At 44.0% G+C, this 72,089-nt stretch overlaps 2 protein-coding genes across 2 annotated transcripts in view; one reads left to right on the forward strand and one right to left on the reverse strand.

The window, feature by feature from the left end:
- Window positions 1-1,044: 1,044 nt before the first annotated feature.
- On the forward strand, window positions 1,045-34,299 carry ASAH2 (N-acylsphingosine amidohydrolase 2). Its single transcript, XM_033149227.1, has 20 exons — window positions 1,045-1,174; window positions 4,769-4,830; window positions 6,351-6,503; window positions 7,487-7,663; window positions 10,281-10,408; window positions 15,718-15,795; window positions 17,402-17,522; window positions 19,129-19,254; window positions 21,415-21,501; window positions 24,297-24,401; window positions 24,521-24,602; window positions 26,482-26,597; window positions 27,484-27,578; window positions 28,580-28,619; window positions 29,617-29,712; window positions 30,283-30,378; window positions 30,864-31,007; window positions 31,869-31,928; window positions 32,222-32,310; window positions 33,781-34,299. Exons 1-20 carry the CDS (start codon window positions 1,054-1,056, stop codon window positions 33,953-33,955), a joined length of 2,151 nt encoding a protein of 716 aa, XP_033005118.1. The 5' UTR covers window positions 1,045-1,053; the 3' UTR covers window positions 33,956-34,299.
- A 3,162-nt stretch (window positions 34,300-37,461) lies between these two features.
- The window catches only part of SLC16A12 (solute carrier family 16 member 12), a 43,338-nt gene continuing 8,710 nt past the window's right edge, over window positions 37,462-72,089 (reverse strand). Inside the window, exons 2-8 of the mRNA XM_033149228.1 lie at window positions 63,758-63,827; window positions 52,315-52,532; window positions 45,986-46,089; window positions 44,325-44,468; window positions 42,035-42,626; window positions 39,230-39,489; window positions 37,462-38,081 (exon numbers count right to left, since the gene is read on the reverse strand). Coding sequence (XP_033005119.1) covers window positions 37,834-38,081; window positions 39,230-39,489; window positions 42,035-42,626; window positions 44,325-44,468; window positions 45,986-46,089; window positions 52,315-52,499 — 1,533 coding nt within the window. The 5' untranslated portion in view covers window positions 52,500-52,532; window positions 63,758-63,827 and the 3' untranslated portion in view covers window positions 37,462-37,833. The remainder of the gene's footprint in view (window positions 38,082-39,229; window positions 39,490-42,034; window positions 42,627-44,324; window positions 44,469-45,985; window positions 46,090-52,314; window positions 52,533-63,757; window positions 63,828-72,089) is intronic.

Raw genomic sequence — 72,089 nt, forward strand, 5'->3', positions numbered from 1 at the left:
GTACATCTTATCTTTGCCATGATTTGTCCTTGGATCTTCTTTATAATTAACAAAGCGGCTGCTTGATGCAATATTCAGAACCTGTTTTCATTTGTGAGAAGACTATAAGCCATATGCATACCAGTCTCCCCCCCCCCCCCGATTCATTCGGCCTCCATTACATTTGAAGCCCCTGTGAAGTCTGTGAGATCAACTCCCCTTGTGGGCTTTCTGTAGCTTCCCCTCTTTGGCCTGGTCATTTCCTCTTGACTTTTCTTGTCCACAACTTCCCTGCTTTTCTTTCCCCCCCCCCAGTCACTAGCACCTCCCTTTACCCCCTTCTTATATTCCCATACACTGCCTTAATGCTGCCACTTTAATCCACAACAAGGAAAGAGTTTTCTCTGAAAAATCAGTGCTGTGCCTGATTTGCTTTTGAAAAGGCCAAAGAATAATCTGTACCTGTTGATCGCTGAACTTTGCAACCTAAATGCAATAAATGCCAGAAAGTTCAAGGGCTAGATGAAAGCTGATCGTGTGTTAGCGATCTCTTGCTTTTAGCTAATGCAGTGCACCTTATCAAGAAAACAGCACCAAATATGTCATTCTTGATAGCTGGCCATATGTGTGTGTGTGTGTGTGTGTGTGTGTATGAGCATTGACATAATGTGCATGGTGGCGAGGTCCATAAGTAACTTGCACATACATTTCATACCCTTACAAAAGTCTCACAAAGTTGTCGTTTTGTTTTAATATGTTTATTTCACAGCTTGAGAAATTTTGAGGTGTCTGTAAAGGTGTGATCAGAAATAAGAGCCAACGGCTGCACCGTTTAGCAAGGAAGATCCAAATTTCCAGAATAATACATCTTTTAATTCAGTCAACTATTTACAATAAGGTAAGGGTGTTTTGTTGGGTTTTTTTTCCAGTTCTAGAGAACTAGCTGTTTCTTCAGGTTCCGTACACACAACGTAGGCAATATAGTCAAAGTTGTGGGATGATACACCATTCAGGATTTTTACTTCTTCTATTTTACATGTTACCTCTACTCTTTTTGTAGGTGTTGTTTTCAGAATGAAAATGGCCAAGACGACTCTCTCACGGCTGGCAATTGTCATCGCTGTCTTTGTGGTGCTGGTGATAGCAGTTCTTGTGACACTGTTCGTTCTCCACTATTTCTTCAGTGAGAAAAATGGTAACAGCAATTACTTAATGTCTTGTAATATCTATTTTTGAGGTACTTAAGGGATTTGGTGGTGGTAAAAGACGGTTGAATGGCAGCATACTGGAGAAAGATTCTGAGCAACATTGTGTGTACAAAGTTGCCTCAATCCATTCCAACGGTCATTCACACTCTCTTCTAGTATTTTCTGTTCCATTGCAAATTGGTTTATTTTGCACAAGCTTTTCTTCCATTTTGTGGTGTGCTGATATGGACATAGAACTACTTTTATGTATTGTAGCACATAGCAGACGTGCAGCGTCTGATATTTATCCATCAGTTATCAGTATGGGACGCGGGTGGCGCTATGGTGTAAACCACTGATCCTTGGGCTTGCCGATCAGAAGGTCGGCGGTTCGAATGCCCGTGAAGGGGTGAGCTCCCGTTGTTCGGTCCAAGCTCCTGCCAACCTAGCAGTTCGAGCAAGTAGATAAATAGGTACCGCTCTGGTGGGAAGGTAAACGGCGTTTCCGTGCGCTGCTCTGGTTTCACCAGAAGCGGCTTAGTCATGCTGGCCACATGACCCAGAAAAACTGCCTGCAGACAAATGCCGGCTCCCTGGGCCAGTAAAGCGAGATGAGCGCCGCAACCCCAGAGTCGTTTGCGACTGGACTTAACTGTCAGGGGTCCTCCCCCCCCCCTTTCTACCTTCCTTGTGTATTCTCCTTCAAAGTTAAAGATTTTTCCAGAAGTGTCGCTCTGTCAATATTTTGCAGCAAAAACAATTAAGCAGGGGCGTTTCTAGCCCCTTGGCTCCCTGGGGCGGGAAGCCAAGAGGCACCCCTGGAGACGGGGCATCGTGGCGTGTGCGTGCATAATGACATCATGACGCAAGCGCACAGCGCGACACCCCACCCCCAGGGATGCCGAGCGGCAGCTTCGGGAGTTTCTGCGGGCGCCAGAGACTCCCGAAGCCGCTGCTCGGCACCCCTTCATGCTGCGGCTGCTTGCACCTGTGCGAGCAGCTGCCGCATGAAGGGGTGCTGGGCGGCGGCTTCAGGAGTCTCTGCAGCCCACAGAGACTCCCGAAGCCGCCGCCTGGGCTCCCTCGGCGAAGCACAAGTCAGGGCAGGGAGAGGGGGGCCATACACCACTCCTCGCTGGCCCGCCCCTCTCCATGACCCGGCTGTGCAAGCCAGCCAGCGGCGGGAAAAGCCGCTGAAAGGGGGGCAAAGGAAAGGAAAGCAGGTGCTTGAAAGGTGCTTTGTCTTCCTTTCCTCCCTTTCAGAGGCTTTTTTTGGCCGCTGGCTGGCCCGTGTGGAGTGCGGCATAGAGGCAAGGGGCGGGCCAGTGAGGAGGGGGTGGTACCCCTCCTTGCTAGCCCGCCCCTTGCCTCCATGCTGCGGCAAAAAAAGCCGCTGGAAGGGGAGGCTATTTTCGGTGCTGCCAGGGCGGAGCCGCAGGGGCAGCCAGTGAGGGGGGGTGACACCCAGCCTCGCTGGCCGCCCCTGCGACTCCACAGCAGCAGTGCCAAAAATAGCCTTTAAAAAAAAGCCCAGGGGGGCGGGGCCACTGCCCAAAGTGTCACCCTCAGCAGGGCGATGCCCGGGGCAGGCTGCCCCCCGCCCCCTTGCTACGCCCCTGCAATGAAGAGTCTTTGTGGCCCCTTAAAGAAAAAGTTAATGAACCCTCTAATGGTGTTCCAGATTGTGTGGAAGCATATACCGGTAAGCATGAAAGTTCCCTTCAGATGTTTGCATTGTACAGAAAAAGACTGTTTGGAAAATACCCCATTCATGTGCTCTCCTTAGCCATGAGTAGACTGCCTCAATCAAGTTATATCATTCAGCCTGATCACAGTCAGGGAATTATCCCAATGTAGCAATAGTAGCCTTTTACAGCTGCCATTGCACCAAATAATACAGTCTGGGTTCTACCCTGGTGTTCAGTTTTAACATGTTATATATTGTTACTATATTTTTCTTGTGCTAATTATGAACATTTCTATTTTAATGTTTGTGTAACTGATTTTTACACTTGAGAAGGGCTTAACTCAGACTTGGCTGTAAACTGCTGCTTTATCATCAAGAAGTATCTTGCTTAATTAATTACTTCCGTATGGTGATCTGCTTCGGAAGGGCTTTTCTGTCCTGAAAGGTGGTATCAGAATATCAAAATAAATAACTCGTATCAGCCTGAAGGCAATGTGCCCCCAAAATAGCTGGGGGTGCCCAGATTACATAATATTCAGTAAACATTTTCACCTCATCTGGTGAGAGCAGCCGCGTATGTCTAACAGTTGACAATGGTATTCCTTCCGACAGAGAAGCAGAGCAAATTTTTATACCCAATTCCTTCATATTTAGACCTTGTTTTCAACAAGCTGGTAAATCATGTCTGGAATGCACCTGTATCAGAGGTGCAAGATCACATGACTGAACATTCCGCCGCACCAAACCAAATGAAAACGTCCTTCCACACAGGGAATAAAAAGGTGTCAGTGAGAAGGGTTCTAGCCTAGTTCAGATAAAGGCATACTTCTTTTTATTGTATTTCACTTCAGAGCGAAGATACTGCTCCTTATGAGGATGCAGGTGTAGCTGCAGGCAGCCCAGCTGCTTCCGGGACAAGGAAGCACCACCCTTCCCCACTGCTGCTGCTGGTCCTCTTCTGGCAGTGGAAATGGAGCTGGATAGGGCTGGAGCCAGGATTTTCCCTCCCACCCCTGACGTCAGTGGATGCTGGCTGAATTGATTGCAGTACAGTCTAAACATAACTTTTATATGTACTGGGAAACGCCCCCCCCCCCAAAAAAAACCCCAAAATCTGTGTGACTCGCTTTATTGCAATGTTCGCTTTATTGCGGTGGTCTGGAACCGAACCCGTACTTTCTCTGAGGTGTGCCTGTACATTTTTAAGTGGCAAGTGGCATGAGGGAAGATGGCGTCGGCGTAACAAGCAGGCTTCGGAGCTCTCGAGATAACACGAGCGATAATTATCGCCCACTGCTTCCAGGGAAGTAAACGGCTTTTAATTCCCTAATTTTATACAGTACTCTTATCTTCCCATGGGATTTTACCAATATCCCATGGGATTTTACCAATAAGCTTCCACGAGACACCCTGGGCAGGCTGCCAGCCGATAGCCGTTACTCGCCAGCTCCCTTCTTTGCTTTGTTCTTGGTACTATGAAGTTGGGCTTTTATCTCTCTTCTCGTCTTTCTCGTCCTTCTGGCTTTCCTCCCACTTCATTATGACGCCTACTAGTAAACGCAGCAGAGACCCAGAGGAAGCAGTCTCAGCACCAGCTCCCAAACAAGCTAAATTGGAGGACTCTTTTAGTAAACTGACCTTCATGGTGCCAATAAAAAACAGATTTTCTCCCCTTAAAGATGTCTGCGAAAACGAGGTGGTTACTCTAGAGGAGGATTTGAATACTCCACAGACTATAAATGTAAATGGAAAAGCTACAGGGGATGGATCCCCCCTGGCGACAGGTCCAGAAATTGAACGGGGGGGATTGTACTAGTGGCATCTGGCATCTGTCTTGTCCTGAGCCCCTGCACTGGGAGAAGTGTCCTGTTCTTTTCTGCTTCTAATTGTAGTATTATTCTCATACCTTCTCTAGCTGGCTACATGATTGGTGTTGGTCGAGCTGACTGTACCAGCCCTGTAGCAGAGATACCTTTTGTAAGTACCCAATCAGAGTTTTCTTTCTTCTTTTCACTGAAAGCACAAGCCTATTTTACCCCCTTTCAGTTTTTTTTGTTTTTTTTACACTCTACAAGGCCCTTATATAATAAATCCAGAAATGCCTTGTGGAATGGTTTCCCCCAAATCAGCCTGCCCAGGACCTGAGGCCATCTTTGGAGATTCTTTTATATGTGTTCCCTCTGGCAGTAGCCCAGAGGAGGGCTCAGAGAAGGCAGGCCTTTTCAGTAGTAATGCCCTTCCACTGGATTTTGTTTTTTTATTGTTTTGTAAGTTGCATCAAGACTTTTGTGGGAAGCAATTTATAATTTGAAATAATGATGACAGTAATGGGGTTTGTTTGCATCAGATTACCATACACTTGTAGGAGTGAAATGTCTCCTCATCCAGGGGAGGGTGGGATACAAATTTTCTATTATTAAAAGCACCATAATGATAATGATAAGAAGTGTGTGCCAGGCTTCAGGGAATCAGCTTCCTCCCCCATGGCCATAAATGACGAAAGAGAATTCTTACCAATTAGTTTCTTTAATAAACACAGCGAAGGATGGCGGTGCTCCCAGTTAAGGTCACCCCCCCCCCCCCCGTGCCTATTAATCTACGTCACTCCTACATCTTGTAATCTGATCTTGGAGCCGCTGTGTTTTCAGTTCTGACACTTTCTGAGCTCTCTGTGACTTTGGGGAAGTGGGGTGGATACTCTCCAGAGACTGTAAATCTGTTAACTCTCTCTCTTCTAGTGTTTCTTCTGTTGGCTGTTCCCCATCCAGTATTTCCCAGCTTCTGCCTTCTGAACTATGCCCCTCTGCAAACCACTGTTCCAAATATATACTGTCATCCTGCTCCTGGGAAGATTCAGGATCAGGAAAAGGAGGGGGTGGCCCCCACCATTCTTCCTCAATGCAGCCCTCCTAATCAATTGTCCCTGACAGTATGTTACTATATGTGTATGTACTATGAAAGAAACTGCTATGTTTCCTTTATTAACATGCTTTGCTTCGGAAGCCAGGGCAGGAGAAATGAGAAGAGACTTCCCCAATGCGTATCAAGGCATTACAAGTACCCTAGAACATTATGCACTCTTGCCTCAGAGTAAGCTCTGTTTAATTAAGGATGCTGGAGCAAATCAGTTGTTGCAAATTCCTGAATGAAGTGACCTGAACTGAACTGCACCTCTTAGCTATGCACTGGGTTTCACACTTCTGCACATGTTGCCGTGCAGTCCTTAGCATGTTGAAATATATCAAAATAGACATTTAAATTATATTTTGATAGAAAATACTATGTTGGAAAAGACTTTTTTGTGGGGGTGGGGTGCGGGGTTAAAACAAACCCAAAACAAGCTCAGTGCCAGAACGGAAAAGAAAGGAATTATGGGTAAATACAGTACAAAAGTGACATGGCCTGGAAACGCTGAATGCAGGGAGACTTCCTTCTGAATAAATAGGTATAGGATTGCACATCGTGTGTGGTTAAGGAGATGTTGTGTCCCCCTGTAGATGGGCTATGCAAATCCAGATCAGACTGGTGCTGGCGTGCTCTCGCGACTGTACTGTAGAGCATTCATCATAGCAGAGCCCGACGACTGGAGCAAACGAGTGTTGTATGTTACTGCTGAGATAGGAATGATGTCTCAAAGGCTTAGGCTAGAGGTAAGTCTGGGGCAGGGCAGTAGCTTTCTATTCTTTTTCCTTTTAGGTTTTTATATCATCCAAAAATCATTGGCCTCAAAGAACTGTCTCTCTCCCCTACTCCCTTATATAGGGAGTTGTGATGGGCATAAATATAGGGTGGGTGGGTGTGCGTGGGTGCGTGCAGCACAACAATCGATTTGTGGTATCTTAACCACCACAATTCCTGAGATGTTTATATATATAGTAGCTGCAAATATAACAGCTCCTGCGAGCCAAGAGCTGAGAGATCTACAATGATCTTACACCCACTATAAAATATCCTAAATCACGACAAGTATATTTGTGAAGTAAGAAAAAGAAAATGTGGCGACTGAGGAAGAAAATGCAACAGAAAGCCATGAATTTATATAAAGAAAGACATATATTTGGATTCATACCTTGTCTATTGTCACAGAGTGTATGCATGTGTGTGTGTGTGTGTGTGTGTGTGTGTATTCATAACTCATAATATAATATAATTCCAGCTCTTTTAATACAAGATATTTCACTCATTTATTTCAAGATTTCCATTTTATTCCAGTGTGTTTGGCTCAGCAGAAGAAACCCATGTAGTCTTTCCATTTCTAGCTGTGCTTTAATGCCTTTAGCAACCTCTTGGAATGACTATTCTGAGGTTAACTTTGCTGAACAACCTGAGGAAGTAGAATCTTGTCTAGAAAAAAAACCCATGCCATTGTAAATGTGTTAGCCTTTAGGATGTCACTGGATGAGGTTTGTGGAGCATTATTTTCCAACTTGCCAGGAATGGTACCTCAGTGGTAGAGCACTCAAAGTTATAAGGTTCCATACCAGGTTCTTCTTCTTCTTCTTCTTCTTCTTCTTCTTCTTCTTCTTCTTCTTCTTCTTCTTCTTCTTCTTCTTCTTCTTCTTTACTTTTTTCAACTAATCTAATAAACATACCAAATCAAAAAATGCAGTAATTGCACCATTGCTGTCCTTAGGTAATGAAACAGTTGAAGGAAAGATACGGCGATCTCTACCGGCAAGACAACGTAATACTGTCTGCAGTTCATACCCATTCTGGGCCGGCAGGGTATTTTCAATACACTCTCTTCATGATAGCAGGGAAGGGGTTTATAAAGCCATCCTTGAATGCCATTCTCAATGGGATCCTAGAGGTAAGAACCACCCCAGCCTCTCACTTTTAGTGCTTGACAAGTTTACTGCAGCATGCTGTAGGGAAATCTTTATGGAGTTGGTGATAGTCTACGACAGGGGTCAGCAAACTTTTTCAGCAGGGGGCTGGTCCACTGTCCCTCAGACCTTGTGGGGGGCTGGACTATATTTGGGGGGGGGGGGTGAATGAATTGCTATGCCCCACAAATAACCCAGAGATGCATTTTAAATAAAAGGACATCTTCTACTCATGTAAAAACATGCTGATTCCTGGACAGCCCGCGGGCCGGATTTAGAAGGCGATTGGGCCGCATCCAGCCCCCGGGCCTTAGTTTGGGGACCCCTGGTCTACGAAAAGGTTAAGATGAACTGGGAGACTTATTTTGAGAGTTAATAAAACTATCAAGCAGTTCCTTAATCTTCTATATACATTCATTGGCTAATTAAAAGAGATCATCAGATCAGTACAAATCTAAAGTACAATCGTACCTTGGATCCTGAACATCTTGCGAGTTGAATGTTTTGGCTCCCAAACGCCGCAAACCCTGAAGTGAGTATTCTGGTTTGCGAACTTCCTTTGGAACCCGAATGTCTGACAGGGCTTCAGCAGCTTCCAATTGGCTACAGGAGCTTCCTGCAGCCAATCAGAAGCCGCGCCTTGGTTTCCGAATGTTTTGGAAGTAGAACGTTTAAGCAATGCATGTGCTGCTACTTGTCTGTTTGTCGTGAAATGTGCAACATGATTAGCATTCCTACTCATGCTCAACTGGAAGTAAGCAGCATAGAACTCAGTGAGCTTTACTTCCACTGTCCATGTAAGCATGTGCAGAACTACAGTGTAGATTCCTAGCCTAGAAACTGCTGGCATTGGATGTGAATTCATGATTATATCTGAGCTAGTGTTGCTTGAACATGTTAAGTAGTCTGGTGTGCATCATTGTACATGCTCTTAGGCTGCTGACAACAGTTGGCTGTGTTAGTGTCCTGATCCACTAGTCCAAAGGAGAACAAATAAGGATGTCAAAAACGCCAGAGTATTAAGTTCTAGTGCTTTATTAAAGAAGGGTGTGGACTTACAGCAAATTAGCCTGCCGGGTGTCCCAACCCTTTACAGACACAGGATAGACACCACAGCAAGGAGATGGCTTGTCGGCACTGAAGCAAACATGTATACATCCCTTATGCACAGAACAACATACATAAGTTTACCCAGAACCTCCCAGCACACCTGGCAGGTGAGGCCAGGGGCGTATGAAGGGGGCGGGTTGCCCCAGGCATGACCCAGGGAGGTGACAAAATGGCCCGCTGCCTCCCCCCAGCTGTAGAGCAGCGGAGGGTGCGCATGCAGTCAGTGTGGGTGCCACTCATGCATGGAGTCCACACGGGCATCTGTACGGGCTGCCGCTCACGCACAGCAACTGTACGGGCTGCCGCACATGCGCAGTCCATACGGACATCATGCATGCATCACAGGGTGGTTTGCCCCGCCCCTTGGCATCCCGACCCGGGTGACAGAAAGGATTCCTCCACCACTGGGTGAGGCCATAGGTAGCAATTGTCCAAAGCGTCTCCCCTCTCTGGGCCTACAGCCCAGCATCCCAAGTTCCACAGATAAGCACAGCATCAAAGTGAGCCAATGAGCATAAATGAAAGCAAATGAATACATAGACAACTCCCAGTTAGTTTTGGTAGTCCAGTTAGTTATCTGGACTACCAATAAGGTTTTTGCAGATCTTCCAGAACCATAGGAGTCAACGTCTAGGGGCTGAGGTTGCTTTGGCCTCCCCAATAAAATATTTGAGGAACCTGGGGGGGGGGGCGTTAATGGGCATAGGCATTCGAATGGAGGAGGGTGTGCCCCATCATGTGATTGATTTGTGGGGCAGGGCTTACCTTGGCCCACCCAATATTTCATTCAAGTTGTACGAAACAGTCTCACCTTTGGTTTGACAGTCTATTACCACAAAAGCAGGGATGGTACCTTTCATCAACTAGAGTCCACTTCATCAGATGCATGAAGTATTATCATCATTTGTCACATATACATAGCATATGGTTACTGAGGGAAAAGGGGGGATACTGTATGTAAAGGGGGGGCTCTGAAATATGGGCCAAACAGTTATAAAATACAAAAAGGACAGTCTGTGATAATGTGATAAATTATCAATGTGACTGCAGTCTGAAATTGTTGAATTAGAACTTCTCAGCATGTTTGATTCTATTACTTTAGGCTTCAGTTGAGACAATGGTCTCCTGCTATGCTACAAGTCTAAATTAATCCAGCAAAGCTCAGAATGGTTGTGCCATTCACATTTACTGAAACCAAGGAATGATCACTCTGTTTATCTTTAGCTTTAAATGGAATTAACATAAAACTACTTTTTGCAGTTCAAAGCTGTTTGGCCCCACTGTTTACAGTTTTTCCTTGCCTGCCTAATGAAGACAACCCCTTGAGTAATCATTGAAGTGAACTCTAGTCCATATGCCATAATAAATCTCTTAGTTCTTTAAGATACGACAAGGATCTGTGTTGATTTCCCCCCCCCCTTCTCATGTTAATATCTTGTTTGTGCTGTGGTGACCAGTATCTCAGTGATTTTCCTGTTTTCTAATCAACAGAGTGTTGAGATGGCTCATCAAAATATGACAAAAGGACACATTTTTATCAACAAGGGCTTGACCGAGAACTCTCAAATCAACAGAAGTCCCTTTTCTTATCTTCATAATCCCGAGTCTGAAAGGCTCAGGTAAAGTTTGGGAAGGAAATGGAATTGAGATACTCATTAATATGCTTGTAGGGTTCTGTACTCAGCCATCACTTATTTCTTGTTTCATGAAAGAATATGAACTGAATTTTGTCATGTCTGTGATGGTTATGGTTAAAAAAAAACCCCAGCTTAAATGTAGTGATCATTTTCCACATTTCTCTCCTCGGTCGATTAGTCTTCCACATGTGTTTCCCTCAGCAAGTGGGTAAGGAATCTGACAGCCCAACACATCAACTGGGCTTCCACACTACCTCTTAAGGGATAGTTGGCTCATTAATCAGCGCCAGCTGATTAATTTCAATTGCTGCAGGGGGTGGAGGTTGTAATTTCCATCTCACTTGTCTCATCAGCAGACGCAACCCATCCAGTCCCTATCACTGGCTTGCCAGAGTAATCTTCTGCCCTCCTCCTCCACCACTGCAACTTCCATACCTCCTTCTCTCCTCACCTCACCTGGCTTGTTAACTGTGGTTAAACGCTAGTGGAGGCAGCATTGGCAGTGCCATTGCTTCCCCTGCCTTGCTGAGGAAAGGGGTCCTTCTTCAGAGCAAGGCTTTCTGGGCAAGGTAGCTTTGGAGAGTGAGCATACTCCCATGGTTTGGACAAAACAACTGGAATTTATTCTTATTAGATTTTTTTTTGAAGGCTTGCATTGCTAAGTAACTTAGTAATTGAAAAGAGACTCTCTAGTACAGGGGTCAGCAACCTAAGGCCCATGGGGGTCATTTAACCGGCCCACGAGCTGCCCGCAAACCAAGCCGCCTGCTCGGCGATTCCCTGCGCCGCACGGGGACTCGCTTTCGCGGTGCTGGAAATCACATCTGCACAAGCGTAGATGTTGAAAACCACATCTGTGCAGACACAGATGCCGAAAATCACATCTGTGCAGATGCAGACACCGGAAATCGTGTCACGCACACACACAATCTGGCCCACTGGAGTGAACCAGCCCAGGCAAGGTAAACCTTGCCGACCCCTGCTCTAGTAACTTAGACATTTAAAAGAGACTCTCTAGCCATGACAGCACATGCCTCAGTCTGAGGAAGGAACTTTTATTTTTAACTCCAGAAGAACAACATCCACATACAGCATACACAGAACTAGATATTTAGCATTTTCTTCACTCCAAAAATTATATCTTTTACTTGAGGTATGCAGTTCTCCAAGATCTTTGTATAAGGCATGGGAATGTCAGCCCCGGTGACATGCACAACAGGTGCGTCAAGGTGGTTGAAAGCAGGACCTTGCATAATCCTGGCACAAATTTCAGCTCCTACCCCAAACTGGGACCAGCCACCTTCCACTGTTACAAGATTATTTGTCTTCATAACACTGGATTTAATAGCTTCAATATCCATTGGCCTAATGGTGCGGAGGTTTATCACCTCACCAGGGGCGTCGCTGGGGGGGCGGTCCGCCCCGGGTTCCAGGGGAGGGGGGGTGACTCTCAGCATGCCCACCCCACAACTCATAAGTTGCTCAGTGCAGCAGCTGGCTTACACAGCACACACTTTCCTTTTTCCTTCCTGCTGGGAAAAGCCACAGAAGCACAGCTCTGCCAGCCAGGGCTCCACCCATCAGTCTGGGACATTTCACAAGGGCACTGCCCTCTCAGGGGGCACAAAGGTACCATTTTCAAGGAGTGACACTTGGCACCTCCACCTAGAGCCTCAAGCACAAGCCAGAGCAAATCCAGTGGCTTTGGGCTTAAAACTCACCACAGCATTGCAAAAGCATTAGCTGTGCTTGCTTTACTCAGTCTATCTGGACCTGGGGTACCATCCGCCCACACCCCTTCAAGTCACAGTGAGCATTTTGCGTTTCTCCCCACAATGCTCATGTATGCAAATGAGGTGCCGCAAAGCATTGTGGGGGATCGCAAAATGCTCACTGTGACTTGAATGTGGACAGATGTGGGGGGTGACAAAAAAATCCACACCGGGTACCAACTTGGGCTTGCTACGCCTTTGCACCTCACAGTCCTCAGAGCTAGGCAGAGGGGAAAGGAAACAGAGGTGCAGAGACCACCAGAGTTACTACCACTTTAACAGTGGCAAAGCAGAGGTTGGAGGGGCAGGACAAAGAAGACTGGGCTTGCAGCAATGAGGGAGCAAAGCGGCAGAAAGGAGATGGGGTGGAAGAGCCAGAATAATGTGCCAGCTCTGTTGTCCATCAGTTGTTCTGGAAAGGACCGGATTTAGGTTTGATGAGGCCCTAAGCTACTGAAGGTAATGGGGCCCTTTATATGTCCAGCTATATGTCAACAACAAATTGTCACTTTTTGTGTGTTGAACATATGCTATATGGTAATTTATGGACTAATAGGTATCTAAAGACATTTGCACATAACAAAATATGTATTTTAATATTAGAAAACAGGTACAACAGCTTGACCTACATTCAACTGAATGTAGACACCCTATATATAGAACTGAGCAAACCAGCGATATTTTAGGGAGCAGGCTAGCAGGCGGGGCCCATTACTTACATCATAGGAGCCTACACAACACAAAACACTGTTGCTGTATTTAGGTTTTATTTTATTTGTTATTTATCTTAAACTTTGGACATGTACATGCAGGTTTTTTTCCTTTAAATTTTTTGTGGGCCCCCAAGAGAGTGGGGCCCCAAGCTATAGCTTGTTTAGCTTATACGTAAATCTGGCACTGGTTCTGGAGGGAAGACAGAGGTCTGGATCCAATTATCCAAACCCTCTCCTCTGATCTGTTTATTAGCAGCATGTGTACCACTTTACAGGTCGTGAATAAATGCTTACATGGTTCTAAAAGGTGGGGACAGGGGGAAGCAATGGCCTGTTATGAAAGATGTGCTCTTAGCAAACAAGAGCAATAAGCAATAGCATACTTAGATGGGAATCAAAGATAAGCTACGTAGCACTTTGGTCAGGAGACTAATGACAGTAAATAGTGCTGCGTATACTGTAGAAGATCATGCTGGTCTGCACTTTGGACAAGGAACAAGGTGAACTTATTCTAGGATGCCAACTAAGGAGGAGAAGTAGGAGTTTGGATTTGATATCCCACTTTATCACTACCCTAAGGAGTCTCAAAGCAGCTAACAATTTCCTTTCCCTTCCTCCCCCACAACAAACACTGTGAGGTGAGTGGGGCTGAGAGACTTCAAAGAAGTGTGACTAGCCCAAGCTTCATGTGGAGGAGCAGGGAATCGAACCCGATTCACCAGATTACAAGTCCATTGCTCTTAACCACTACACCACACTGGCTCTCCAGAACTAAGGCTCTAACCAAACAGGAAATCTCAACCTTGTGAAAATTCCTTATCTACTTTTTCAGATGAATGTCTAAAAAATGAAAGTTCACTTTTTGATATGACAGAAATGACTGCCAAAATAACAGGGGCAGCACCTGCTGCTCCTGCTTATTATAGCATTGAATGTGATATGCTGTGTGTGCCTGGAAGATCCATTTTTACCCTAAGACTAGGCTTGATCAACGCTTGGAACCTGAATAAACTCAGAGTATATTCATGTACTTAATATGTGCACTGCACTGCACTGCTTATCTCTGTACTGCAATTGAAACTATGGGAATTGCTTAGAAATGAAATGGTCTCTGTTAAACATAACCTGACCTTACAACAACAACAACAACAACAACAACAACAACAACAAACCACAGCAGGCGTTAACAATGTGAATCAAACCTTTGTTTGTGAATCATTACATAGAATGACTAAGTGAGATTATTCTCCTGTAGTGTTTTGATGTTCTTTAATATATGAAATAAGAATGATTGATCTAGTGATCCTGTACATGCGTGCCATGTGCTCCATTTATAACATATGCATGTGTGTATAGCAAAACACTTTTGTCATATACTGGGAAACAAGGGCTGTATTTGTGCATTCCCATAGATATAATTATAATTGTGCAAGGGAGAAGAATGAGGTTGTGCTTCTCCTCTGTCACATGCTTGTTGTCTGTGTCCACACAGATATGAGAACCTCAACGCTTAAAGCTGACTCTCCGCTGCGGAAATTGTCCTTAACATGTGAGAATCCTGTGGACAGGGCAAAGAGAAAGTGAGGGCAGGAAGCGCTGTCCTGCTCTCCCTCCTTCTACAATTGTAATCACATCAGATGGCATACATGAATAGCTCTAATTATATCCCTACTTGCTATCATGCCAAGCAATATTAATAGTTTTTAGAGAGCACACATTTTTCATACGTATATATGTATTTCAATGAAATGATCCTCAAGGAAACCTATAAGCAGATTGTGGTGATGTGATACAGATATAACCACAACCCAGCAGCTCTTAGGTTCTCTTGTCCAAAACATCCATCCTTTAAATTCCGCCATCCCAAAACCACCAGCGCTTGGAGCAGAATGTTCTTCCTGGCAAGGAAGGAGGGATGCAAGTTCCTTGAGGCTTTCCCGCCGTCAAACACATAAAATTGCTTTTCAGGTAGAGAGGGGTGCATACAGAATATCAAAATTAAGAGGCTACTTAACAAATCAGTTCCTTCCTCACAACCCGTTATCAGCGAAAAGCAGAGGGCAAATCAGAAGAGTTCTATATACGCTCAAAGCATGTAATCTTGCCTAGGGTTTCTCTGGTGGATCTTCCAGCAGGAAGTTCTCCAGCACTTGCTTTATACAAAGGAATGGGAACCACACAACTAGTGCCAGTTCCAGGTTTGGTGGTGGGCTGCCCATGGGTAAGATGCTCTCAGTTGGCTGAATATGCTCATCTCTTCCTGGTGCTGTTGCCACGTTCATTCACATGCCTCTGCCTCTGTGCCCACTGTGAACGAGTTCCCTGAGGGTAAGGCGTGCAGCTTTTCACTGATAGCTCCATTGGAGAGGGCAGGTGAACAGGCAACAACAGCAGGAAGGAGAAATGTCAGGGACAGCAGGCTCCAGGGGGTGGTAGTTAGCATGTTACTGGAACATGGGCTCTGGCGTGGGTGATAGTGCCAGCCATGTGCATTACAGCACAGTAGAGCTCTGGACAGTGGTGCCATCAGGGCAGAACTTGAGGGCAGAGGTCCACGACCTCACTCAGCAGAAGGACCCCTTCAAAGCGAAACTGGTTATTCACTTTCCCCCTTAAAGATGGAGCCTCCGTAAGACTATTCAGTCCAGAGTCTAAAATTACATTACAGCACCATTGGCTCTTTCAGATTTCCCCTTAATTCAGAGAGAGAGAGAGAACGCAAGAGAATTTCATTTCCCCAATTGTGACTTGCATCTGTTTCCAAGTCTGCATTGTGAAGAGTATCTCTTTGCTTCATGTTATCCAGGTATTCATCAAATACAGACAAAGAAATGGTGGTGCTGAAGATGGTTGCTGACAGCGGCGAAGACATCGGACTGTTTATGTAAGAATTATGAATGTTCCATTTAAAAATATAAGGGGGGTAAGCACTATATAAGAATGATTTCCCCCCCAGTAGGTTTAATTTTTTAAAAAAAGATTAGGATGATCTGGCAGGTGAGTGTGGTGGGACAGAGAGAAAAGGGAGGCCACACAATGGAAATTTAAAGAAAGTTAGCAGCGAGGGGAGTTTAGAGAGACCTGTGATATTGAGTGGAATCCAGCTGGTGACCCTCACACTCAAAGGAGGGCTTTTGATCCAGTGGATGTCTCTATTAATAAAGAGAGGAGGCAATCAGTTATGAGTTGCCGGTCTCTGCAGCCACAGCAGGCGCTGTGACTTCACCCCCAGAGGCGCCCTCCATTGTCTCTCGAGATGGATGCCAACAACAGACCCTTAGTATTTCCTGAGAAACAGAGCTCCAGAGCAGCACCAGAACAGGAAGGTGCCGGGCATGGGCAGGCACTGCAGGGGACATGGAGAATCGGCAAAAATCGTCTTTTTAATATTTGTTGGAAGCCACCCAGAGTGGCTGGGGAGACCAAGCCAGATGGGCGGGATACAAATAAATTATTATTATTATTATTATTATTATTATTATTATTATTATTATCTTTTGATAGAAGCACCCACTTGATCAAATAGGTTCTGCGAGCAACCATTGCAAATAGATAAAGAGAAAAATCAAGCTCTAGGCTTAGATGGAAAAGGGGTGTTAAGAGAGACTGGATTAAAAAGGAAATACTGATTTTGAGTCTCTTGAACTAAACAGTCAGAAAAACATTCTAACAGCAAGAGCGGCTCATTAGTGGAACAGACTCCCACGAGAGGTGGTGGACTCTCCTTCCTTGGATGTTTTTAAACAGAGGTTGGATGGCTATCTGCCATGGATGCTTTAGCTGAGATTCCTGCATTGCAGGGGGTTGGACTAGATGACCCTTGGGGTACCTTCCAGCTCTAATATTCTATGAATTAATAAAAATGTGAAGTAGCCCTTGGTCTATCTATACATGTGGCAGAATGAGGTGACTTTTGAATGCTTCCTGCTTCATGTAATATATATATATATACACCGTATATACCCGAGTATAAGCCGACCCGAATATAAACCGAGGCACCTAATTTTCCTACAAAAACCTGGGAAAGCTTATTGACTCGAGTATAAGCCGGTTCACCTTTGCCACTGTGGAGGAGGAGGAGGAACGAGCAGCCCGAAAGTAGCCCTTTGGGCTGCTCCTTCCTCTTCCTCCTTTGCCAAGTTTGCATTTATGTGAGCAGTTCAGGAATGGAACAAGCTGCCTGGGGAGAGTAAAGAACCGCCGTTCTTGTACGCTTCTTAAGGAATGGTTAACTGCCACGAGCGGAGAGAAAGGGCTTCTTTCTCGCTGCCCCCACCGCCCGCCTCACTCAAGTATAAGCCGAGGGGGAGCTTTTTTCAGCACAAAAAATGTGCTGAAAAACTAGGCTTATACTCAAGTATATACAGTATATATATATATATATATATATATATATATAATCTTTTTTATGTGATTTACACGAATTATCTAAAAAGGCTGCCTTTGTGAATGTTTTTCCAATTTTTAAAATTCTTGTTATTTTTTCTTAGCTGGTTTCCAGTTCACCCTGTCAGTATGAACAAAACCAACCGTCTTACATGTAGTGACAACGTTGGTTACGCAGCTCATCTCCTTGAAGAAGAGAAAAACGTAGGATACCTTCCAGGAAAGGTAGGAGCCATTTATTGTGATCCCGACATAAATTAGGATTTTACCAATGCAATATCTTATCAAGACTTTCCAATGTTCAGGCTACTGTGATCAGTCAGCATCACTGGTTTATCAGCCAGTGATATCTTCTTTGGCGATCACTCATAGCCGAGTAAGATTGTCTTCCATAAACGTGGTTTTAACAGTCAGTCCGTAAGTGACTGTGGAGGCCAATTCTGGATCCACACGTCCTTCCACAGTGGGGACATTGGTTTCCGGGTGGAAGCTGATCATGGTGAGTGTTTGCCAAACATGCCTTCCTCTTAGTTTGTTTCTCCATTTTGCTCTGAGTTCGATCGTCTTCAAAGTCCATGGCACCTTTGGTAAAGGCTGTCTGTTCCCCATTTAGAACACTTACAGACCAGTGTTTCCCAGTTGTCTGTGTTTATACTACTTTTTTTTTTTTTAGTATTTTTAAAGTTCTCTAGTATGCAATTTATTTTTAGTATAATTTATAATTTTAGCATGGATAAGTTAAAAGGGAACTTTAAAAAAAAACAGTAGTGGGTATCACCTTTTTTCTGCTGTAATCTCCCCTTTCTTATTCCACCTGCTGAATCCAACATAGAATGCCCAAATTCTTGTAAAATGTTAGTCACAACCCAGCCAGTTTTAGATACCGCTGCTGTAAGTAGAAGGCACAAAATTATTCACTCTCCAACTGAAACTGATATGATGTAACAGCAATTAATTGGATAATGTCCTTAATTTTTACCTCAGTGTTTTACATTGGCTTTCAATAATTGTCTATACAAGGAGTTGCCAACCAGCAACAAGGTTTGGGTAACCACTGTCAGTGGGGTTGTTCTGCGACAGATCACCACACCTTTACAACATCTGTATTACCAACTCTCAAACTTTGGGATTGTTGAAATATATACAACAAAAAAGTAACCAATTGGAGCCATGTGACTCAAATTAGGTCTACTAGGCCCACAATTTTTAAGCAGTGTGGACTAAAGTTGCTTCTGGAGCCCCTCAATGATTCAGGGCCCTGAAGCTTCATTAGTTTCCCAGTAGATCTGCCCCTGACTGGCCTGATCCAGCAGCCAGCTGTTGTTGTGTTATGTTATTATGACATTTAGAAGACATCTGAAGGCAGCCCTGTTTAGGGAAGTTTTTAATTTATTTTAATCTTTGTTGGAAGCCACCCAGAGTGGCTTGGGAAACCCAGCCAGATGGACAGGGTATAAATAAATAAATTGTTGTTGTTTGTTTGTTTGTTTGTTGTTATCTGCTAAAAGGGGGATCTAATAGGAAAGGCAGGTGGAGCTCCATAACAACTCTTCAGCACAGCGAAAAAGGACAGTCACACCATTTTCACACAACAGCATAAGAAGTCCAACTCCCCCTCCTGCCACATAGTTTCTCACCTTGTAAGGGAAATGTCTACCTATTCAGGTGCTCAATGTATCTAGGTGATGCATGCTATCTAGAGAGCATTAACTGGCTTCACATTCTTGGATGTACCAACATTTTCTGTGAGGCACAAAAATGAATGTGTGGTAGACGTTTTGCAGCAATATTTTTGATGGCATAACCAATGAGACCATTCCTCCCCTTGCAGGGGCCGTATGTAGCAGGTTTTGCATCATCTAACCTGGGAGATGTGTCTCCGAACACAAAAGGTCCACATTGCATAAACACGGGAGAGTCATGTGAGAACATCAACAATTACTGCCCAGAAGGTGGGGTAGGTATCATTTTATCTTGATTTATTTAATGAGGTTTAAATATTGCCTAATCAACAACAACCTTTGAGTGGCTCACATAGCACAGGATAAGATAACTCCATAAAACCTACTGCTAAAATCAATCTATATCAAGATTGGTTTTGTTTCTTCTCCAGTTTCAATTATAGGGTTCCCTGTGCTTCCCTCACACCCTGTAAAACCAATCTCATTAAGCAGGTTTAGCAAAACTACAACTCATACATACCGGTAACTCAGCCATCTATAAATGCCTCAGTCTATCTGTTTCAGAGTCCTTTGTACATAAATTATCTCAAGAGGAGTTTCAGATACTCATTAAGTACAAAATTACACTACCACTGCCCAAGTTAAATGCCTCTGGCTAATTACATCTTCACCCACAGAAAGAGTTTAGAATTTGTTTGTACTGCGCTTTTGCAAATGGTGCTTCATCCAACATCATAATGAATTAGGCCAGCAGCAATCCTGACAGAACAACCAAATGGCTTGAGATCAGCCAGTGAATTTTGCAAGAACCTAGGTGAAATGCACCCAACGTTTATAGCAACCAATTTCATGAACTTGGGACGCCATCTTGAGCTTCTCTCAAACCAGGTACAGGGGTCAGCAACCTTTTTCAGCCATGGGCCGGTCCACCATCCCTCAGACCTTATGGGGGGGCCGAACTATATTTTTTTTTGGGGGGGGGGAATGAACGAATTCCTATGCCCCACAAACAACCCAGAGGTGCATTTTAAATAAAAGGACACATTCTACTCATGTAAAAAAACCAGGCAGGCCCCACAAATAACCCAGAGATGCATTTTAAATAAAAGGACACATTCTACTTATGTAAAAACACGCTGATTCCCGGACCGTCTGCGGGCCCGATTGAGAAGGCGATTGGGCCGCATCTGGCCCACAGGCCTTAGGTTGCCTACCCCTGAACCAGGACAATGACCCACAATAACCCAGTCTTCTGTAGCTGCCATCATGATTTTTGTCACTGAAGCTATCGCTTCAGTTCAGTTTAAAGGGGTGGTGGGCAAATGCTGATACAAATGCTATTTCCTCATTCCATTCAGTGCCAATCCTCCTCCTGTTATTTGCATGTGCCTTTTGGCATCACCCTCGTATCAGTTATGATTTATTAGTGGACGGAGGAAACTTTGTTCCTGAAAACTCACAAGGAGATGCCAGGCTGGCAAACAAGGGACATATGAGATCCAATAGTGGGTTTGATCTATTTTGGGGTGGGGCTGGGGGTTGCAGAGAAGACAAATGCAATCCATTCCACAGTAGTGGAGAAACAGCATCCTCCCTAGCGCCCCCAGAGTGGCCTGTAGCAGTGTTAGAAATATGTCCTGAATAGAATTCGATCTTCCCTACAAGATGAGTGGAAGGGAAATATTTATTTATTTAGCATAAATAAATATGTGTGGTGCTTTACAGAGAACCAGAGGCCATGTTCCTGCCTCAGGGTGTTTACAATCCAAAAATCAACAAGAGGTTAAGATGGCATCGGGACAGAAAGCTGGCTCCGGAGCTCTGCTGATCACATGATTGTAATTGAGTTTTAATTGGTTTTAACTTGTGCCAAACCAATGCTTTTATCAACAAGAAGAAGGGGAGGAGAGACAGAGAGTCACTGGTACTAGAGAAGCAACAGTGTGTTTGTCTCAGTTGTGTGCACCTAGAGTAGAGCATGGGAACTGAGCTGCAGGAGCAAAGATCACAGGGAGGGATGTACTATTGGGATAAGAGATAAGTGGGGAGACAATTTCTTCTGATCACACTGGGGAGAAGAGAGATAAGCCTCCCCCCTTCCTGATAAGGATCCCTCCCCTTCATTGCCTGAATTTAAACAAGGAAAACTAGATGCACAGATGCCTGCTCTGTATCTAGCAAGCATCTCTGCTGGCCCTAAGGCCCAATTCATATATTTTCCTAGCTATGTGGGAGTCCCATAATAGCAGAGTAATGTAAATAAGTTTCTTGACAGTGCAGGTCCATGGAATTACGATGGAAATACATATAAGAGCTGTCCTCTTTGATAAAACTGTGACAATGGTTTTTGCCACTGTGTACTATAGTATATACCGGTAAAACAAAATACTAACGGTTTGTGCCTTTTCCCTTTTATTTGTTCTTTCCAATGTTAGACTGCGATGTGCGTGGCTTCAGGTCCTGGCAAGGATATGTTTGAGAGTACCAAAATAATTGGCACAAACATCTACTTGAAAGCGAAGGTAAGCTTCGATGGGTTGAAATTCTAGGGTATCTTTGTGTTTTAAAAACAAGCATTCTTCTGACAATTCAGTTTTCATCTTTGAAGTCTTTGAAAATGCCTTTGACCATTTCTTCCAGCTGGAAATAGGTAGGTAAAGGTAAAGGACCCCTGGATGGTTAGGTCCAGTCAAAGGCAGTTATGGGGTGCAGCGCTCATCTCGCTTCAGAGTTCTTTTTCCAGTCCATTCCAAGGACATAGGGGGAGTCACAATACATTCTTCATATTGATAGGCACCTTATCTGACAGGTATTGCTGATGGTATGTAACTACCGGTAGTTCAAACCCAGGAAGTGCCACTGAATAGTGATGACTGAATAGTTAGCTGTGAATTTCTTCCTCTGAAATATTGTTGGTAATACCAGCCTGACTCCTATTCAATAGAGTGCGAATAAATAGCACTATTGTGCACAAAACTAGCTGTGCCATAAACAGTTCCTACCATTCTAATAGGGGCTGCTGTTGTTGTTGTTGTTTTAAAAAGGTAAATATTCACGACCTATTATTTTTTACAAATAATATTTATTCTTTTTCAAAATAAGCATACAAAAATATAACATACAAAAACATACAAAACATACAAAAGCCTTAAAAAAACGTTAAAAACATAAAAAGATTATTTTTTCTCCTCTTTCTTTAACAGTGTTAGCTGACTTCCCTCAGTCCTTCCCATCTGATTTTCATTGTTAAATCATCATTAGCAGTTTGGTTTATCATCGTACTTCACATATTAATAATAATTACCAATTTAGCTATTATTGACCTATATTATCACTTCACCATAAAAAAACAAAAAACAAAAGTTCTATACTAAAGTCAACCTTCATGCCGTAAGCCTATAACTCCTCCTCTACAAGTCCATAGTTCTATATATTGCAATACTTTTTCAAATAAGCTTTGAATTTCTTCCAATCTTCTTCCACCACATCTTCTGTCTGAACGCGCAGTCTCCCCGTCAGTTCAGCAAGTTCCATAAAGTCCATCATCTTCATTTGCCATGCGTCTATGGTTGGTATCTCATGTGTCTTCCAGTTTTGGGCAATAAGTAGTCTAGCAGCTGTTGTGGCATACAAAAAGAATGTAATGTCCTAACTAGCAGAGAAGATTAAATTGGCTGCATGAGAGAGAACAATAGAACAGAAAGAGGACCTGCCAGTAATGACAATTCACCCACGGCTAATATGGCATGCAGAGATGACTTTTGGGAGTGGGGCAGAGACGATGGCATCCTTCTGGACACGATAGCACTGCACTTGTTGGGACAGTGCTGGGGTTGCAGTGAAATCAGCAAATGTCTGGGGGCAGGTGCAGTGTTCCCAAAAGTGTATCCACTGCTGCCACCCCAGAGCTCACTCAACCTTGCCCTGTCCCAAGTGCCCTGTCACTGCCTCCGGAAGGGCACCACTGCCTCCACTTCTCACCCCCTCAGGAACCAACTCTGTTGACATGGCTGAGACTTACTCCATCTCAGGAGCAAATAGCAAAGCAAGGAGGGGGAGGCTATGCAACAGCAACTCCAGCCTTCCTATGTGTAGGGAAAGTTGGTGGGACAGAGCCTCTAGAACAGGGGTCTGCAACCTTTAAGACAAAAAGAGCCACTTGGACCCATTTCCGAAGAGGAAAAAAAACTGGGAGCCGCAAAACCATTGCGGCCCACAAAAATATAAACACCCAGAAGCTCATAGCACAATTTAGACAGGTAATGAAGAGCAGGTAATGAAGGCAAAATATCACGAAACTCTTCCTCCCCCCCCCCCAGCCAAACAACAAGCACTGTATTAAAGGAACCGTCCGAACGCCTGACGCTGCAGGGGCAAATCTAGAAGGGGAAATCCAACCCCCCAGAATACTTCCGCCCAATGAACAGCACAAATGCAACCCTAAAAGTTTAGCAAACTTATGCAAAAGCACACAGCATGCACACTGCCCCAATCACTACTGGCCAGCAGAGGGGCTGGGCAAGGCAGCTGAGAGGGGCTGAAGCAGGGGGCTGATCACGTCCCCCCTGCAGGCACGGGAAAACATTCCTTCAGAATGGATAAAACCCTTCTTTCAGTCCATGGGACTCCCGCTTCTAGGGGGGCGCTGCCCCCTCCTGCCCCCCCCCGTCGGTACGCCCATGCTCGGGCCCCTTTCGCCACGCTGCTTAAGGGAAGTCTCCTGCGCGCCCCTGAAACAGAGCCCGGGACCGGTCAGCCCTGAGCTTTTTCCCGCGCCCATCTCATCCCGTTGGGCCGCCCTTAGCTGAACAGCCGGGCTTCCTTTTCCTTCCCAGACTGCCACGTGTCCTGGAGTTGGGCCCTTCCACTTTTTAAAAAGAGGGCTCCCCCCTCGCCTGCTGCCTGCCGCCCCTGGCCCAGCCCGCAGCTGCCTCGTTACCTCGTCGAGTCGTCGCGCCTCGTCAAATCGCAGCAGCCAGCAGCTCCACCAGCAGCAGCCCAACACAAGCGCCGGGACAGGCGCCAAGGAGGGAAGCTGCTGCGGTCTGCTGCTGCGCCTGCGCTGGCACGAAACGAGGCACGCATGAGCAGCACAGCCGCTGGCAAGGTAGAGAAGTGGGTGGGCGCAGGCGGGCCAGCAGCGCGGCGCAGCGCCCCCTACATTTCGGCGCTAAACGCACCAGCCCTGCCCAGAGCCGCAGCAAAGGTGGAAAAGAGCCGCATGCGGCTCCAGAGCCGCGGGTTGCAGACCCCCGCTCTAGAAATATAAGCACGCAGACTAGAGTGGGTTTTCCCATGACTGCCATTTGTATTTCAGGAACTGTCTATGAAGGCCTCTGAAGAGATAAGTGGCCCCATCAGATCACGTCACGCGTGGGTGGACATGGCTAACTTCACTGTGCAGCTCAATGCTACTCACTCGGTAAAGTATCAGCAGCCACCTTGGAAGTCTGTTGCTAGGTAGAAAGTCGGCAAATAAACAATACTGTACAGAGGCATTTACAATGTGCACCTTAACTTTTTCATTATGCTTTTCTCAAGGGAAAAACATGTAAAGCTGCTATGGGGTACAGCTTTGCTGCTGGTACTATGGATGGACCAGGCATGATGAATTTCACTCAAGGCAAGTGGAGATACACCCTACAGTTGACTTGCAATGTACACACTTTTAACTTGCGCGATTACAGCTTTGTGTGCTTGGCATGTTGGGTTCCGGAGAGAGGGATGCTCACACATGGGCAGTTCAGGCTATGAACTATTTTTCCCTTTGTGCGCAGTCCCTGGAAACTAATACCCACACAAGTTGTAAGTTCTCTGTATATGTCTGAAATTATTGTTATTGATTGTATAACATTTTGTGATCAGTACGGACCTTGAAATTGGCTAGTGTTGATTTGGAAGGGTTGGAGATCTTCTAATCTGATCTGATTTCACCACTGGCCTAAAATTCACCCCTCAGGTGGCCCACCCCAAGATGGCTCCTAACTTCAGATGTCCCTCTCTTGTGCACACCAGCTAGGCCTTAAACTCCCTTAGTCTGATTTTACCCAAATGATTAAAAAGGTAAAGGACCCCTGACAGTTAAGTCGTCACAGACGACTCTGGGGTTGCGTCGCTCATCTCGCTTTACAGGCTGAGGGAGCCGGTGTTTGTCCGCAGTTTTTCCGGGTCATGTGGCCAACATGGTTCTGGTGAACCAGAGCAGCACACGGAAACACCGTTTACCTTCCCGCTGGAGTGGTACCTATTTATCTACTTGCACTTTGACATGCTTTCGAACTGCTAGGTTGGCAGGAGCAGAGACCGAGCAACAGGAGCTCACCTCGTCACGGGGATTTGAACTGCCAACCTTCTGATCGACAAGCCCTAGGCTCAGTGGTTTAGACTACAGCACCACCCGCATCCCTACCCAAATGATTAACCAATAGCAAAAAGGTGAATTGGCCTTTCTTAGCTTTAACTCCCTCTGTTGTGAACAATAGACATGTTGTGGGAGTTCACAACATTGTTCATTGTAAGTAAAGGCTGTTGCCTTCTTAATTAAAAGATAGGCACATGAGAGTGTACCGCCAATCCTCGCACATGTTTTGCATCCTCCTCCCCTTATGTAGACTACTGTGAGATAAGCCATGTTGCAGACAGCAGTTCCCACGCAGCTGCAGGCAATGTTTGTTAGTCAACTTAGCTCAAAGGGTAAGTAATGAAATCTCAAGGCCTTCTGCAGTGAAAATCATAAGCGCTATTAAAAGCAGGGCAGCAGCCATTAAAATGTGGTAAGGAATCTTTCTATGATCACTCATTTCTACATAAATGTTTTTTCTCTATATTAAAGTTCAGTTGGTTGATTAATCATCTCAGACTCTGTAATTAGCTGTAATTAGCAGCTTTTTATAGCTTGGTAAGTCATACCTGCCAGCAATATGAATTAGTGATTTTTTTTTTTACCAGTGTAAATGTTTTTGGAGGAGCCTAAGCTATTTGTTTTTTTCAAGGTAATGAAATTGAAACTACATATCCGTCAGGCTTCTTTTGAAAAGCTAGGCATTCATTCTCAACATATACATTATTTCAAAAATAATTAAAATGTTAACAAGGTTACCTGCTGAAGAAAAATGTGTTCAGCATGAGACTAACATTTAATGAGCTTTTTATAACAGAATAGCATGAGCTTCCATGGGTAACCACATGAGAACATGACAAGAACCTTCTGGCCCATCTAGTCCAAGATTGTTCTCACAGTGACCAGCCAGATGTCCATGGGAAGCCCTTAGCTACCTCCTCCTTGAGATGCTTGGTTGGAACCAGTGGAAAGGAAAGTGGAAATGTCAGGCAAAAACCAATCAAGAGAAAACGCTCTAATGCTCTTAAAAGCAATGGAAATAGTATGGCTCATGCAGAATATTTATAATGTTCAGACAACATCCTCTCTCTTTAGCTCCAGCTTTTTGCCTTCAAAAATCTACATAAACACCTCTTAAACTATCTTACATATTTGTTGACAGGCACAACAGAAGGAAATGCATTTTGGGATGCAATTCGTGATTCATTGCTTGCTGAGCCATCCAATGAAACGAAAGAATGCCACAGTCCGAAGCCTATCCTGCTTCCTACAGGAGAGGTATGAAACATGAGAATTTGTTGCCAAGAGTGAATCCATTTCAGCTCAGACTTGAGTAATCTAATTGACGTGGACCTAGAAAATGGGTCAGCAACCTTTTTCAGCCACGGGCCGGTTCACCATCCCTCAGACGATGTGGTGGGTCAGACTATATTTTTTTTTGGGGGGGGGGGATGAACGAATTCCTATGCCCCACAAATAACCCAGAGATGCATTTTTAAATAAAAGCGCACATTCTACTCATGGAAAAACACCAGGCAGGCCCCACAAATAACCCAAAGATGCGTTTTAAATAAAAGGACACATTCTACTCATGTAAAAACATGCTGATTCCCGGACTGTCCAAGAGCCAGATTGAGAAGGCGATTGGGCCGCATCTGGCCCCCGGGCCTTAGGTTACCTACCCCTGACCTAGATAGTTAACATAATGCTGCACACACCAGTGTTCTCTGAGCAAAAAGAAGTTCCAGGAACAAAGCACTTTCCTAGGCTGGTTTTCCTGGAAGAGGCTGATCGCCATTCTGCAATATTTGAGTTTATTTACAAATACACCGATGCAGCATGGATGGAGGCACATCTCCTCATACCTCCATTCGCTTTTCTCTGATCCCCACAATTTTGGTGGGGATGAGGATGGGCTGTTACAAAGGACTCAGCTAGATTGGTTTTTTTAAAAAAGCGATTTATATGTGTTGTATATGCGATATAACATTGTGCCACCAGATGGCGCTGTGGATCCCCATTTTTCTCTATCCGTTTCCCCTGTTTAAATTTAGAATGCTTTTAACTGAAACACTTCTTTGATGTGTCTAGACTCAGCCAGAATGGCATCTTTCAGAGTTAAGGGCTAACGTGAGATTCTCCTTTACTTCCTGAATTTCCTAAGCTTTCAAAACCTTACCCATGGCACCCGCATCTGATTGACGTTCAAATAGCGACCATTGGATCTGTGGCAATAGTGGCTCTTCCAGGAGAGTTTACGTATGTATTCACATTCTATGTTGATAGTAAAGTGCATTCATTAACGTGTGTTAAGGACCTTCACAGTGCTTTCAAAAGCAGGATAAATAGTTGAAGGGAAAGAGATAGTTCTGGAAGACCTGCAACTGTGCATTTGGGAATGGAATGAAAAACAGCTGGGAAAGTGGAAAGGTCAAACAGACAATATGAGTGGCATATTAGTTCTGTATAAAGTACTGCAAACTTAAAAGGAGAAGGTCCAGTGCTCTTTTTTTTAGAATAGAAAAGGTGCCAGTATTCACCATGAAGTTGTCACAGTAAGTGCCACACTTTTAACATTTGCACAAAAAAAGAAAAGAAAAGGTGGGGCTGATACTGCATACCCTTGAATACCCCCAGAAAAAAAGCACTGGAAAAGATCCATTCCCATTTGATTTTGTACACATTAGCATAGTAACTATGTTATATTTAATAAACAGTGGACACAACTGAGCAAAAGATAAGTCATGATTAAGGTTGTAATTCTGTGCCCAATTTAATATAGGACTGCAGTATTAATCATATTTAAAGCATTGGGAATTAATCTAGTCACTAGCTTGTTCTACAAGTTTCAGGTTAACTGAAAGAGTAGCTCTGATCTAATCTAGAAGTCCTTTTCTATTCCCTTGTGCATGTCAGAGATGTCAGTAATTGTTTTTGCCCTTCTCCTAAATCCTCTCTAGATTTTGGAAGTACAACTTCCATCAGCTCCAGCCAGCATGACCATAGAAGGGATAGCCCAAAACACCTGGAGGGCACCAAGTGGGGGGGATGTTTAATAATAATAATAATAATAAGAAGAAGAAGAATATCTGTGTACCGCTCTCCATTCATAGATCTCAGGGTGGTTCACAACATAAAAAATTGGTTGCATACCAATCACCTACAAACCTTCAAGGTGCTTTGATAGTCTTGAAACCTGATTTACTTACAGCTCAGTGGAATGTTATGGAAACTGATGTATCTGTTTTCACGTTTCTCAGGACAATGGCTGGTAGAAGGATGCGTGAAGCTGTTAAAAGTGTAAGTTAACAGCTTCAAAATTATATGGGAGTGGCCCATAAGACAGTTCTCCTACTCTTGAGTTATTCATTTCCCCTTTGAATCAATAGACTGCTATAAAAAGCTAGCTAGGGCAGTAGTTTCTTTCTACTAATGCCATCCCATCCTGCTCAGCTGCCCACTGCCACAGTCTTGCTAAACTGAGCAGGATTTAAATCCCTCCCCTACTTATCAGCTGATAAGCAGAGGGTCAAATTCTGCTGCTTTGGCTGTGCACCCTACAGGCCCATGCAGCTAACACACGATTCACCCCCCTGTCAGAGAAGTGGCTGAATAGCAACTAATCACCAAACTTAAAACCATGGAGAAACCTGGTCTGAACAAAGACATTGGATTCTTATCTCATTATACATGACAAAGCTATCTTTAGCCATCTCACCCCTTGCCTTTCCCTGTAAGACCCTGTAAAAATTGCAGTCGTTAACAGTCGTCTACATGTTTCCCACAACTATCAGCTGATCACCCATTCCCACCACCCTTCTGAGTAATACCCCTCCCCACTCTCTCACTATATTTAAGGGTCTGGTGACTTCCGTTTCAGTGTATCTGAAGAAGTGTGCATGCACACGAAAGCTCATACCAAGAACTAACTTTGTTGTTGTTGTTCAGTCGTTCAGTCGTGTCCGACTCTTCGTGACCCCATGGACCAGAGCACGCCAGGCACGCCTATCCTTCACTGCCTCTCGCAGTTTGGCCAAACTCATGTTAGTAGCTTCGAGAACGCTGTCCAACCATCTCATCCTCTGTCGTCCCCTTCTCCTTGTGCCCTCCATCTTTCCCAACTAAGAACTAACTTAGTTGGTCTCTAAGGTGCTACTGGAAGGAATTTTTTTATTTATTTTGTTTTGACTATGGCAGACCAACACGGCGACCTACCTGTAACCCCGTCATTAGTTCTGAATAATAATTAGTTCTTCTGCTTCATGCCGATTGACTCATTTGTGCACCTGTTTCTTAGGAATTTGAGAGTCAAGGGAAACCAGGAATGAACATTTTACTTTCGGGACTGTGTAATATTTATACCCACTATATAACTACTTACGAAGAATACCAGGTAAATAAACTGGCACCACTCTCGTACAAAATTTCTTTTTCTTTCATATCTGACCATCTTTCATTACAGCTGCAAACTCTTTAACACCCACACCAGCAAATGAATGACTCAAAATTACCTCCAGAAAAATTGTGGATAGATTGGAGGCCCCATGTGCACATAAAGGCACCTCTCCAATGTGCCTGTCATCTAGTAATTTAGCAGGAGCATGAAGCAACAATAAACCCCAGAGGGCCTTCTCCCTGTTTTTCTGTTGCTGCCACTACACCTCATTGCACTCCCAGAGGGAGTGGAGGTTATTGTTCCTTGTCCTTGCGCACAGAAGCCAGGTCAGGACGTCCCATCCTCCTTCACCACATGAGGCAAAACAGGAAGATGTCACCCTGTCTCCGCCACCACACCCTGCTGAAGCCTCGCTTACAGGGGTCACATGGCAACTTCGGCATGTCTCCAGAAGAAGCCACCACCGCCACCATACGAAAGCAGCAGGGGCAGGCAGGGCACTTTGGCAAGTGCTGAGGCCCTTGATGCCAGCCCAGAACTCAAGTGTTTTCCTATGTCACTTCACAGGTTCAACGATACGAAGGAGCATCCACCATTTTTGGACCACACACCCTTTCTGCTTATATCCAGTCATTCCGTGCCCTGGCCAAAGCTATTGCTAAGGTAATTGCTAAGCTGTACAGATGGGACTCTCTATATTTAATTGAAACGGAAGTGCAGGTATTTTCCAGTGTGGTGTAGTGGTTAAGAGCGGTAGACTCGTTATCTGGGGAACTGGGTTCGCGTCTCCACTCCTCCACATGCAGCTGCTGGGTGACCTTGGGCTAGTCACACTTCTTTGAAGTCTCTCAGCCTTGCTCACCTCACAGTGTTTGTTGTGGGGAAGGAAGGGAAAGGAGAATGTTAGCCACTTTGAGACTCCTTTGGGTAGTGAAAAGCAGGATATCAAATCCAAACTCTTCTTCTTCTTCTTGTGTTCTTCAGGGGCTATTTCGTAATGCAGCTTGGACACTCTGTATTTAGGACTGGCTCTACCATTAGGTAGATGGTGGCAGCGCCAAGCTCTTGTCCTTTCCCTCTTCCATGCCTGTACATCGTTAAGACGCAACAGACCATTGCCATTTCAAAGCAAATTTAACTCGTTTCAGGATACTGTTCCGGACTTGCCCAAAATCCCAGAGCCAGACATTTTCAACATAAGCCTGAACCTTCTGCTTCCTGTTATCGATACAAAACCACTTGGTAGTAAATTTGGGAATGTCATACAAGATGCACGGTCAAATTACAGGGTGGTATGTATACAATTTTTAAAAAATAAAATCCTATGGTGTTCTTCTTTGTACCATTTTGAACACAGAAATTATTCAGTTTCTTAACGTACATCAAATACTGGATACTAATTAAGGATATGCATTTGGGAAATAGAATTAGAAGTTAGAATGGCAGTAGCCCCTTTAATATTCATCTTGGATTAAATAGATATGAACCAAAAGAACTCCAAATGAGATAACCCCAAACACTTTTTTCATTTATTATTTTCAGGCTTCTTTTTCCACACACACCCTTTCCATATTTATTTAGCTCTACACACACACACACTCTCTGTCTACTCCAACACACACATGATGAAAGTTGGGGCAACTGAAGGGGTGTCTTCCCCCTCTCCAAATGCTTTTATGTCAGAAGGGGGTTTTGTTTTTTGTTTTTTGCCGTACTGTGCAGTTCGGTGGAAAGTTAGCTTCTGAAATGCAATCTGAATTTTGAAACACAGAAGAACAAAATCTGAATTAACAAAATACAAATGAAAAACATACGAAATAAATTATGAAAATAATGTTTAACCACCCCAAAAAAGGTACAAATATAACCACTACCCTCCATCCTGCTGAGTTCTTTATTGAACCAAAACAGCACCATTTGTGCAGCAAAGAAATAACCCCACCCTCTTTTCGAAGCCACTGTACAATACCACACATTCCCTTATGTCTGTTTAGTGGTTCCTACTATAGTAGGAGCTGAACAAACACCACCCTAGTGCTCAGAGGAAAGTAGTGATAATCACCTGACCCCTTGCGCAGGAGCAGTGTTGTGTGGTGTGTACACACAACATAGTGTTTGTTTCCTCAAGAACAATTCTCTCTTTCACACCTCAGGGCGAAGTTGTTGATGTTCACTTTGTTGGTGCAAATCCAAGGAATTCTGCAGCAAATATGGTAAGAATCTTAAGGGAGAGGTTTTTCTGGGTTCCTTGGTTTCCACACACACACACACACCCCAGCTCCCTGCATCTATGTGCAGAGATTTGAGGTGCAAGAAATATGAGAGCATAAGGGATACTGAACGGAAACAAAGGAGAGGAAGGAATAGCACTTGGAAGCACATTGTTTGGTGGTGGTGGGGAAACATTTAGGCCAATGAGCCTCTGCAGAGGCAAGGAGGTCAGTCTCATCTCATGCTTCGCATGGTAATCTCTGGGTCACTGTTCTGTAAACTTTTCTTTTTCTAGACCAGTTTCACATTTCTCATAGTAGAGAAATTTGACAATGCTTCCAGAAGTTGGCAAGTAGTGCATGATGATGCCTCATGGAACACCAGGTGAGTCAAAATAATAATAATAATAATAATAATAATAATAATAATAATAATAATAATAATAATTCTGAGAACTGGCAGGGAGCTACATTTTCCTCAAAGGCCTTGAGCCAACCTTTTCACAATCCTAAAAGCATTGCTTGCATGTTGCAGTGATCCTTTTTTAAAATGCAAATAGCATCCTTAAGAGGGAGACAATCAGGTAGGGGACAATTGGAGGCAGGGAGATTTAACCCTTATGCTTCTCTGTCAAAGTACTGACGAAAATTCCTTGGTACAAGATGCAAGTTCTTCTTGGTTCCAGTGACAGCTTCTATTCCATTCCAAACAGCAATTTACAGAGCAGTGGTTTTTATTGGGACCACAACCAGTGAGGGAAATTTTCTTTCTAAGCCTCCCATGTGCCATGTAGCTTGTCCTTGATTAGGTCTACCAAAAGCAATGGCATGCACCTCTGCTTCTACATTTGTGGAATCCCCCCCCCAGGAGGCTTGCTTGGTGCAATCTTTTATCAATTTGGGGGCCACCAGGCAACTGCATTCCTTTTTGTGCAAAATTATCACTGATGCAGCCTGTTTCCTACAGTAGAAACGGGAAGTATAAATGTAAAAATACAAAGTTGATTAATCGGCTTATATATAGGTATATTATGTTAGGTAAAGGTAAAGGGACCCCTGACCGTTAGGTCCAGTCGCGGACGACTCTGGGGTTGCGGCGCTCATCTCGCTTTACTGGCTGAGGGAGCCGACATTTGTCCTCAGACAGGTTTTCCGGGTCATGTGGCCAGCATGACTAAGCCGCTTCTGGTGAACCAGAGCAGCGCATGGAAACGCCGTTTACCTTCCCGCCGGAGTGGTACCTATTTATCTACTTGCACTTTGATGTGCTTTGGAACTGCTAGGTGGGCAGGAGCTGGGACCGAGCAACAGGAGCTCACCCCATCGTGGGGATTCAAACTGCCGACCTTCTGATCAGCAAGCCCTAGGCTCTGTGGTTTAACCCACAGTGCCACCCCGACCCCCTTCAGCAATTATGGTTTTAATTTGTCTCAACATCTAATTTGAAATTTGTTACTCATAATAGCAGGGCTCTTGCTCATCCCAGTTGCGCATAGGAAGCAGGCATCATAAAAAACTGTGACATTTCAAATAGCTATCTGGACATTACCAGTCATTAGCTCGCATATGTTCCAATAAAAAAACCAAACTTCCTGCTTGCAATCTCATTCCCCAATCCTTTTCTGAAGACATGGGACTGGGAAGCACACAACGGGGATCCATCGTGTCTCTTTCTCCCATAGAATCACTGAATTGTAGAGTTGGAAGGGGCCACAAGGCTTATCTTGTCCAATTCCCTGCAGTGCAGGAATATTTTGCCCAATGAAATGTACTTTTCTGGTACGGTAACTGTTGCTTGTGTTTTAACAAATGTGTATTCTTTGACTTAATCCATCACCCTCGCTCTCCCAACCAGGTTCATCTGGCAAAAAGGCAACTGGGGACGAAGCACATCTCAATTACAATGGCACATTCAAAACAACACTGAACCAGGAACTTACAGACTACAATACTTTGGTCACAGCAAAGAATTGCTGGGCTCAATTCAGGCGTTTAATGGCTCATCTTCCACATTTGAAGTTTCAAACTGAAATCTGCAATTGTAAAACTGGTAGCTAGAAGCTGGAATGTTTATCATAGGGGTGATGTAAATAAATGTGAGCCTTTTGTGTAGCAATAGTGGCCATTTCCATCATTAGCCTCCCAATAGGATGACTTCTGGTATGAATTCTGTGACAGTGTTCCCAGTACTTACAATTTGTTCTCAGTCCTCTGCTGTGCAGTAGAAAATGAGATGCCAGGCGCAATAGAGATCGTAGGTTGGTTGTGCAGGAGAGAACATTTAAAGGGAGTAAATTTAAAGACAGACAGCCGGAATATTTGTACCAGCCTTCAAGTGTTTAAAATGAAACACTGTTGTTTTTGACAGAGTCATCCGCTACTGGACCTAATGGTCAGGGGTCCCTTTACCTTTATATAATAGCATTTTCATAGATCACAGAACTGTAAAGTTGGAAGGGACCTTGAGGGTCATCTAGTCCAACCTCCTGCAATGCAGGCTCAAACTCACAACCCTGAGATCAAGAGTCTCATGTTCTACTGACTGAGCTGAAATGCAAATTCATAAGCTTATTCTGTGGAATAGTGTTCACTGCAGATGTTCAAAGATTTGTAACTCGGGTGCTAAAACATTGCCCAAAAGTTGTGCTGAGCTAAATGGGCTACTGTGAAAACCTACTCATTCTCTCAGGACAGAGAAACATGTCTGTACTAATGCAGCCCTGGCCAAATGGATACCCTCCAATTCCCATCCACCCCAGCCAACACAAGCTGTCTAGGCCTAATGGGAGTTGTAACCCATAAAACCTGGAGGAAGCAGTGTTGGCTACCTAGGAGGGCCTTAGGAAAGCATACTGTGAAAAGTTGTAGGGAGGAAACAATGAGCTGGATCCTTGTGGCAGCACCAGGTGTCTACCTGCCAGTCCCAGCAGTACAGGACTGTGTGTCATGTGAGATTTGAACATCTTTGTGAAAGGAACAGCAGTTGATAACTTCGCTGTGGCTGGGGCATGCATACTGCACTGGCCAAGGCCTGCATGCACTAACTTTCCTGAAATGTTACTCATGAACACAATTAAATTCAGTAGAATATTTAGCCAAATGTAGCTTTGGGGAAGCGTGTGTTCAGTCTTTGGTCACTAGTTTGGTTTGGAAATTTATATACTGATTAACCTTTTGAAACTGATGAAAGCAAGCTGTTAATTTAATATTAAACTGCCTAGCTATTTATGCAACAGACTCACCAGACTCTGATTTACAGTAGAAGGATTAGCTCAGAGAATCATCGGTTTTTAGCAGCAAGCAGTGGAATGTCCAAGTGACAACAGACATGTTCAAAGATCAATAGTGAGTTCCTTATATAATTGGGGTGATGGCTCCCAAAGTTTCTTTCGAGAACATGTTGGCTTTACATGTTTAACAGGTGAATCCCCTCTGCAAGCAATCAGTTCAGACTGATCTGGTCCCCCTCACCCATCCCCAAAGCCTGCTGGGTAAGGAGGGAGGGAAAAGAAAGAAGGTTGGAAGAAGAAGAAGAAGAAGAAGAAGAAGAAGAAGAAGAAGAAGAAGAAGAGACAGACGCAAGGCAGCAGTCACTTAATTCTCTGGCTCTGCGTACCACCAGCATGTGTCACCTCATGGATTACCCTTGAGTGACCAAAAAAGTTTCCTCTTGGTTTGTTTTAAGGAACCTTGAAGAGGTCTAGTAGCCATTTGTAAGATCAGCCATTATTGGTTTGTCTCTCCTGCATGTAGGTGATCATGTAGTAGAATTCTTATTTTTGGCCAACAGAACAGACAAGGCCCCAAACCAACCAACCGTGAACAATTCAAAACCATTTGCCACCCTATGTGGGAAGTTATATATATAAAACTGCTTCAGTACAGATGTGCAGATTCCAGCCATGCCATAAAATAGGTTACTTGAGGTGACCACAACTGCAGAGAGAGAGCTGCCTCACAGAAACAGGTTGCACCCACATAATTGCATCATAAACAAGCAAATGTGTCTATCTATGCCCATAAACAGAGTCACTGCAATGCTTTGTAATTGTTATGCTATTAAGCAGGAGATGTGGCTGAAACGCAGAGAAATACCTTCCAGTTGCGCCGCATAATTCTGCTTAGTACAGTATATGCATTTTGGCAAGCAGTTTTCTTCTGACAAAATGCATCTTTGTTGGGCAGGGGCTGGATTTCACTAATATATGCATTCCACGTGCACTTTTCAATCACATGTACACATTCTCGGTTGGAGAAATACAAGGCAAAAGATGCAAATTTTTAAGGAGCGCTGTGTTTCGACTCACTACCAAGCTCATCAGAATCCAGAGAATGTTCATTATTTAAAAAAAGGTAAAGGACCCATGGACGGTTAAGTCCAGTCAAAGGCAACTATGGGGTGCAGTGCTCATCTCGCTTTCAGGCCGAGGGAGCCGGTGTTTGTCCATAGACAGCTTTCTGTGTCATGTGGCCAGCATAACTAAACTGCTTCTGGCGCAATGGGACACCGTGACGGAAGCCAGAGCACATGGAAATGCCGTTTACCTTCCTGCCGCAGTGGTACCTATTTATCTACTTGCGTTGGTGTGCTTTCGAACTGCTAAGTTGGCAGGAGCTGGGACAGAGCAACGGGAGCTCACTCTGTCACGGGGATTCGAACCGCCAACCTTCTGATTGGCAAGCCCAAGAGGCTCAGTGGTTTAGACCACAGCGCCACCCACATTATTAACATCGGGTGCATTCACTGAAGGAATGGAGAAAGAATTCATCTGCGTCAACTTCAAATGCAACCTGAACTCATTTCTCTGCCATCTCTAGCATGCACTCATCAACAATGAACGTTCTCTGGGTTTTAATAAGTGTGCAACTGAGCAGATCAAGCACACAAGGAATATCAAAGCTAAAATTAACTGCCTTTTAGGAAATCAAAAATGCTTTTAAAAAGGTGAATATCAGGAACAAACCTTAGTTAAATTTAACAAAGGCCCCTTTCTAGGTGTTCATTGTATTATGTTTCCCAAACAAGAGGGTGAAGTTTACCATAGACAACTGCACTTACAAGCAAGCAAGAACCCACATGGCTGGATGCATGTACTCAAGATATTCCAGTGTGTTTACAGATCAATACTGCAAAAGCTCAGTATTGCTCAGTAGGAAGCTGCCTCCACGCCAGCAATGTCGCAACAACTCCTTGTGATACTAGAGCCAGCTTTGCTATGAGTTTTTTCAAATGGAAATTTGTTCCTTCCATTCGTTCCCTCATTACTACAAATTACTTTCAGATGTTTTAAAGAAGAAACTTGTGAGAATCGCCAGCCTTCCAAAAGCCATATCCCACTTGTTTATCAAATCTAGGCACACCATAAAGCAGATTTTGTGACCTTTTGAAATGAAGTTAACCACAGTATAAAACAGCAGTTCTGCAGCCGAGTTCCTTTGCAGAAGTAAATAGGCATCTGTTGGTTTTCAGAGTTAACCAAAGAACACATTTAACCTTTTTTCACCCCTGCTTATTCCAGGCAAGAGCAGCCACGTGCAAAATTAAAAGGCTTTTTACTGTGTCAACATTGTTTTACACACAGTTTTTATCATCTATTTGAATGTCTAGTTTGCCTTCTTTGTGCATAGGGGGCCACCGTCCCCTCCCCGGCACTGCATTAGAAACTATCTTAACTACATCCTCAGAGAATAACTTCCTCCTTCTCTGCTACCCTCATTAGGGCACAGGCTTTTTACCTGCTGAAAGGATGGGGGGGGACTCCCATGCAAAGGAGCACTCCTTCTCTCCTTTCTTCCGGTGGGGAGGAACATCTTCAAATAGTGTAGCAAGACTTAACAAAAATATATCTTAGCAAAAGGTTACTGGGTGTACGCTAAGGAGAGGGGGAGGGCCCTTTCAAGCACGTTGTCATCTTTTGCTATAACTGTTTGCCCCACTGGCCAGCAGCTCCACACCTCTGTGATCTAATTCTCTAGTTACAGAATAGGCAATGGCTCCATTTGTCCAGCTTGGTTGCTTGGCCCCAGGCCTCAAGGGAGTCCGTTTCGCCTTCTTGGCTAGTCTTGCGCAACACAGTAGCAGCGAGCTGAATATCATGGAAAACCCACACAGCAGAAACGAGGCCATGTAGTTGCCAGTTGTGTCCACAAGCCAACCTGTGGGTAAGACACAACATTGATTATTATTATTATTATTATTATTATTATTATTATTATTATTATTTCAATTTATATACAGTCATACCTTGGATCTCAAATGCCTTGGCTCCCGAACAAATTGGCTTCCAAATGCAGCAAACCCAGAAGTGAGTGTTCCAGTTTGTGAACGTTCTTTGGAACCCAAAGCCACGCTTTGGTTTCCAAACGTTTTGGAAGTGGAACAGACTTGCAAAACAGATTCCATTCGACTTCCAAGGTACGACTGTACCACCCTTTATCAAAAGATTCCAGGGGAGTATACATTATTAAGAATGCATTACAGAGCACCTAATCCTTATGGCTGCAAAGGTGATCCTTGAAAATGTGTTGATGACGCCTGGTGAAATCTCAAAAGCCAGAGGACATGCTGAGCAATATGACAGGCAGGGCTTCCACTCTCTACATTGCTAGGTGCAATGCAACTAGAAGAAGCAGAAGGTATTATCATCAACAACCTCTGTATCCCATGGTTGTCTGCATGGATGCGGGTTACCCTGCTTTGTCCTCACAACTATCCCATGAGGAGGAGTCAGGCTGGAGAGCAACTGAGTCCCAGTCCCCCAATGCACTTCACAGCTGAGTAACAGTTGAAACCCAGAACTGCAGAACTGTTTGGTCTGCAAAGCTCACATAAGGCAAATGGTTCCAATTTCTTCGGCAGATAATTTGAGTTGCCTTGATGCAGACATCTGGTGGCAGTGGCAAATGCTAAATAGCAGCACAAGAGTATCCATAGGTGGCCTTTGCATTAGAGTGGTTATGGAAAACAAGGTGTGATTTTGCACTGAAAGTTCACAGCGAGAGAATGAAGAAAAATACCCAGAAGACAATGAAGAAATCTGTTCAGATCTGACACATATTACTGGCTTTATAACAACAATACAGTATGGTTGTTGCTGTTTCTTCGTTTCCTCTTAACTGGATCTCTCTAGGGTCCTCTTTCTTGCATTTGCCTGGCATACAGAAGGAATGCATTGCCCTCTGGTGTTCAGTTTAGTGCAAGAGGAATCCAAGCAGTGATTGGAAAGAAAAGGAAGGAGCCGGTAAAGCCATGTAACTTGAGATTCATACATAACCAGGGAAGTAGGTTCACATACAAAACTGACCTGCAACAGGTGGGCTGATTAGGTAGGGTATTGCATGAAGGAAGTACACCACCCCGAGGGCAGATGACAAGGAGGCCGTGCCCACCACGTCCGCGGTCACCACTGGGAGAAGCGTGATGTAGGCTCCATCGAAATACCCGAAGGTGAAGGAGAAAGGCACAAGGAGCGGAAAGCTCTGGAGCACCGGAAGGAAAAGGCAGCACAGGCCATCCATCCCCACTGCAAAGAAGTAGCAAACGTAACGATATTTCTTCAAACACCTGCAAGGCAGTAGGCAAGAGAGTCAGTTGCAATGAGGTCATATTTATTTCATCTGTTGTCTGTGATCTTCACTGTAGCTGGGGTCTATCTATCATCTATCATCTATCTATCTATCTATCTATCTATCTATCTATCATCTGCAGCTCCATGGGCTGATCCTCATGTTTTCTGCCTGGACGTGCTCTGTTGCATCTGTTGGATTTTTGTCTCCTTTGGTTTTGGACTCTAGCCTGTAATAAAAAGGTAAAGGTAAAGGACCCCTGGACGGTTAAGTCCAGTCAAAGGCGACTGTGGGGTTGCGGCGCTCATCTCACTTTCAGGCCAAGGGTAGCCGGTATTTGTCCACAGACAGTTTTCTGGGTCATGTGGCCAGCATGACTAAACTGCTACTGGCGCACAGAGAACCGTGACGAGTGCCAGAGCGCACAGGAACGCTGTTACCTTCCCGGCGCAGCAGTACCTATTTATCTACTTGCACTGGCTTGCTTTCGAACTGCTAGGTTGGCAAGAGCTGAGACAGAGCAACGGGAGCTCACCTCGTAGTGGGGATTTGAACCACCGACCTTCCGATCAGCAAGCCCAAGAGGCTCAGTGGTTTAGACCAGTGTTTTTCAACCACTGTTCCGCGGCACACTAGTGTGCCGCGAGATGTTGCCTGGTGTGCCGTGGGAAAAATGGAAAAATTCCCTCGCGGGGGCTTGGGAACCGCCGCCTTTTTGGGGTCTTCTGCCCCAGTTTGAGGCGGCGGCGGCGGCGGAGGCAACGGAGGCGGCAGAGTCGGCTTCTTGAAATCCCCCATTCCTTCACAGCTCTCCTTCGCGGGATCCGCCATTTTAGCGGGCCCGGTTCTCAAAGCGTCCCCCCGTGGAAACCACTGCCATCGCACTTTGGTTCCGGGAAGGGAGTCACCGTCTTCGAGGGCTCGGCCTTTGCACGCGCCCTCCCGCGGGGGTAAGTGGGTCCCGAGTTTATATGTTCGCGTGTGTGCCTGTGCGCGCGCTCTGCTACCTAAAGGCTGGAAATCCACATGGCATTTTTATTATTACAAGCGAGGGGGAGAGAAGAATGGAGGGTCGGGAGCGATATGCCTCTGGATGCCAGCTGCTGGGAGAGAGCGCCGCCACCTCACTCAGGTCGCCCTTGTGGGCTACCCTCGGGGGCACCCGGCTCACCGGTGGCTTTTGAGTTGAATCAACAGGGCTCCTTGCTGCTCTTGCGGAGGGCTCCTGGTGGTGGGCATCCCGGTCAAACCCGTTTCCTTGCATGGCAGGGGTCAGACTAGATGGCCCCTCCGTCAGGACCCCTTCCAACTCTGCTGTTCTATGATATGGAGGGTGGTCACCCGAGAGACTGAGAAGGGCGCAGAAGGCTTTCCTGGCTGCCTTTGAAAGACCGTGTGTCTCTCTCTCTCTGTGTCTGTACAGGAAACCTGTGCACCCTTTGCCTGAGTGGAAATGTATTGGGCACGCTCAAACGACCTCTCCTTTTCACCTGGAGTAGCTCCCACAATGGGGCAGGTTTGCTTCACTTTGCAGGTGTTGTTGATTTTGTTTGAACCTTCAACGTTCTTGCAGCCTGCCTCTGTACTAGAAAGTCAGCCCACTTTCCCTCTGAGCCTCCTTTAGTATGTGTTGTTCAACTGTCACTAAAATGAGGACACAACTTTTGCAATACAGGGACACGGTGAATACTTGCAGTGTGCAGATACCTACTTACCTGCTCTCATATGTGAAGCAGTTCTTAAAACGACTTGCCTTTAGCACATATGTATCTGAATAAAGAAGCACCCTGCTGCAGCACAGCAACATTTTCACATGTAAATGTGCCAGTGAGGAGAATCTGTGCCCCCACCTACTCCTTTTGTCGGGTGTTCCCCAGGCAAACAATCTAAACCAGGGGTCCCCACCATTTTGGGGCCTGGGGACACACTGGGAAATCTAAGAAGTGGTAATGAGCATGTTATAAGAACTTAATGTCTCAAATATATAAATAAAATGTACAAGGTAAACACGTACACAAATATATAAACCACATGTCTGGAAAAGTACAGGAAGACAGTCCTGAAACCATTTTGACTCTCCCAAACTGACCAAATGTTTCTCTGCGAGGAGGGAGAAAATGGAAAAACCTCCCCAAGTAATTATAAAATACTTTCTTTGTGTTTATTTGATTCCTATTCAAGAGAATTACTTTATATATAGTCAATATAGGCACAGAGTTAAAAATTTTTTTAACATTTTCTAATGGTGGTGTGCCTCGTGATTTTTTTCATGACACAAGTGTGCCTTTGCCCAAAAAAGGTTGAAAAACACTGGTTTAGACCACAGCGCCACCCTCGTCCCAGCTAGCTTGTAATATTTAGCAGGGACACGCAGCCCGAGATGTACTGGATAAAAGGGAAACCACAATAAAATTGTTAATGCTGAAGGGGGGAGGGAGGAAAGATGCACTCTTCTTAACATGGGAAAATAATCCGCGGGGCATGCAATGGGGCTCGTTATCCCACATCACCCAGCTTTTTATGTTATCGCTCTGGGCCTTTACCGTCTATCTGTCAGCCATCCAAAAGTGATGTTGCCAATGATGTCGACGATCCCAAGGATGGACATGAGGAAGGCTGCCTGCTGATGACTCATTCCGACCCTTAAGGCATAAGGCACCAGGTAAACGAAGAGGGGACTGCAACCGTAAGCCATGAACAAGACGGACACCGCGAGCACCACGAAGTCTGGCATCAGCAGAAAGTGGTACTCCTGCCACGAGCATTGGCACAGGTATTTGTGGGACCAGACTTTGATCAGAGGGGAGCAGACCGACCACTGCGTCAAGTCCTGCTTCTGTGCTTCGGGCCCAAACTCCTGCTCCGGGAAGTCGGGCACGCTCTTGCGGTCCTCTTTGCCCGCAACCGGTCTCATCAAGGCACCGCAGACGCACAGGTTTAAAACGAAACCTCCCAGGATGAGCAAGGCTCCCCGCCAGGAAAACTGTTCAATTAGGAGCTGGACCACGGGGGCAAGGATGAAGGTGCCAATGCCGCTGCCTGACATGGCCATCCCATAAGCCAGGGCTTTCCTCTTGTTGAAATAGTTACCCACCATGGCTATGGCTGGTGAATAAGAAAGTGCAAATCCCAGGCCTGGAAGAAGAAAATCACAAACACAAGCAAAATACGATTTGTTAGCAATGTAGACTCCATCACTGTTTCTTTTCTCTGTTAACCATGCAAGAGGCCAATGAGATCAGCATAAAGAAAATAGCCCTCCTTCATAGTTTGCTCTCAGATTTTTGCTATGTTCAAGAGGCACACTGTACTGAGGGCTCACCATCATATCTTGTGGCAGCGAGTTCCATAGATGGTTCTGCTAGTAATTGTCATTCAGGAAGCTGCCAAGGCATGATGGAAATCTGCTAGTACAAAGTGCTGGTTATTTTGTGGCAACAGCTGAGCTGAAGGCTGATACTGAAGCACTCGCACAATATGTGCTGTAACAGGGACCTTTTTTTTCTTAGCAAACAAGCTATTGGCAGCATTTGAGTACAGCATTTCTACAAAATTGTTATTAAACTGCAGGGGTCTGTGCACTAAGCTCCCATCACTGCAGCTATATTGCGAGTTTTAACAAGTCAGCAATTTCTGTGTAAACATTTCCGTTCCTCATTTTTGAAGAAAACAAACTAGCAGAACATTGCAGGTTATTACACACACACACACACACACACAATGGCTGAATTCACTGGGGATGATCCCAGACAATGTAATCAGCCGAATATGTTGGTTCCACATTTAAATTTAGTGAATTTACCATAGAAAGTTAACTTGTGTGCTTACTTCACACTGTCACAGTGTGTGGCCTATACCTGGGGGATCATGTAATCACTTGAAATCTGATGAACTTTCAGAATCGAGAGTTCGAGGGGCAGAATTTTCAGCTGCAGACTTAAGAATTTGACCAGAACTTCAAAAGGTGTCATTGGTGAAGCTCACATTGTAACAGCAACATTTGAACAGCCATAGGCACACAATTATGGCATTCCACCAAAACTGCATTGCTGAATTTCAAAATTAAAATCTCATTGTGATTTTCAACATTTGAATTTGCAATCTGAGAATCCAAATCAGAATTATTATTTTCAAAAGTAACCTTGGCTTTGTTCTGATTGCTTCCTTCATATTCCTGATTTTGTTGACCAGGTTCCCTCCTTTTCCCCTCTCCACATCTCACCATAGTTATGGTTCTCACTGTATGGCTTTGTCCAAGTCACTGTCTCCTTACCTCAGTTCCCAATCTGTAAAATGCCTAAGATATTCTGATCCATTAACAGATATGTCCACTAATGGAGGAGGAGGGGAGAATTTCCACACACACCCCATCTCCCCTCCTCTCTGCAACCTTCAGTGTTCCTTCACAAATATGCTCTGAGGGGTCCCTCAACCCTCCAGGACAGATTTTCAGGGACTACCAGGGGCTGCAGGTGGAGAGAGAATCAGCCCAGATCACCTCCTCTTGTCCTCCATTAGTGGGTGCCTCTGGTGAAGCAACAGCACTAGGACAACCAGCTGGATTTTGGGCAGTGGCTGCAGCTCTAAACACACACGTTAGTCAAATTAGTCTCCTGAACAACATGCATGGAGCTCTGCTGCTAGGCTGCAGTCCTCTAGATGCCTATCTGGAGTTAAGTCTCAATGAATTCAGCAGCAGAGCTTATTTCCCAGAAAAATGCACAGAACTGGGCTCTCAGAGGAGGTTCCTGAAGCATGGAGAATAATAATGTTGATGCTACAATAATAACAGCAATAATAGTAGTAGTAGTAGTAGTAGTAGTAGTATGATACCTGTAAGAATTCCTAAGGAAAGGTAAAGATGCTCTAGGCTTGTGGCAAAGGAGCTCAGGATAAGTCCAGCAGATGCAAGAAGTCCTCCCAGAATGATGCCCACTTGGCAGGAGAGGTGATTGCTGATGAAACTCCCCAGCGGAGCTTAAAATGAAAATGAAGGCAGTCAATGGGGTGCATCTCCATATGAACACATGTACTTTCACATGGACAAGCATGCACATTGGGGATAGATTTCTGTGTACTAAAAAGGGATACACACATATCTGTGATGCTCCCAAATCACACAGAGGGAAAGACTGCCATGGGTACTGCACCCTACCCTCCATAAAGCTTTCAACCATGGCTGTTTCCCCTTTAAAAAAACAACATCAAGAACAGTGGGGAGGGGGTAAAAGAAAATATTGGCATCCGCTGTAGAGCCCAGGTGATTTGTGCATTTAAATTAATAACACACTCCCTAAGTTATGTTGAAATGTTATCCTCCGATGAGGGGGAAAAATAGGTTCTATGTCCCACAGTGACTCTGTGCATCTCATAAATGAAATGTGGGTAGAGATTATCTCATAAGGGAATTCTCAGTGAGTGACGCTTTGTTGGGGAAGCAATTGGCATACAGGTCAAAGGAGCCCACATCATCCCCTTCCCAGGTGACACTTGACAATAGATGTGCGTAGGGATGAGCAGATTGGTCTGTTTCTACTCTGTCTCAGTTTTACACGTACACATTCATAAATCTGTTCTGTCTTTTTTCCGTGCTGGCCTGTGAATTTTTTAAATGGACGAAAGTTCACATTGGGTGGTGTTCAACTAAATTTTACTCATAGTAGGCCCACTGAAAATGAATGGGCTTAACTCATTTCAGTAGGTCTGCTCTGAATAAAACTTAAGTCAAATACCACCATTTTTAAAAAGGTCTTTCAGGGAAAGAAGTGCCAGTTCCCTGCGCAAATATGGCTTGGGAGGCCAGGAAATGAATCGTACCCTGTGAGTTTTGCATTTCAGCTTGTGTAATTACAGCCATACCTCGTGTTACGTTTGCTTCACATTGCAGCTTATCAGGTTACGAGTGCGAACCCAGAAGTGTTTATTTCTGGGTTCGCCCTGCGCGTTTCACGCATGCGCAGAAGCACTCTATTGCGCTTTGCACATGCGCAGTAGCGGCACTCTACTTACGGACTTTTCAGGGTGCGAACGGCACCCTGAAATGGATTGCGTTCGTAAGTAGAGGTACCACTGTAGTCCAAAACAAAGTGAAGGGAATGCATCCTAAAAGTTTCTCCACTAAGTACCTGCCTTCAACTTTGATCCCTGATTACTAAAATGCATATTGTCTATTTTTAACCATAACAGGAAAGCAGATCCCTTTCTCTAACAAAGCTGTTGAGTGCACTATAAATGAAATGAAACAACTGGAAACCTGAGAGATTGAGTGGAATTGCTTGTTCTGATAATCAGGCAGGTCTAAACCAGGGACTCGAGCTCATTTGGTTCTGGTTTTTTATGACTATATATCACACCGTTACTAAAAGGAGACATGCAGCACAATCCTATGCATATTTGCCCAGAAGGAAGTCCTGCTGAATTGAATGAGACTTTTAGGCATAGGACTGCAGCCTAAAAGTACTTCACCCATACACACAATTGATCCAAATACTCACCACAAAACATTGTAGCACAGTCTACTATGGAATGGATCCAAGCTGTCCGGGCATAATCTTGAGCAAAGTAAGTCTGGAACTCCACAAAAAAAATTGAGATGCACCTGGAAATCACACACACACACACACACTTTATTCAACATGTTAAGCTACTGCAGTTAAAGAATAAATGGAAACTGACTAAGGACGTATGGTGGATTCCAAGTGAAAGGCAGAGAGTTGCATCCAATATGGTTCTTTGTGCTTTTTGAGCAAGGGGCGTCAAAGCAAGGGAAAGGGGCGTGGAAATTGCCATAATTCACGTGTTCACCCGAGGGCAGGAATGGAAATAATTGAAATGAATATGAGCACTATTAGCTATTTATCTATATCTATCTATCATCTATCTATATCTATCACATATCTAAAGTTAAGTAACATTCATGGACCTTTAGCCAACAAAATACTCCCCACTGCTCAACCAAAAAACCCCAAATTGTGGCGCGCGCGCGCGCACACACGCGCGCACACACACACACATATATATATATATATGATTTTTATTAAATTTTCTGTTTTACAATTTCAGATAAACATTTTACATACTTAAGATATCAATGGCTTCCCTTCTTCTCTTTCCATTGTTCATTTTACATATCTTAAAGCCCTGCATATTTTACAAAAAACTATACCAATCAGTTTTCCATTATTACATCCATTTGTCTTAATGCTGCCAGGGTTTTCAGATGTACACAATTGTTTTCCATATATTCAATAACCCTTTTCCAATCTTCTTTAAACATATGTTGTTCTTGTTCTCTTATTCTGCAAGCTGTGCATATTCTGTCAACCTAAGCTGCCAGTCTTCTTTGGTTGGGATCTCGCTTGTTTTCCATTTTGGGGCTAACAAAGCATGGGCCGCAGTTGTTGCATACATAAACCACCTTTTCTTACACCTGGGAATTTCAGTCTGAATTATCCCCAACAGAAAGGACTCTGGTTTTGGCAGGGAAGTGATTTTAAACATTTTTTTCAATTCATTATAAATCATTTCCCAATACTCTTTTACCCTTTTCCATGCCCAGGCACAGAGGGATTTTCAAGGGGATACAGCAGGGGAGGTAAGAGTTGGGCCCCCTGTGTGCTGCCAACAACAGTTTCTCTGGTTTGAAAATATGCCGCCAGGTCCCAAAAGGTTGGTTAACTCCTGATAATCAAGCAGCCCTACCATTAGCAAAACAAGGAAACCTGAAAATGTTACAGATTTTTTTTTTGAGGGGGGGAGAGATTAGTATTAAAGAATGGCAAATTGTCCATTACTCCTCACCAGTGTGTGGACTCCATTTAGTTTTTACTTTGAGGGCACCAAGGGGCCTTGGAATGTCGTTGGGCTCAAGGCCCAGTTTATTTCAGGGAGACTTGTTTTTAATAAAGTAAGAAGAGCCCTGCTGGATCAGGTCCATGGCCCATCTAGTCCAGCATCCTGTTCTCACAGAGGCCAGCCAGACGCCTCTGGGAAACCCACCAGCAGAACTTGAGCCCAACAAAACTCTCCTCACTTGTCTTTCCCAGCAACTGGCACTCAGAGGCCTACTGTGTCCTACTGTGGAGGCAGAATATGGTCCTCGTGGCTAATGGCCGTCGACTATTTAGCCACGGATTTTACCCTGTTGTGAGGGTTACTGGGCCCCTTCTTTCAAACAAGCCCTCTGGTGGCAAAGAGAAATGAGAAAGATTGCTTCTGTAAGAAACAGGAGGGTGACGGTGGCTGACCGTCTTTTGTGTAGTCTCAGACTAAAGCTCCTATCCCAGGTATGCACAGAGCCTGTACAAGCAGGTGCATTGTTCTGAACAACACAGATTTACTGAGTGGTGTTCTTATGAAGGAGTACAAAATAGAGCTTGAAGCTTATAATGTTTATATCCTTTTATTGTGACAGTTTTCACTATTCTGTGCAACACACACACACACACACACACACACACACGAGGTGTGGATTAAGAAGGCTTTTCTCCGTTTTAGATAAGACATTCCCCTTGCTTCACACAGATAAACAAGCTTCCCCCTGGGAAAACTGCAAACATGACAGAAAACTGCCCTTCCGAGGGGCCCGTGTGTGCACAACTGTTGATTAATGGCAGTGTTTGTTTCAAGCTCATCATGATACAGCATTAACTGAAACATGTTCACCTCTGAAAAACAACTCAGAGCTGTCTTTCCGTGCCAGCTGATTTGGCTGGAACACCGAGGCCCATTTTCATGTGCTCCCCCAGTTACGTCATCCGTCGCACTTGGTATAGCTGCAGAATATTCCTCCTGGTCCATGCTCTGAGGCTTCACCCATCTCTTTCCTCTAGACAAGTTAGCAGACACAGCCTGCAATGTCAAATATTTGGCTGGACGTATCTGCCCTCCTTGGGTTGGTGGGAACAAAATTCCATGTATAATTCTACTTCTTAAAAGTTTTATCATCAGGAAGAAAATGGAATTGAAGCCACATTTGCAAACCAACAGAGACAGGCTTGCCTAAATCTCCTTCACACCTTGGGGCCAAATGCATTTCAATTTGTGCAATGCACTCTTGAACAGTCCTTGCATGGTTTATGGAAAGCGGCTCTGAATCAATGTTGTAGTTTGCATGATATGTGCTATGTGGATGAAGAGCAACAAAGAGAGCAACAACACCTGGAGGAATAATTTTTTCTCCAAAACACATGTATATTACACAAATGCTGAACGCTGGCCTATTTTTTCTTCCTCTATTTTCTATTTTGAAGGAAGGCAGTATCAGATACTTTCTGAATATCTAAGATGCTTGAAGAGTATATATAGAGAAGGGGCCTTCTTGGGTCACTCACCCATCTCATTGAGGGTAGTCTTGGAAAGGGATTGCACAACCAATGTCTGAGATATGAGTCATGTCAGGCAAGTCCTCAAAAAACAGGGCAGAACCAAGAAACCTGCTGTCTCTGAGAGACAAAACAGCACACAGCCCATCAGGTATGTGCAGCAGTCCCATTGGATAGGGGTCTTTTTATTGAACAAAGAAAATTATTAAACAAACTTAATAACTACTTTTTGAACAAGTGTAAATCATATACAAAGCGTCTTGGTCATGGGAAATGTTTCCTAAACTGATGTGTCACCATCTGCACAAGGTGGCTCACATCAAAATTATAGCTTTTAAAAAAGTCACCAACTGTCAGGCATGGAGAGTCCTCCCCTCCCTTTGGAAACTTCACAGATAAGAATTAATGAGCAGTTGACAGATTTATAGTCCTTTTATTACAGCATCATGTTGCAAGCACAAATACACAGCTCTCTGCAAGGAGGGCAGTTGGCAAGTCTAATTCTCCTTCCGACTTCTGCAGCATTTTGGGTGTCAATGGGACGTTCCTTCCTCCCTCTGACTCTTTTGCTCTCTGATACGTTCGGACCTCTGAATCCATGGTGAACGGGGGGGGGGGGTCCCCCACACTCTTAAGAGACATCTCGACTAGCTGCCCCCTCCCTTCTGGTTCTCTTGTCATTATCTCGAAACTGGATAACTCTTCCCTAAGCTGTTCAGCTCCTGTCTCTCTCTCTCTGCTTCTGAGAGAAGCTGATCTGCCATAGAATGCATTCTCCAGTCCTCACCTTCAGACCATACCCTGACACCATTATTGCAACCAATCAATCAACAGTTGGGGCAAAAACAACTCAGAATACGGGTGGCAATAATTTTGTGTGCATTCAAGCGATGTGCAACCACCAACACATGGGTCCTTTTGGACAGGGGTGGAACGGGCTTATGTGTGCTCCGCTGACATGCATGGGGACCAAGAACACCCTTGGGTGTTGCCTGTACAGGCCAGGACAACCTTTGAAAAGTCAAGGGGGAGCTGGTTTGTCAGGATTTCCTTGAGGAGAGACTCTGACAAGGGGGCAGTGCTAACAAGAGGTCATCCTCACCTTGTTTTTTTCATATGCCATCCTCTTGCATAATTTTCAGAAAGGATATGAACTTAGGTCTGTCCTATCACTAAGCAGAGTAAGCCTCAGACCGCAAGATTAGGATGTGATGAAAGAGCAGTGAGTTGTATAAGACACCTAATCTGTTATCGTATAGAAAAGAAACTTGTAGCCTCAGGTGCTAAGATTAATTACAGTTATTTAAAGTACTGTTCTCAGCCACCCCAACCTCTGCTGAGCAGTGCAAGATACAAGGGGTCTTGGCACCCAACCAGGGCTTATGTTTCCTTTGGGCACAGTGGAGGCTGTAGGGTCTTTATGAAATATGGTTTACTTACACCTGAGTCTGGATGGAGAGAGGGTTCTGAGCATCACATCTCAAGAGGGACTTGCTTGCTACAGTGGCACAGCACTGGATTTAAAGGCAGCCAAAACACCATTCCTGTGTCTCCTCCATCCCTCGGCCCACATGGCCTCTGGCCCAAACCTTCTTCTTCCACAAAAACCTTGCTAAAAATGCAAGCCAAGCCTCATGTAAAAAATGGACATTTTCTCCTGTGTTGACATCATGCCCACTGTTACCCTGGCAACCTCATTTGCTCAGCCTCAAGAATCTGATTGGTCATCAGCACCTTTGTATTCCTTAATGAGTCCCCACCTCAGGCTATGCCCAGGTCTGGAAAAGGAGCTTATTCTGCAGTTTTACTAGATCCAATGCCGAAACAGTACTTTTAGGTTGCCTTGTAAAGGTCAAACACCACCACCACCGCAAAGGCAGATTACAAAAGAAAATGCAATGCAGTACAATTGCAATTAAAACCTCACATATATTAATAAAAGCAAGAAATGCACACATAAATTGTCCAAGCAAAACTGCTACAGGAAAATAATCTGAGAAGAAAACAAAGGTGGGTATCCAGGGCTCTCCTGGATGCGTGTGACGATGGGGTTTGAGGAATCCCAGCAGGAAATGTCTTCTAGAAATGTGAGGCCACTGTGACCTCCCTCTTGTTCTCTCCACCCTCTCAGTGGCAGGCATGTGAGGGCCTCCGTTGCAGATCTTAATATACGGACAGGCTGCAAAGGCGGTCCTCGAAGTAACTCAGATCCGAAGCATTTAAGGCTTCAAAGCTGTGGTGCCTAACCCCGACTGCATCCCCCACCCGCTGCAAATTCTTCTGTCCCACTCAAAGCAGATTCCCAAGAGCCCACCAATTTTGAAGGTGGCAGCAAAATGAAAAAAAGTTGGCACAGTGCTGAGGTGGGCAGAGAAGCTTCAGCCCCGTGCCCTGATGGGGATTTAAATTGCTCCCTGTTAAATAAATGCAACCACCTCATTTTCAATTGGTCTTAGCCTCATGAACCAATTGCCAGGCTCCTACCAGGACTCAGCCAGCTGCATTCTGTACCAATTGAAGTCATCTGGTTGGCCATACTGAGAAGAGAAAATTGAGCACTGGCCTGATCCAGCAGGGATCTTCTTATGTTCTTGGCAGTCTTCAAAGACAGTCCTACGTGGAGCACGTTGCAGAAATCCAGCCCGCATATCACTAACACTTGGATAACTGAGGCAAGGTCAGACTTCCCCAGACTGGTGCACAGTTGGCATACCAGTCAAAATTGGTAAAAAACAACAACACTCCTGGCTGCTATCACCACTCGAGCTTCCCCAGTTGGCATGGAGAACTCCAGAATTCCACTCTTTGTCCTCCAGGGGAAGTACATGTCCAAACAGCACAGGTTGCAAGCTTCCATCCACACACTTTATCTGGATGGAACCCATCTTGTCTGGATTCAGTATCAGCTTGATAGCCCTCATCCACTCTATGGGTTGACTAACTCAAAGCCAACAAGTTCAGTAGGTGTACTCAAGAGTATGACACAGCCGGTTACAACCCTACATGTCTTCGCGGCTCTGCAGAGGAAGGTACCATCATGTATCAGGTGAGACTGGTGAGGATGCAGAGGGATGTCACATCCATAGTTCAATGCACTCCCCTCAGGTGATCCACCTGGGTCTTTCTCAATGTCTGTGACACACTTTTAATGCTGCCTTAGCAAAGCAATCCTGCTGTTATTAGACTTAGAACCATTGAGTTGGGAGGGACCTTGAGGATCATCTAGTTCTAGTCCAATCTCATGCAATGCAGGACTATGTAGCTGTCCCACGTGGGGATCAAACCTGCGACCTTGGTGTTATCAGCACCATGCTCTAACCAGCTGAGCTATCCAGTGGACTGCTATAATCATTCTGCAGATAACGTAGCTAAGAAGTGTCCAGATAAATTAATTAACATCCTCCATTCCTTGACCACGAGGTAGCATTTCCCACCGCTTTCAAGCAGGGGATAACAACAACAAAAGCTGGGTGAAGAATCACACCCATAAACGCCCTTACCTTGTTACAGCTCTCGTGCAGATAGTAACAAGGAAGCAGCCGATCACAATCATCCACCCCCAGCCACCATCGGGAGGGGAGGCACTTAAACCTTTCCTTGGTGCAGCCATGGCTGGGATAGGGAGTCTTCCTTTCTGTCCAGAGTCACTCTGCAAGACCTGCCAGTTGACAGGCAAGGTATGCATGGAATGTTACCTGGCTCGTGGGTTATTTGACATCTGAAACAAGAAAACAAAAAAGAAACAATTGTGAACAGATCAAAGCAAACCACACATGGCTCTGTCAAAGGCCACTATCAAATAGTTCAATGGAGAGGCAAGCTTTATTGTTTAAAGTTAAGCTTTTTATTTTTAACTCCCAACAACCACAGGAGCAAATTCTATGCATTGTTGGCAGCAGCTGACTATGGGCCATATTCACCACTTTAATCCAGAGTCACTCCATTGATCTCACTTCATGTTCTGCCTCACCCATAACAGATGGAATCTCTGTATCTGACAGAAAATCTATCATCAGAATATTTTTAAATCATAGAACGTTAACATTCAAAATGCATCCTGAACTGCAATGTCCTGTTGTTTTACTTCGATACTTGGGAGCTGGTGAGGTGGCTTAGAGTCCAGTCCACAAACCAATATTTACTCAGATGTTCCATTAACATCATTCATTCCTAAGTAACCATGCACAGGATCACAGCCTTAGATGTATGATAGTACATTTGTATTCATGTAATAATTGCAAGGAGGAGGAGGAGGAGGAGGAGGAGGAGGAGGAGGAGGAGGAGGAGGAGAAGGCCTCCTCACAGGCTAATCTTCCAGAAGTGCAGAATGGTGACTCTTAAAAGGTTTGCATGCATCTTTCATGGCTGAGACAACAGTATTTCCCCTCCAGTGGTGGCGGGGGGAAAGCAGTTAACAACTTTCTAAAGTTGGGAAGGGTAGAATGTCAAAGGCATAACTAACATCAAGCGGCCCAACTGTCAAAAGTGCCTTTGAAGATCATCTCCCTTATGGCTTTGCTTGAATGAGGAACTGGATCGGCAAGCTGGAATTTAAAGCCAGACCCAAGATGGGCACCACTAAATCCCAAAGACAGCCAGCCAGTTTCAAATGCAGTCTCTGCAGAATATGCTTCCTTTTCCTAGACCTCGTCCCTATTTGTTAGTTTAAAAAGCTTTTATACTACAGTACTTTTTAGGTTTTCTCATTGCTCAGTCCCTGCTCCTGCCAACCTAGCAGTTCGAAAGCACGCAATGCAAGTAGATAAATAGGTACTGCTCTGGCAGGAAGGTAAACAGTGTTTCCGTGCGCTGTTCTGGTTTGCCAGAAGTGGCTTTGTCATGCTGGCCACATGACCCGGAAGCTGTACGCCGGCTCCCTCGGCCAGTAAAGCGAGATGAGCGCCGCAACCCCAGAGTCGTCCGCGACTGGACCTAACGGTCAGGGGTCCCTTTACCTTTACCTTTTTACTTTTTAGGTTAAGTTGCCCCTCAGAGGAGTTTTACAAATATGTTCAAATATAAATCCATGAAATCCAAAGGAGAAGCCAGTACAGTAAAAAATAAAAATAAAAAGATACAGTCGTATCTTGGATCTCAAACGCCTTGGCTCCCAAACAAATCGGCTCCCGAACAATCGAAACCCAGGAGTGAGTGTTCTGGTTTTCGAACGATTTTCGGAAGCCGAACGTCCAGCGTGGCTTCCGATTGGCTGCAGGATGCTCCTGCAGCTAATCCGAAGCCACGCCTTGGTTTTCGAACGGTTCTGGGAGTTGAACGGACTCCTGGAATACATTGTTTGAGAACCAAGGTACGACTGTATCCAGTTCAGTTCCAGTCATATGCAAGCCAGCATACCAACAGAATAACCCAGGTATCTCTAAAGAATGCCATGTTGTTCATAGTTTTATTCAAATGGGTTTATCATGGGTCTATTATTGTTGGGATTAATTGTGCTGTAAATCGCCATTAGGTGAAAACTGGTAAGCAAATTTACTAAGCAAAAGTGAATAAAACACCTTACACCTTCATCTAAAAACCCACACAACTTCTTTCACTGGACCTGGTCAGTTGCCAATTGCTGTCAGGGCCCAATTTTAGAGTCTTATTGGACAGGGGTAGGAAGCTGTGTTGAAAGGGTTCCCAGTCTCAGAATTCCCAGTTCCCAAAATTCTCTGGGGAAAACCTTAACAATTAAATGGATATAAAAGCCGCCTCATAGATATGAATGGATTTTTTAACTATGGTGTTGCATAGTTCTCAGAATTCTCTGGAGAAAGTCTTAACAATTACACTGATAGAAAAAACCTCCTCATATTTATGAACCGTTATTAGTTCATAGTATGGATATGTCCCCTTGTTCATCTGAGAACAAGGGAAATGACTTCCAGGTCAGAGAGCCTAAATTATCTGGAGAAACCCTGGAGCTAAGACACTACCACACTTTCCACTACCTTACTCAAGCAAAAGCACTTTATTTGGACCATCAACATTAACATTATGTTGCTCTGTTGAAAAGGATGTTTCTTCCTCTGCTGAATGAAGAATTCTTTTTTAAAAATAAAAATAATAAAAAACAAATAAGCAAAGCTGTCTGGTATGTGATTTAGTTTTCTTTGGAGTGAGACCTAAAATAGCCCAGCTGCAGCCTAATCCTTTAGTGGTTGAACACACAATATTCCTGCTGACAAGAATCACAGGCAGTCCCATGAAACCTTATCCGATGCCATTTCTAGGAGGGAACTGAGTCCATTTCAAGATAAACAACGATAAGCGGCTTGGAAGAAGCTTTTAGTTCCATTTCAGCTTTATTAGCACTGAACTTGAGGCCAACTCTAATGTTATGGCCCCACATCATAACTACCAATAAAGTCCAGGAATGTGCCCAGGACTCGCATTTGTAATAGTTTGCACAATGGTCCCTACCTTGACAGAACTATGGTGTGGTGCCAGCCAGGCCAGGACTTTGGGGCAGAGGCCCAAGGTCCCATTCAGTGGAATGAGCTGTTCGTAACAGGCAGCAGTTCTGCACATTTCACTATACCTGTATATCTGTGCTGGGTAGAAGAGTATTCATGTCTTTCATCCAGTTGTCAAGGGTCTCCCTTCTTTATTTTTAAAACTGTGATCATCAAAGCTGCCTCGTATCCTCTGCTGCGTATCAAGTGCCCTGCTTGAACATACACACCAACTCCAAGCGGGATGTGGCTCTCAGATCAATAGGAGATCTGGCAGAAACGTGCTTCCTAAGAATCTCAGCATTTTGCATATTAACTTTTATGCATGACATGTTTTACATTCCATTTCCCCCAAACGTTTCTATAAAAGCTGCTCCTTTATAGCCGGGCACATGACTTACATGCAACCACACCAAAAGTGGAAGAGAGGTTTGGAAGAAAGGCAGGACTCCTGGCACCTTTAACAGCTGTAGAAAAGCAGGATTGCAGCAAGTATAGCAGCCCTGCTCCCCCTCCCACCTGACCACTCTACTCAAACTGTGTTAAGTGCCAAGCGAAAAATCAGTCTGCTTCCAGAAAGATGTTTATTATGTATCGGTGCTCCACGTTTATTTCCAGTGTCCTTATGACATAGTGAGCATTAAAATGTCAGTGCCTAGCTTTCCAGATTTCCCAATCCAATCCAGATTTACCCTACCTGAAGGAAATCCAATGAGTTAAAAAAAACAACTGTTGCCATAACAACCCATTGTCATGTTTCTGAAAGTACCTTAAAACCATCACAACCCCCCCCCCAATAATGGTGTGTTGCCTTTAATTCACATCTGAAAGAAATGCAACAGGTACGGTTTTCCCCCACGCCATACTACTTGCTTGTCAGACAAAATGATCCCCTCCTCCTCTCTCCAAGTAATGTTTTGGGGGCTCTCCCAGCTCTCCAATGAGGATTTGGGGGAGATGCAGGGGAGGGAGCCCCACTGCACGAGTGAAAGCCATTGCATTGGCTTCTGCTAGTGCGCCAGCTAAATTTGAACTTATTTAAAATTTAAATTTAAGGGTTGTCTTCAACCAAGTCTTACTCAAAGTAGAGCCACTGAAGTTTATTGACTAACTTAAGTTCATTAATTTTAGTGGGTCTATGCCAAGCATAGGCAAACTCGGCCCTCCAGATGTTTCGGGACTACAACTCCCATGATCCCTAGCTAACAGGACCAGTGGCCAGGGGTGATGGGAATTTTAGTCCCAAATCACCTGGAGGGCCGAGTTTGCCTATGCCTGGTCTATGCTAAATAGGCCTTAGTTCAAGACAACCCCAAGAGACTTCGTCTGGAAAACAAAGGTGTCAAATCTAAATGTGACCTTAAACCTAGAGCTTCCCTAAAAGCTTCTCTAAAAGGCAGCGATTTCTGCTTTCTTCTGCAGTGAACAACACAGGATAATATCACCAAGGCAACTACCTGTAAACAATAAACATCCATAAAAATGGCAAAGGTAGTTTCTTTCCCAAATAGGTTTTATACCTCTCCTGGTATGTCCCGTGTAGGACCATAAGGTCCTCAAATAATAATCTTTTGGAGGTCCCGAGCAACAAAGATGCTAGGTTGGCCTCAACTAGGGCCAGGGCTTTCTCAGTATTGGCACCGACTTGGTGGAACAATCTATCACAAGAGACCAGGGCCCTGCGGGATTTGGCATCTTTCCGCAGGGCCTGCAAGACGGAGCTGTTCCACCTGGCCTTTGGGTTGGTTTCTGTTTGATAGTTATGCTTCATTCTTTTATTGGTGGGCTATTTGAAAATGAGACTGCAGTTTTAATTTTGAATTTTTAAATTTGTATTTTAATCTGTATTTTAAATTCATTGTTTTTATGTTTTTGCTGTGATTTTAATTAGTGTTAGCCGCCCTGAGCCCAGTTTTGGCTGGGAAGGGCGGGGTATAAATAAAAATTTATATTATATTTATATTATATTTATATTATATTTATATTATACTTATATTATATATATCTTAAACAATAGCAAACACAGTACATAAAGAGCTCACTTGTAATATATCAGTGGTTCAGGTTTAACAAACTGAAGAAACATGCAGATGGGGACAGATGTACCCCTGCTTCAAGTCGTTTACCGGTACATACTGTCTTTTCTTGTATATTATTTACCACAAAGCTCGATGACTAAGCTTTTTAGCGACGAAACGTCGGATTACCGGAACGACGTCTGAGCACTGAACCACTGGTATATCACTAGTGGACTCTTTATTACTGCATTTGCAATTGTTCAAGATAAGATCTGTTTTGGAAAGAGAAGAAATGAGCACTGAATCACTGATATATTACTAGTGAACTCTTTATTTTCTGTGTTTGCTATTGTTTAGGATAAAACCTATTTGGGAAAGAAACTGCCTTAGCCATTTTTATGGACGTTTATTGTTTGTTTGCTGATAGTTGCCTTGGTGGTATTATCATGCGTTGATTGCAGTAGTCATTGTTCATTGTTTTATTGTTATTCTCCTACAGTGGGCAGCTGAATGAAGGAGCCGTGTGTGCTAGGCTGCAGTCCGTTCATGCAGGGAGACGGTGAGGTCACTTTAAGAGCTGCATGGAAAAGGACTTCTCAGTGGGTGTGAAGTGTCATGCAGGGCGAGAAGCTGAGCTGTACCTGCTGAAATGCACCTCTTCTGCATTGCTTTCAGTAGGGCATCCGTAGAAGAGAGCTTACAATCCCAGTTACTTTATGGGCATATTGAAAGGATAGCAAAGGAGCCTGGATCCTGCAACTGGTAGCTGGCCTCTCTAGCCCACTAAGGCAGTGTTTTTCAACCACTGTTCCACGGCACACTAGTGTGCCGCGAGATGTTGCCTGGTGTGCCGTGGGAAAAATTGTGTTTATTTGATTCCTATTCAAGAGAATTGTGTTTATTTGATTCCTATTCAAGAGATTCCTGAGAAATCTCTATTTGGGACAAGAAGCTACAGTTAGAACTGGATATGGAATAACTGATTGGTTCAAAATTGGGAAAGGAGTACGACAAGGCTGTATATTGTCTCCCTGCTTATTTAACTTATATGCAGAATTCATCATGCGAAAGGCTGGGCTGGATGAATCCCAAATCGGAATTAAGATTGCCAGAAAAAATATCAACAACCTCAGATATGCTGATGATACAACCTTGATGGCAGAAAGTGAGGAGGAATTGAAGAACCTTTTAATGAGGGTGAAAGAGGAAAGCGCAAAATATGGTCTGAAGCTCAACATCAAAAAAACTAAGATCATGGCCACTGGTCCCATCACCTCCTGGCAAATAGAAGGGGAAGAAATGGAGGCAGTGAGAGATTTTACTTTCTTGGGTTCCATGATCACTGCAGATGGTGACAGCAGTCACGAAATTAGAAGACGCCTGCTTCTTGGGAGAAAAGCAATGACAAACCTAGACAGCATCTTAAAAAGCAAAGACATCACCTTGCCAACAAAGGTCCGTATAGTTAAAGCTATGGTTTTCCCAGTAGTAATGTACGGAAGTGAGAGCTGGACCATCAAGAAGGCTGATTGCCGAAGAATTGATGCTTTTGAATTATGGTGCTGGAGGAGACTCTTGAGAGTCCCATGGACTGCAAGAAGATCAAACCTATCCATTCTCAAGGAAATCGGCCCTGAGTGCTCACTAGAAGGACAGATCCTGAAGTTGAGGCTCCAGTACTTTGGCCACCTCATGAGAAGAGAAGACTCCCTGGAAAAGACCCTGATGTTGGGAAAGATGGAGGGCACAAGGAGAAGGGGACGACAAAGGATGAGATGGTTGGACAGTATTCTCGAAGCTACTAACATGAGTTTGGCCAAACTGCGGGAGGCAGTGAATGATAGGCGTGCCTGGCGTGCTCTGGTCCATGGGGTCACGAAGAGTCGGACACGACTGAACGACTGAACAACAACAACAACAAATTCAAGAGAATTACTTTATATATAGTCAATATAGGCACAGAGTTAAATTTTTTAACATTTTCTAATGATGGTGTGCCTCGTGATTTTTTTCATGAAACAAGTGTACCTTTGCCCAAAAAAGGTTGAAAAACACTGCACTAAGGGACTTCAGGGAGAAAGGTCACTGCCACACCATACATGTAAAGCACATGGCCTCCCCTCTGGGAACTGTAGTTTACTCCTCACTTAGCTACAAATCCTAGCACCTCAAACTGCAGTTCCCAGAATCCTTTGGGGGGGGGGGAGCAGTCATATGCTTTAAATGTATGGTATAGATGTCACTTTCTACTGCTGGACTTTTTCAGACCAGGAAGCAGAGGCAGCTGTGAAGCCTGCAGTCAGAGCAGTGAAGAAATGTTCAATGGGAATTTAGAAAACACACCATCCATGGCTGCTGTGCAATGTTAAGTTAGGCTCAATCCTGCACCCCACGAAATGATAAAGAAATTCTAAACCCTGAGAATGAGGCGGAAAATTGAAGACATTTTTTTGGCAGGGGAAGAAAACATTTTGGAAAGTGGAGGACAGGTTTCGGCACAGAACTAATAGAAATATCCTGTTGAGGCTTTTGTTTTTTTAGGGCCATTTGGAGATACCATTGTATTCATCTTAGTGTAATAATGAGACACACCTTCCTAATCTGTAGATCAAATGTTGGGGAAACTAATCTGTGCATTACCTGAAAGCAAAAACATCACCAGCATCACCATTACAGTGAGCAACAGACTTTGAAGAGGAAGCATAGCAGCAAGTGAAAAAAATGGAAGGTGTTTTTCCTAGGTGCAGTTACAGGTGGGTAGCCGTGTTGGTCTGCCATAGTCGAAACAAAATAGGAAACAAAATAGGAAATTCTTTCCAGTAGCACCTTAGAGACCAACTGAGTTTGTTCTTGGTATGAGCTTTCGTGTGCATGCACACTTCTTCAGATATCTCTAAGGTGCTACTGGAAAGAATTTCCTATTTTGTTTCCTATTTTGTTTTTCCTAGGTGGTATCTCTGTGTTTCTGTTGCTTCCTGGGAGTGGGGGGGGGAGATTTCCCAGAAGTGAATGAGTGATAGGGAAACTTGATGAAAACTGGACAGCTGTTAAATGCTCAGGAGCCCCATGAGGGACGGGAATGGTGAAACTAAATAGAAATGTGATACATCAGAGTGAGGATACTTAATCTGCCTCAACTCTAGAGCTCGTGAGTGGTCGCCATCTAAAAACACCTATTATGAGAAGCTGTACATGTAACAGAAGCTAAAAGCGGAGTAAGTACAAGCTCTCGTTCACATCAACATGAAGTCAGAAACAGCATCCACTTGGGTGGATAACTGCAAAATAGTGTGGGATTAAGCATTAAGGGCTAGACATGATACAATGGCAGCATTTCAGCCACATTGGGAGCTGAAGGGGCACAGGATGGAGCCCAAACAATTGGAAGGAAAGGAATCAACCAAGAAAACCAATGGAATTTCTGACATTTTCTTTTAGGCAGTAGACCCCACACAACATCACAAGGTTGTGTATCGGTGTTGTTTCTAAATGACCCCTCAGTTTCAAACATGGAACTTGGAAGGCTGATGATCAAGAAACACAAACCCAATGACACACAGAGTTAATCACCCCATGCTTTGGACTCAGGCTACAATTCCCATCAAGGTCTCTTTCCCAGACCATTGTGCCTGTTCCCTTGTTAAACACAGGGTTGCCAGGTGAAACTGTCCTGCCTCTTTAAAAGCTGCATATCTTGATGTAGCTGCAATCTTTCTCACTTTGTTTTCCCACAGTCCTACCACCCACCTTTTCTCCAACCACACCTTGTTCCTCCAGTTATTTAATTAATTCCACTGTAATATGTATACAGCCCAGAAATCCTGGACTGGACACAAACCCTCGCAGAAAGTATAAACTGGGTACAGGATGTTGAGGAAAAACACTTACTGAAACCAACCAAGCAACAATTTCCATTAGTCAGCATAAGAATTAAGTTCCAACCCTTTGTGGATTCTAGGGGAAGAACTTCCAAGTCAGAGAGCCGAGCCTGGAGGCTGGCTGGAGTTTCAGCACTCCTAATTTTAAAAAGACACTTGAGCAGTGACCTATTTAATGAGCACTCAACTATATCTCTTGGTATTTTCCATCCCTAATTAGTTCTCTCTCATTTTCACATGGATATAAGTGAGGTCTTCCTTGCTATCAGGGTGGAAATCAAACAATGCTAGGATCAATTGTTTCCTAGTTTTGAGCATGAAAACATACCCAACCAGACACACTGGCTCTTTTTTTTTTTTAATTGGACATGTATTCTGATAATGGACAAAATCCATTACTAGTACTATAATATTAATCTTTCTCAATGGCCATTACTTCCACTTATTGCAGGTTTGCTTGGTGCGTTATGCTTCTGAAAATTATGATGCCCATCAGTGTACATCATCAAACCTCATTGTATTGATTCTACCCTCTCTCAACTACCACCACTGTTGACCATCAGGGGATTTATGGAAGCAATAAAAGAATATATCCAAAAGTAGGGGATGTCCATAGCTCAACCACAAGAATCAAGTGAGCTTTCTTTAGACGTATGGGCTTTTTAAAAGAGGGGCTTTAACATGGCAGTTATTGACGAACATGTTGCAACAATGAGGCTCAATACTGCAGTGCAGCCAGCAATGCAAACACAAATCTGACACAATCCCCATTAACCAAGTTATTAGAAATTCCTTGCTTTAAGAGCTCATTGTGGGAATGAGCCCTGTGTTTGTGGGAAATGGGTGTATTTCAGTATACCCTGGAGTTTCCACAAAATTTCACCTAAAGTAAAATCAGAGGTGAATTTGGAAAGGCCTTGATGAACTAAACTGATCTGTAGGGACTACAAGAGAAGTTGTTGCTGTTGCTGATGTTTTATAAGTGGTAAATAAGAAAATGAGGGTGGGGTGTGGATACACTCACACAAGAGATCACACATGTCTCATTTATTTTCACTTCCAAAAATCAAGATCTGTTGTATGCCACCGTAGTCCACTTGCCTAATATGGCCCTGTATCGGCAGCACCAAATACTCTCCAATTCCCAAAACTGACTTGAAAATTTATTCAGTGCTCCTGAATAAACCAAACTGCCTAGAAGCCATAGGTCGGTTGAGCAGCTTTGAAGCAGCAATCCCACCCCACCCCCATGTGAATTCTGAGGTGGTACAGTCCTAACAAGGAACAGCATAGCTGAAGGGTGAACAGATTCCTGAGACGTTTGTTGACCTCACGTAAAGGTTTGGATACATTTGTGTCACCCTGGCTGAACCGCCTCCAAATCTCCTTTGCCAGTCTCGCTTCGACCCTTGACCTGAAGTTGAGGCAGTCACAGAGGATAAAGAGCATATTGCTTCTGTTTCAGTGCTGCGGCTGCTACAACTGCTCCTGCTGCTATCACTGCCAATTTCATATCTATTAGCAGCCAACTGTGTATCAAGAACACACACGGCCTGTGAGTTTATCCTCTAAACCAGGTGGGACTAGGATTTAAAAAGAGACCAAAAGCTTTATTTGCCAGCAGAGAGGTTCAGAAATGAATGAATGCATGAAACTGAATTGCAACCCAAATACAGAAATGTATAAATAGTAGAGACTGAAAAAATATGGGGTGTGCACTGACGGGAAGTGACCCAACGTGACCACCCCAAACCTTTTGCACATAGAGAAACGTGATAGCGTTATGAGCACCAATCATGCTCAATAGAATGCTCAATAGAAAGAATATCTAGCTAGGCCCATAGTTAATTTAAGCTGAATCACATTATTTTTTAGATTTCTAAATAATGTAAACAGATTGCAATGGCAACATTAGTTGGTTTTGTTTTTTGTTTTTGTTTTTTAGGAATAAAGGCAGTATGCGGGGCTGCCTCCAAAGATGGTTCAGAAACTTCAACTGGTGCAGAATTTGGTGGCCAGGTTTCTCATTGGAGCAAGATGGTTTGAATATATTACATTGACCCTGGCCCAACTGCCAATTACTTTCCGGGCCCAATTCAAAGTGCTGGTTTTGACCTATAAAGCCTCAAAAGGCCCAGGACCACAATACCACAAGGTCCACCTCCCTCCATATGAACCAACCTGAATGCTGTGATCATCTGAGGTCCTTCTTTGTGTGCCCCTTCTACAAGAGGTCTGGAGGCTGGCAACACAAGAACGGGCCTTTTCTGCAGAAGCTGCCCATTTGTGGAATGTTCTCCCCAGGGAGGCTGACCTGGCACCTTCATTATATATCTTTAGGAGCCAGGCAAAAACGTTTATCTTCAACCAGGCTTTGGGCTGATTAACATTCCAAGGCCTTTTAAATGTGTTAGTGGAGTAAATGATTTTGCTTCCGTTTTTGTTTTCTTATGTATTTTGTGTTATGTATTTTGTGTTCTTATTTCATATTTTTGAGTTGTGAACCACCATGCAATTTATTATAATAAACAACAGTAATAGCAATAATAATGTAAACCCCATGTATATCTGAATCCGTAACACTTTGCTTACCTTATGGATTTGGGAGCTGCCGGGATATGTACTTGTCAGCAGATCAGAGCAAAGAGATGGAAGGACATATCTGTAAGTAAATAAACAAGGTGGTTCTTAAAAAAGAAAAGAAAAAAGAGGGATTTATATAAAGATCATTGTATGCCGCAACATGAGAAACTGGGCATGTCCACACTTTTACATCCATATCTTACATCAAGGAGTTCAAGAGGAATGGCGGAGGAGTTGAAGCTAAGATGAGAGATAATCCTGTGCCTGATGACATGTTACATCAGGGGACTGGCAGGTGGGTGGCCCCACACTCTTATCAAAAATGGTCCATGGAGGGTAGGATAATTCTGGATCTGGCTCGCAATGTGAAATTCCCACCCACCCCCATCCCTATTTTATAGTACGGTTACTCCAAGACACATCTCACCCCCAATTTTTGTTAATCGGTAGCCTATTGTGTACGTTGAAGTCTAGATTTGACATGTGTTCTAAAGATAAAGGCTTAGTCAAGACTAGTGCTACCACTAGGCAGCATGAAGTAGTGGAAGATCTTGGAATTGTCTTAGAGACACGGCTTCTTTTCTCATCTTAAGTCTAGAATAGAATCGTTGGGCTAAAAGCAACACCACAAGAAAAGTATCAACTGGATAAAATGAACTGAAATGAAACAATGAAAGAGAAGAAAAAGAAGTGGAGTTCAAGGGAAAGCACTTTTTCCTTACCTATATGGGCGTTAGGAAACTTTGAACTGCTCACACAACTAATGCTCTGGTCTTTCAAAGAGAGAGAATCACATTCCATAAGTTTAAAGGTAACTGGTGTGGCCAGGCAAGTCAGCAAATTCTCTGTGCTCAATGAGCAATTTGGAGTTGCTGAATAACTTACAACCCCAAAGGTCTATTTTTCTGTATTACACACTTTTCTCAAAAGCTATATTTTGAACTCCCACAGTAGAACAAAAGGAAAAGACCGTGTTGTTATCTGAGTAACCAGCCAGCAGTAACTTCATGAACAGGGAAGGAATGGTTATTTTGGGGGGGGGGGTTCCCTACAGATTTGCACAGTTGCACTCCTGACTGCAATTGATATGGACAAACGTTTTCAGGAGCTACCATTTTCTTCCAGTTGGTTGTTGACTCTTTCCCCTGCCTTTCTACCCAAGAGTGTTACATTTAGAAAACGAACCCCAATCCATTTTGCCATGTTACTTATGTGTGTTCATATTTCAATAATGTGTTTTTTAAATTATCAAAACAAAAACAAAAACAACCCAATAACACACACACCCCATAGCATTGGCTGTCAATCCTGGTTAAAGAGGAACATTTTTGCCCTCACGCCTTTTAGGAAAAGTAGTGATTTTTAAAGAACAACAACTGCTTACCCCTTCTTAATAGAAATTTTGCATTTAATTAATGAAATAACTGGTTATACTACACCACAAGATCCTAAGGTAGTTCTGTTATGCTATCTTCAGGATTTGATCAATGGTAATTTCCTGAAGTACCTGTAAATCCACCCCCACCAAGCCTGAGAGTATATGTGTGTGTGTGTATATAATTAGTGTATAGTTATTATTGTAATTTGGATTGATTTAATTTGTTGTTAACTGGAAGATTGTTATTGAAAATGAATAAATTCTTTAACAACAACAAAAAGAGAGTATATGTGTGTAAATTAAAGCAGAGCTGATTTGGGATTCTAGCAGGAATCTGAGGCAAACTAGTCATGGAAGAGAAACCTGAGTGAGAAGCCTACAGAGTGGACATTTCCCATTGTCATCCGATCCCCAAGGACATGCTCTATGGGGAGTCAGCTTCAGGCACTAGGCCTGTTGGCAGACCAATTCTGCGTTACAAAGATGTCTGCTGGCAACATGAGCCCCCGCTGTATGTTTGTGCCTGGAGACAAACATCCAAATTGTGCATCCACAGCAATGACCAGAGGAGGAATGATAAGGAGTGTAGAAAGAAGAAACACCATGGTGCACCTGTAGCAGCAAAACCGGACGCCTTCATCTGCCCCAGCTGCAATCAAACATGTCTCCTCCGCATTGGTCTCTACAGTCAGAGCAGAAACTGTCCAACAGCTTGACCTCATCCTCAATGGCACACTTCTCCATTGTCTCCTGAGACAGACGGATGCCAACAAAAACTCAGGGAAACACTTCATGTGTCTGATGAAGTGAATTGTAGTCCATGGAAACTTATGCTTTAAGAAATGTGTTAGTCCTTAAAGGTAAAGGTAAAGGGACCCCTGACAGTTAAGTCCAGTACAAATGACTCTGGGGCTGCGGCGCTCATCTCACTTTACAGGCCGAGGGAGCCGGCATTTGTCCACTTCCGCAGACAGTTTTTCCGGGTCATGTGGCCAGCATCACTAAGCCGCTTCTGGCGAAACCAGAGCAGCGCATGGAAACGCATTTACCTTCCCGCCAGAGCAGTACCTGTTTATCTACTTGCACTGCGTGCTTTTGAACTGCTAGGTAGGCAGGAGCTGGGACCGAAACACAGGAGCTCACCCCGTCACGGGGATTCGAACCACCGACCTTCCGATCGGCAAGCCCAAGCAGCACAGGTGTCGGAAAACTCATTTTTTGCAGGAGACTAGCACAGCTATGAAAGGTGCAGTTGTCCCACTGATAGCCAAGTGGCATGAGAAAATATGGAATATCAAAGTCTTACTAAATTAACATGCTATAGAAGTGGAAGACTGACAAATTAACATCAGAAAAATAGCCTTATCCAAAGATGTTATTTGCAGTGGTTTGCATACACTGTTTTAGAATAATCAACTATCTGCTTAGTTCCCCCTCTTATAAACTTGTCTCTCTCCCACACCATCATTTCCAAAGTCCTTATGTATACCAGATCGTTAGTTATTTGTATGAATATCTGCATGGATCTGTTTCATATAGGTGTCATCATTTTAATTTTTCTAGCAATATATGAATGTATGATTGGACTCTAAGTATAATACACGGGTTTTTTAAATAAATAAATAAAGGAGGTTGTGAAGTTGCCGCTACTCTTGAGTAATTCAAACAGGGGTGGGGAACTGAGCCTGGCCAGTGAGCCAAATCCTAATCTCCACATACACCCAGGGGGCAAGTTTGACAGGTAGGCGAGACCACCCACCTGTCAATCACCCAACATCATCATGACATTGGGAAGCAACATCACCTTTGAAGTTCATTTCCAAGTGGTTTCCGTGGAAAATGGAAATGGAAAGCCTTCTGCTCTCTTTCCAACAGCTGTGCCAGAGGAGAGGAGAGCATGAGCTAGATGCTTGCTGCTGATTGGAACATTCCGTTCTACATTCTTAATGTATGCAGTGCCTGCCTGAGTAGACACAGGTGTAAGAATGCTCTTGTTCCCATTAAAGGTTATATGGGGCCAGGGACAGGAGAAGAGGCCATGTAAGACGGAGGCTTAGCCTTGCATCTCTGCCATGTGTGTAACCAACACACCCTTATGCAAACCACCCAAAGAAAATGGAACACATCTGTGCCAGCTTTTCATTAATACTTGCTTTGTTTTTTTGCTTCGTTTGGAAAGGATTAATCAACAATGGGCTCACTGCCCCTGCAGAATTCTGGCTGTGTGCAGTGACAGATCAGTTGTTTAAAGCAAAGAAAAAGTATAAGATAATAAAAGGGATTGGGGACTATGTGAATAAAAGAAAGATCAGGAGGGCTACCTCTTGTTAAGCTCATCTCAGGATCCTCCCTTGGAAACAATGCATTTAAGAGACCCAATGGCTGCAGATAGGTGACAATAGGCAGGATTACCGGTAACTGGAACTGTTGCTGTACCCATTTCATGTCTGAGCTGCATTTTCTTGTGTGGCGGTTTGGTTCAGACATGCAGGTGCCATTGCTTATGGAGCCAAAACAGCCGCACCCACACCCAAGACAAAAGCAGCAGCAGGCTTGGGGAAGCCACAATGTTTGCAGAATTGCAGGTGTATTCTGAGGCAAGTGGCAAGCATTACCGGATGACAAGTATTACTCAGTTCCATTCCAATCTGGTTCAGACCTGGCCACGAGACTGAGATGCCATTGATCACCCTTTGTAGAAAGTGGGACGGGGGAGTGTGAGGCTCTTGCTTCATGATCTCTCATTGGCTTTCGATATCATTGGCTATGATATCCTCCCGGACTGGCTCCAGGAAATGGGAATTGGAGGCAGTTTTACAGCAACCATGTGTTTCATGTAACCATTTAGTCTGTCTTAGTCATGCAGTTGTGCAATGGGTTGTTTTTACATAGGCTCCTCAAGTAGCGTGTGCTGAGGTTGCAAGTTTGTTTGTTTGTTTTTTTTGAGATTGTTACACTGCTACACTTGTGCAACTATTATAATTACTCTATATGTATACTAATGTTTTATGTTTAACAAACGGTGGGGTCAGTTAGATCACACATACCATTTGTGGACACTGATGTATGCTACATAGTGGGGTATTGTTGACTCCCATGACTTATGTATCACTACATTGTTTTACTGCAAAATGAACGTTATCAATAAAAGCATAGTTTTTTGTTTGTAAATGAGGTCATCCTCAGTACCTTCCACTAAGTATTTTATCTTTAGAGCTTCCTTGCGTACCCAAAACCAAACCGATAAGCGTCAATGTTTCTATCAACAAAGGGTTAAATACAAGATCCACTTTGTTCACATTAATCCTTGCATTGTTTATTTTTTTTTAAGTATGATGAGAAAAATAAACAGTAATATAATGGTTTCCTGAGCAATTATTGTTACTGAAAAGTTAAGCCACCAAACCAGAGGATAAAAATAATAAGCAAGTGATCTACTTGATTTTCCATAGCAATAATTTATCATCCAGCTTTAAAGTCATTATCCTGAAGGTCTGTCCCCTTTCAACTAAACCACCAAAGAGATAACTTTCTCGTGGGAAACACTTCTCCTTGGATATATATTATTTCCTTTCTTTCCTTTTGGCAGAAAATAAGAGGTTAAAGTTTAATTTTAAAAAAATGAAAACAAGAAAAAGATCGGTGTGTGTGTGTGTGTGTCTGTATCATAACTTCCTTTTAAAATCAAATCCATTCATTATGGTGTTTTTTTTTCACAATACACCACAAACAAAAGAAATGTTATTTCCTTAAAGATTACCGCCCACGCCATTAACATCTCACAAAAATGATAAATAATCAAGCTTAGTGAGAATAATTACAATCTTCCACTACAACATGAAATAAGATACAAAATATGCAAGCTAAGAAATGATTGAGTCCAATTCACTCCCAGCAGAGACCAGACAGGCACTCAGTGAAGGCCATTTTCCCCACAGAAAATTTAAGTAAGCTTAAGATTTTGTAGCTAATTTTAAATGGTTTATATCCTTTATATCTCTTTTGTGACCACTTACGAAATTATGGTGTTAAGCAATATACAGCAAATGGCAGAAATCAATCAAATCAATAAAATTGTCAATAAAGTACTGAACTTTATGCTTTGATCTGATCCTTCCTCCAAGGAACTCAATGAACGGATGCACCAAATGCAAAGGAAACCTCTTTTCCCACCCACATGCCTTCCAATATTATGGCCTGGTTTGCATGGCACAGTGAGTCAATTTGTGTGTGAATGTGCAGGATTCCAGAGAGGAGCTCACAGTACTTTGCTCCTCCCCTGCTCTTCTTGGCTGCTGAATGAAGCTAAGCCAAGATTTGGTCTAGTGTGTCATCCACACCAGGACCCCAGATTAACTTTCTCCTCCTAACTTTCTCCTCCTATCAGCTAAGGTCAAGAACAAACTTTGGCCAAAGCTTATGGTTAGCAAGGAGATAGCCTAATCATGTGTCACAATGCAGATATTGAGTTGATGGCTTGGGTATGGATGGTGCTAATTGGTTCCAACCAAACCTGTGGTTTTGAATCTGCAAAAAAGGGGGTCTGTACAAGACTGGCATAAGAAACCAATCTTTTCGTAAGATAATGGCCCTAGCCATCCAAGCTAAGTACCCCCATTTGCATGACTGAACAGGTGGCCATGTTATCATGGAGACAACGGAGGGATGGTGTTATACAGGAGGGGGAAAACATTTTCCCTACCCCCTCACCTGGCTGGAGGTGACATCATATTGTAAGGAAGAGAACAGCAAAGGCCAGTTGGCATTTTTAATGTCGACTGGAAGCTAGAAAAACAGAGAGGCTTCTTGCTTTCTGCTGAATCCAAAGCTATGGCACTGGGGACCCCTCACCCCATCCCTAGAACCTTAACAGGGAAGCAAGATCTGTTGGAGCGTTGATGTAATAGCCATTCCATCCTATGCTCAGGTTGTATATATGTGTAAATACAACCATGTATCCTAAAGACACTACAATCTCTATTGACCTGCATTCCAAACCCTGGATGAGCTCCAGGAACCCCCGGAATCTCTCGCCGCTCAAAGATTGGGGCATGCACAGTAATACGCATAGATGCAAATGTAGCCTGACTATGCAAGAGGGAAAAGCAAACACTGACTGTCAAGAGGATTTTCTGGGCTCGGGACACTACATGTGGCCTGGGCCCTTGTAATGGATCTGCCCTTAGGCAGGGTATGGTCAGAAACCCCAGTGTGTGAAGAGTTAAGATTCTGTCTGTTTGAGTGGCAGTTCGCTCGCAGGAGGCGGGACTTTTGCCCTTTAAAAGGAGGGAGCGGCAGTTGGTCAGGAGGGAGAAAGAGAGAGTGAGTGGTGACTGAGGGAGAGAGGGTTAGAGACCAGGATAGTGGTGGGTAGGTTAGGCTAGGTCAAAGGTTTAGTATGTTATACTGAATAGAAAACCTTTTTATGCTGTTATGAAACTACGTTTAAACTTTTGATTCTCTGAAACCGTTATGCTCTATAAAGAAAATAAAGACTAGTTTTGTTGCTATAAGTCAGTCGTCGTCGATTCTTGGGTCCAGCGGGTTATAACTGCTCATGAAGGGGTGAAGCCAGGGAAGAGTCCGAACTGTCCTGCGGGGTGTTAGTTTGTGTCTTAGGGGTTTCACTCAGGAGGGGCTAGCGGGCTGAAACATTGTGTATGCCACTGAGTTGCTAAAAGGGTTTAGCAGACTGCTACAGTGAGGGATCTAGAGAGAGAGACCCCGGGGCTGTAGGCAAAAAGGTGTTTAACCCCTGAAGCCCAGAGCAAGGACTATAAACGGCCGCGGCAGCTGGACAAAGACACTCCGGTTACTAAGATACTCCCGTTTTGTATCTACCAGGGAGTTTACTTCATTGACGGACCTCCGAGGGACAGGTGGGGGGGGCTAATTAGTCTGACCCGGAACACCTGAGCAATAAAAATAAATAAATAAATAAACTTAGTAACAGGGGAGGGGAGTGTAAAAGGGAGGTTCGTTCTACCCCACCTGCAGCCTGTACTGCTGTGTATGTCATAGTAATACTAAAACAAATGCCTCTGGCCTGATTAAGATGGTGCACAGCTAGCGTCTCACTTCATGTGAAGTGAAATAAATAAAAAGTGAGAAGGATGCCCCTGCTGGTCTCCACATTTTAGGCCGCAGAAGCTGCAACCTTATACATGCTTACCTGGGAATAGGGAAGGTAGTTCAAGCATCATATTGGCCCACAGCCCACTTTTCTCTAGTCTTTGCAAAGCAGTTTTGCTTGCATTTTGTTTCTGTGAATTTCTCCAATACTGGGCGTTTTTCCTTTTACAAGTTTTTGAATTCAACAGCCTTTGTTCCCATAGGACAGACATAGGCAAACTCGGCCCTCCAGATGTTTTGGGACTACAGCTCCCATCATCCCTGACCATTGGTCCTGTTAGCTAGGGATCATGGGAGTTGTAGTCCCAAAACATCTGGAGGGCCAAGTTTGCCTATGCCTGCCATAGGATTTGGCGTCAGCTACAATCCTTGATCTTAACTGTGTATTCAATTTAACTTCTTTTATTCACTGCTGAGATGATTATGTTAGCCATTAACCACTGTTAATGCATATTGGCTTATTGTTAATCCTTCTCTCAATTTTTGGCCCTGTGACGCAAGCAGAAAGCAGAGTCATTGTCTTTCATCTTAATGTGAGCCTATGTTATTTATTAATGTAGGAAAAAAATGAGCTTTACTTGTACCTCTGGTTACGAACTTAATTCGTTCCAGAGGTCCGTTCTTAACCTGAGGTACCACTTTAGCTAATGGGGCCTCCCGCTACCGCCAGCATGCTTTGTGTTCTCATCCTGGAGCAAAGTTCTTAACCCAAGGTACTTCTGGGTTAGCGGAGTCTGTAACCCGAGGTGTTTGTAACCTGAGGTACCATTTTATTTTGTGAGTGTTAAAATATGAGCTGGATGCGTATATTTTTCTAATAACATTATTACA

This window comes from Lacerta agilis, chromosome 5, assembly GCF_009819535.1.
Source record: "Lacerta agilis isolate rLacAgi1 chromosome 5, rLacAgi1.pri, whole genome shotgun sequence".
Classification (NCBI taxonomy): Eukaryota; Metazoa; Chordata; class Lepidosauria; order Squamata; family Lacertidae; genus Lacerta; species Lacerta agilis.

What these genes read in the sequence shown, in the direction of transcription:
- ASAH2 (XM_033149227.1), top strand. Translation starts at nt 1,054, where the DNA reads ATGAAAATGGCCAAGACGACTCTCTCACGGCTGGCAATTGTCATCGCT. An exon ending in CTGTAGCAGAGATACCTTTT is followed by an intron (nt 4,831 to 6,350) that starts GTAAGTACCCAA and finishes GTCCCCCTGTAG; the next exon opens with ATGGGCTATGCAAATCCAGA. An exon ending in TTCTCAATGGGATCCTAGAG is followed by an intron (nt 7,664 to 10,280) that starts GTAAGAACCACC and finishes TCTAATCAACAG; the next exon opens with AGTGTTGAGATGGCTCATCA.